Raw genomic sequence first — 72,089 nt, 5'->3', positions numbered from 1 at the left:
AGCATCCCTCTGCCATCATCCTCTCCAGCAGCCACAGCTCGCACAGCTCTGGGAGTCGGGTCATGACATTACCATGTTATCCAGGAAGTGAAGCCTTGATGCAGTAGTGCAGGGAAAAAAAAGCACTTTATGTGCATTTCCCATAATAAGTGTATATTGGGGATTTGTATAACTTTTGGAAGGCAATACAATTCTTTAATAAAAATTTTCACCGGACTTCTCCTTTAAAGAAGCTGAATGCAGCCCTAAGGTTGCCTGGAAAACCTATAATGCATCAGAATACATACAAATTCTAATGCATCATGATTAAAAAATGGGGGGATAAGTTAAAAAGGTTATTCCAACATTTAAAGGGAATTTATCCAGGGAAAATCTTATTAGATTTTATAAAGATAGTTATAAAGATAGTTAAAGATAGTTAAAGATAGTTATATAGTTATAAAGATTTATAATTTACTTCCCTTAAAAAAATCTCAGGTCTTCCCATACTTATTAGCTGCTGTATGCCCTGCAGGAAATGTTGTTTTATTTTTAGTCTGACACACTGCTCTCTCCTGACATGACAAGTAGGAGAGGCTTTCTATGGAAATCCCCATAGAAAAGCTCTCCTGTTCTGGACAGTTCCTGTCTTGGCCAGAGATGTCAGCAGAGAGCACTGTGTCAGACTGAAAATAAAACATTTCCTGCAGGACATACAGCAGCTAATAAGTATAGGAAGACTAAAGATTTTTTAATGGAAGTAAATTACAAATATTTATAGCTTTCTGACACCAGTTGATTTGAAAGGAAAAGATTTTTGCTGGATAACTTTAAACTTACCCCTATTTAGATAACCGTTCATTTTGGGATAACACCTTTCTGATCCTTTGGGCTGACAAAATAAGATTATCCATTGTTGCTAACTGCAGGTCAGATCTTACAGAACTGCTCACACCTCCTTTGTATTTGCACCATCTGTGCACTTAGGTAGTGTCAGTGCTTTATCACAATCCTCTGTCTGTCTGCATTACAGAGATGTCCAGCCTACTCACTGCTATGCATTCAGGATGAGGCGCTCCCACTCACAGCTGAGGCACATGAATAGTGATCTCATTCACTATGACCGTAACTATAGATAGGTGGTGGTCGGCAGCCATGCCTTCCAGTCCTGGAGCATGTGCAAATCCAATTGCCTGATCCTTCTTTTCCCTGATCAGGAGAGTAAAAACACCCAAAAACATGTGACACGGTGAGTAGGTTTGATCGACATTCATGTAATGTGTATGACCACTTTTAGGTTTTGTTCACACAACAATTTTTGAGGTGAAAATATGGCCGTACAGTGATGCCTTGGATTACGAGTATAATTCGTTTTGCGACAGTGCTTGTAATCCAAATCACTCTTAAACCAAAGTACACTTTCTCATAAGAAATCACTGAAATGCAGATGCAGGATGCATAATGCAGTAGCGTAGTAAAACAGGCTAGAATAGAGAAGCAGGGCTGCTGTCAGAGGTCTGTGTGGTCACATGACAGCAATGGGGAGTGAGAATCACAGAGCTGTGCAGGAGGACAGTGACAGAAACTTTTCTATACAGCAGTGTGAATGGCTGAGTGTGAGTGCAGACACATTATAGCAGGAATGGAGAGGATAGGAAACACAAGAGCTGACAGAGACTGCAGGGAGCATGAAGGAATGAGCAGGGCAGATGTGGGCACATACATGCAGCGCAGTGGCGTAGCTACCATAGAGGCAGGGTAGGCAGTTGCTATGGGGCCCATGCAGGAGGGGGGCCTGGGGGAGAAGGTAAGAGGTGTCTTCGGAACTTTGGGTCACTCACACACTGCAGTACATAAGGAGTTAAGCAGAAGGTAGTCTGCTCCTGCACCTATGTATTTACCATAAGGCGCTTATAGGTAAAAATGGTGGACTGTCATAGTAAGCAGCCATTGGCTCTCTGCTCTGCCAGTCACTCTTGTGGCTGCAGCCAGGATTCTGCCACAATAGATTTTATTTTTTACTGACATCACATACATACACCATATATATATATATATATATATATATGGGCCCCTTAAAAGGTTTTGCTATGGGGGCCCCATGATTCCTAGCTACGCCCCTGATGCAGCGTCTCTGTCCGGGGAAAGAGGGGTTACAGCTATGGAGAGATTACCTCCACAGTCCTGTCCCCTGATGCAGCCTGAGGTGAATCTGCCATTATTTGGAAGGTGAGGGAGACTCCCTGGGTCAGAGTACAGGGTTGTAGACCCCGCTATGCAGACCATGCCCCTCCCCCACTCCCCTCCCACCCAGGACAGGGAGCTCTTACACCAAAGCAATGCTCTTAAAATAAAGTTGCAATTTTGAAAAACTGTGAGCTCTACTTGCAAAGCGCTCTTTATCCAATTTACTCTTAAAGAGAACCAATCACGGCCAAATGTTGTTGTTTTTTATTGCTCCATTTAATAAGATTTCATTTTTAATCAATTTTTGTAAATATAATGAATACATTTTTTTGCCGGGTTCTTAATATATTTGCATTTCCCTTCACTGTCGCGCGCCGGCTCTTTTGAAAAGAGCCGGCGCACGACAGGAAACTCCCGGAATGCCGAGCAGCGGGAAGGGCTCCCATGAGCCTTTGCCCGCCGCTCTGTAAATACACAGTGATCCCACGCTATACAGCGCGAGATCGCTATGTATGTCTATCCTAACTGGGCCTATTAGTCTGTCCCTGAAGATACAGACTGCCTTTGCAGTCTGTATCTTATATTTTACCTAATCCATCCTAGCGGCGCAGTAAGGCCGGGCGCGGCCATCTTGGTTATGTCCCTTGCATTCCAATGGTGCGTTCCACCATCGGGCTGCAAGTGATGTCATCAAGATGGCGCCCGGCTTTACTGCACCGCTACAGAGGACTTTGTAAAGTATAAGATACAGACTGCAAAAGCAGTCTGTATCTTCAGGAATAGACTTTGTGAAGATACAGACTGCCTGTGCAGTCTGTATCTTATACTTTACCCAGTCCTCTGTAGCGGTGCTGTAAAGCCGGGCGCCATCTTGATGACGTCACTTGCGGTCCGACACAATTTAGGTGATTGGTCCTCTTTAAACCAAGGTACCACTGTATTTTCATCTCAAAAAATGATGTCTGAACAAAGCCTTGAAAAGAGTCAAAAACTTCTCAAACTGATAAGGTTCACACTGCGTTTTCAGCATCCGTTTAACGGATCCGTTTTTTTTAACGTCCAGAAAAATAGGGTCAGCAACGTTTTTTGGTCCGTTTTGGTCCGCCAAAAAAAACGGATCAGTTTTTTTTTATAATGGAAGTCAATGGAAAAACGGATGCACACAAATGAATCCGTTTTTTGCAATCCGTTTTTTATGCGTTTTTTGCAAAAAACGGATGCGTTAAACGGATGCTGAAAACGCAGTGTGAACCTAGCCTAAGGAACAAGCACAAGTCTCTATTTAGAACACTCTTAGGGTCCTCTAACACCGTACGCAAGTGAGCACCGATCAGCAAGATCGGCATCCATTTGCAATGCCTTTAGAAGGCACGATCAATCGCACAGCCAGGCCTCACGAACAATCACTGTATCATTTGTGTGCCCATTTAAATGTTTTGCTAACAATCGCACATCCATTGTTTACATGGGGAGATATGGGGCCGATAACGTTTTCTCATTCCTTGGCTACTTACTGACACTTTTACATAGGCGGATTATCGTCTGAGGGTGCGTTCACACGTACAGGATCTGCAGCAGATTTGAAGTTGCAGATTGGCTTTGAATCTAATCTGGGCCATCAAATCTGCTGCAGATCTGCTGCGGATCCTGTACATGTGAACGCGCCCTGAAGGAGCATTTCTAGTTGTCTGTGAATTGCCAGCTCTAGTGGATGGGCTAATCACTGGCGGTTCTGGTGAAGACCAGCGACCGCTTAGACTCCGCTCCCTGGCGCGACTTACGCCATCTCTAGAGGCGATTCAATAGATCCACAAATCCAGCTGTTATAGGGAGCCTGTAATATCCGTGACTGTTGGGACTTCGGCGCCATCCTCTGTCCGTACAGTACAGCAGAAGATGCGCTGCTGATCTGGATTTGGCACGTTTATTATATTTTGTCTGGCACTGTTCTATTCCACTCTTTGCTGGGATAATTGGACTCAACCACACCCGTCTGTTTCTCCTGCTGACTTTGTTCTGATGGTTAAGCAAGTTGTGATTGACAGTTCCTTTACCACTTATATTCCTTCCTTTCCAGTCTGTGATCTGTGTGGCCTGTATGTCAGAGGACTGGTCCAATCACGCTCTGGATCAGGACTCTTACATCCTATAAGAATACCTCTGACCTTCTGCTTTGTGCTCTCTATAATTTGGATTTCTGACGTTTACCTTTATTGCTATTTTGGATCTTCTGACCTCTGGCTTACCCTTCTGTAACTTCCTATTTCTCAGCTGATTTGGTAGTTGGGATGTGTTATTTAATGGAGACAGATATGAATGGAGCCTTAAAGGGGTACACTGGAGAAAATCTTTTTCTTTCAAATCAACTGGTTATAGATAGCTATATAGATTTGTAATTTACTTTTATATACAAATCTAAAGTCTTCCAGTACTTATCAGCTGTTGTATGTCCTGCAGGAAATTGTGTTTTCTTTGCAGTCTAACACAGTGGTCTCTGCTGCCACCTCTGTCCATGTCAGAAACTGTTCAGAGCAGGAGAGGTTTTCTATGGGGATTTGCTCCTGCTCTGGACAGTTCCTTTGTCGGACAGATGTGGCAGCAGAGAGCACTGTGTCAGACTGAAAATAAAACACAATTTCCTGCAGGACATACAGCAGCTTATAAGTACTGGAAGACTTAAGATTTTTAAATAAAAGTAAATTACAAATCTATATAACTATCTCAAACAAGTTGATTTGAAAGAAAAAGATTTTCGCCGGAGAACCCCTTTAAGTGGATGTTCAGAAGAGTATAGATAAATACCGCAGTACTAAAAAAAAACTAATATAATAATAATCAGGATGACCAATCTTTTCTTTCTTTTTCCAGACATAACTTTGTACCATCTAATCTGTTATCCGCACAGTGTTATAAATAAGGAGACCGACTTTTTTAGGACCTTGTTGCCAAGACTGAGTTTGTTTTTCTCAAACTTTTACTTTTTCTTCTTCTTTTTTTTTTTTTTTTGAGGCAAGAAGTCAAACTCCAACATGTGACTTATTAGTGTAATGTGAACTTGTGAGCGGAGAATTCCTGAGTTCAGCAGTTCCTGGCGATATAATGCCAATATTCAGGCTAGTTCTGCCTTACCCGTCACTTGTGGATAATAATAGATCTGCACAACTCATGATTTCCCCTGAGGACACTGGGAGCACACACTGGTGGATGGAGTTTTATACTAAACTTGTGTACTGAGCCTATTATACGCTCGTACACTGAGCCTATTACACGGCTTGATTATCATTTAGCTATTGCTGCACAAACATCATTAGCGATGTCTGTGCATCCCTTGCCTGAAACTGTTAGTACATTTCCTCTCTACGCTCCCGGACTACTCCTGCGCTCTGCTTCCTCCCTGAGGCTGCAGCTTCAGAGCGGCCTGTCTAAGCTGACAGGCTGCTCAGCCAATCGTTGGCCATGACCGCTCATTGGCTTAGCAGCCTGTCAGCTCAGAGACTGCTTTGAAGCTACAGCCATGGCACCTGGAAGCAAGCAGAGGGCAGGAGAATACTGAGATTGTGGAGAGATAATGTATAACAGTTTATTTAATTTTTAGCCGTCATCCACACATCGCTATTACACATATCGATGTATAGTCGGTGGTTGATGATTTTGGGGTCGGACCTAAAGACACGATCAGCCGATGAGCGATGTCATCGGCGATCGTTGTCTTTATTACACGGAGCGGTAATCGGCCAAATCAGCCTGATTCGGGCAATTATCTCTTTGTGTAATAGGGCCCTTGGTGTTTGCAGAGTCCTGTTGTGTATTGCAGACGGGGTGCCTTCTGAAGGTCTCCATAGCTGCCATGGCAAATCTACTAGTATGGTCTTCCTAAGACACGATGTCCAAAGAGAGCGCCGATTACACTGGTCAATGCAATGCAATAGTGTAAGCAATATAATGCTGGCATATTAATGTCTCCTAGTGTAAAAAGTGTGAAAAAAATTGTAATTTTAAAATTATAAACCAAAGCTCCTGCCTTAATTGTATTGTCCGAGCTATTAAAAAATAATGTCCAAACTATTAAAGGAGAAGTGTGATGGAAATTTTTATAAAAAAATTGTATTGCCCTCCAAAAAGTTATACAAATCACCAATATACACTTATTACTGGAAATGCTTATAAAGTGCTTTTTTCCCCTGCACTTACTACTGCATCAAGGCTTCACTTCCTGGATAACATGGTGATGTCACTTCCTGGATAACATGGTGATGTCACGACCCGACTTCCAGAGCTGTGTATATTTTTATAACTTGGGGGGGGGGGGGGGCAATACAATACTTAAAAAAAAAAAAAAATTGGTCGGACTTAGATATGAGTAGTTGATCCCGCACGGTAATTGACGAAAAATAATACTAAATACCAAAATTGCTGTTTTTGTCATATCATAAAAAAAATAAAAAGTCCCATCCAAACCAAACAGGTACTGATAAAGTACAGATTACATTGCAAAATAGGCTTTGTAGATGGAAAAAAAAAGTTTGAAAAAAGATTCAAAGCCTTGTTTCTTCAAGAAAAAAAAAGTTTTCATTTTTTTGTTCATTTTTTTAAGTTAGTAAAACATAACAAAAATACATAATTTGGGTATTGCTTAAATAGTACTGACCTGCAAAATAATATGCTGGTAATATATCAGTTTAGTGCGTTCACACCTACAGGATCCGCAGAAGATCCGCAGCAGATTTGATGGTGCAGATTTGATGCTGTGTTCAGTTATTTAAATGAAATCTGCTGCGGATCTGCTGCGGATCCGCAGCAGAAAATATACGCTGCGGATCCGGTAAGTGTGAACGTACCCTTAATGGTATGTGAAAGGCATAAAAATCTCCACCAACATAATGTCAGTTGTCGGATGGGACAGCCCCATAAACCATTACTGAAGACCGATCCCGCAGTGAGCAGCGGGTACTGCTAAGAAAGGTTTCAAGAGAAACCAGCATAAGAAATCCACACTAGCTTACCAGTGTATCTTGGACATGTTTTTCACACATAAAGGTATTTTTTATTACTTTTTCCGAGAATATATTCTCCAGCAGAATACATGCCAACGCAGTGACATAACTTCTTTAATGCCTATGACGTGTATTTCCCATTCTAATCTATGGGGCACGGTTTGTAAGTAGATCTCATGTGTCATGTGAATGTAGCCTGATGATGTACTGAGCTTCTTACATAGCAACAGAGAGGAAGAGGAGCGTACAGCAATGTAAGCACTAACGCCATCTAAAATAAAACACATATATGTGTAGGATGGTGTCAGGATCTGGATACTTCTCATTTTGACAAACTTCTGGACATATTTAATCATTTGGGGGGAACTTTGCAGAATGTTCAGGAAAGCAGCACAATATTTACCCCTTAAAAGGGTAGTACGGCGCTAAACAATTATTCACAAAAATAACACACATTACAAAGCCCCCCCACTGCCGCATCATCAGCTGCTCAGCCGCGATTGGCAGAGCATAACTGTGCTCAGCCAATTGCAGCTGAGCACAGTTATGACGCGGCAGAGGGGGGCGGCATGAGGGACGGCTGGAGCGGTTCAGCTGGCCGCCCGAAGATGACATCATTGTCCCAAGATGGCGGACGGGGGTCGACACAAATCAGATGAGTATAGTGCATCACACTTCCGGGTCTAGCGTGGGGGGGGGGGGCACGGGGAAGGAGGCCATTCACATACATAACACACATTACAAGGTTGTATAACTTTGTAATGTGTGTTATTTTGTGAATTGTTTAGCGCCGCACTACCCCTTTAAGGCTATGTTCACACAGTGCAAGGAATTCAGGAAACTATGGCCGTAGTGGTCATTGAAAACAACGGCCATAGGTTGCCAAATTCATTGAGTTCTATTGATCTCAATAGAACAACGGCCGTTGTTGGGCACACAGTGCATTAACTACGGCCGTTGTTTACTGCGGCTGTACAAAATAATGAACACAACTATTTTCTGCAGCAGCAGTGCGCAAACAAAGGCCGTAGAAAATAGACACACTCTGCTGGCCGTAGTGTGAATGAAAGTCCATGGTTAATTAATTTCATTCACACCCATATGGCCAGCAGATTCTATGAGTGGAGAATAACGTTCCTATGGCTGATAATGCAATATTGGTTGGAGGAACGAGTAATACAGCGGCCGTTGTTTGACACTCTCTGAACATGGCCCAAAGGGGTATTCCCATCTAGAGTGGCTATGAACAATCCATAGTATCCACAGATAGGGTCTGCCCTCGGGAGCCCCCCACTACCTTGAGAATGTGCACTGCAGCTCCATTCTTTCTCTCTAGAGCTGCTCTTTAAATGATTAAATATCCAGTAATACATCATCTAGAATAGTATTCTCAGGTATAAAAATGTTCATGAAAACAAGGCAGCTCCAAAACGCGTCAGTATTTTTGTTTGTTTTTTTACCTGTGAATACCAATGTGCATCCTCTTTTATTGAATCTTCAATAAAATGTCTATAGATATTGGAAGTGTGGGAGTTTTTGCGTGTTGCACACCAATGCTCCCGCCCAGCTGTCTGTCCGCTCCAAGCATACCAGGAACAGTAGGCTGCTAATACAAGCCTAAATTGGGGAGAACTGCTACTTTTTTTTTTTTTTTTATAACAATAACCTTAGTTTCATAAATGTATAATAATCTGAAATAAGTGTGTGTATATGTGTTAGTGTGTGTGTATGTTTGTATGTATGTGTGTGAATGTATGAATGCATATGTGTTAGTATGTGTGTGTATTTGTGTATATTTATGTATGTGTGTGTGTATGTATGTGTGTGAATATATGAATGCATATGTGTTAGTGTGTGTGTGTGTATTTGTGTATATTTATGTATGTGTGTGTATGTATGTACAGTATGTCTGTATGTATGTATGTATGTATGTATGTATGTATGCGTGTGTGTGTATGTATGTGTGTGAATATATGAATGCATATGTGTTAGTGTGTGTGTGTGTGTGTATTTGTGTATATTTATGTATGTGTGTGTATGTATGTACAGTATGTCTGTATGTATGTATGTATGCGTGTGTGTTAGTATGTAAGTGTGTGTGTATTTGTATATTTATGTATGTGTGTGCTAGTATGTATGTCAGTGCTTCCCAACCTTTTCCACCTCGGGGCACCCCTTGGGAAAAAAAATTTCCTCGGGGCACCCCTACTAAATGATGTTCTACAAAATAAGAAAAGTGTCATACAGTGACTCACAGGTGACGTCTTCTTTGATCTGAGGCGTCACTTTCCCTTTTCCTCTCCATCCAGTCCAGACCTCCATGATGATTCCTTCCAGATACGTTTCATCTCTTCAGAACCTGCGAGACAAACAATTTAGGCTCCGCACATTTCTAGCACCTTCCTTTCCTTTCTCCCTCCTGTAGGCTCCCATAGTAACTGCGCTGTTTGGTGTTATGTGCAGTAAAGCGAGTAGGAATGTGGGATGCCCCCTGTATGTAGGATCTAATAACTAATAATGCCCCCAGAGGTTTCCCCATGAACTAATAATGCCCCCAGAGGTGGCCCCATGAGCTAATAATGCCCCCAGAGGTGCCCCCATATACTAATAATGCCCCCAGAGGTGCCCCCCATGAACTAATAATGCCCCCAGAGGTGCCCCCATGAACTAATAATGTTCCCAGAGGTGCCCCCCATGAACTAATAATGTCCCCAGAGGTGCCCCCATATACTAATAATGCCCCCAGAGGTGCCCCCCATGAACTAATAATGCCCCCAGAGGTGCCCCCCATGAACTAATAATGCCCCCTGCTCTGCCCCTAAAAAAAACAAACATCCTACTCACCTAATCCGCGCTGTGTGGCTGCAGGCACATGATCACGCCTGCCGGAGAGGTCACGTCCCGGCCTCCCATAGGCTGCTGGTATGAAGTGCCGGCGGCCTATGGGAGTGAGTGTAGGAGCAGGATGCTGACACTTCCTGCTCCTACATTATGCTCACTTTAATGTTCCGCCCGCTCACTGTGCGGGCGGAACATTAAAGCGATCTGTGCATCCCGAGAAGCTGCGCGGCCGCAGCTTCTCGGGATGCTTAAAGTGACAGCGCACATTTCCCACCGGGATCCCGCGGCACCCCTGGCAGGTTCTTCCGGCACCCCAGTGTGCTGCGGAACCCCGGTTGGGAAACGCTGATGTATGTGTTAGTATGTGTGTATGTATGTTTGTGAATATGTTATGTGTTAGTATGTGTGTGTGTATGTATCTGCGTGTATATGTGTGCTAGTATGTATGTATGTATGTGTATGTATGTGTGTATTTGTGTTAATATGTGTGTGCATGTATGTATGCACGTGTGTATGTATGTGTGTGTATAGGTGTGTGTGTTAGTATGTATGTGTGTGTGTGTGTGTATGTATGTATATATACTGTATGTGTGTGAGTTTTTCCACCTCGGAGGATTGTGGCTGAGTTCCAATGCCTTGGGGTGATAACCAGCAGTTTATTTATTACAGGTGGGATAAACCTTGCATACCTGATGCAACGTGAAGCAATAACATTGTCCCTGCACAAAAACAGTAATAAGACACAAGCAGCCATACACGATACATGACTGCGCATAGTGCGGGACGTACTAGACTGGAACACTGTAGTAACCTAAAATAACACAATGACACAGACATCAATCATAGGTACAGGACTGCCCGCTCCAGACAATGCACATTACTGTATGTACAAGTATAGAAGGTGACATCAGCCAGGAGCTCACATCGGGACAGTCTGGCTTCTTAAAGGGAAATAGCTAGAAAAGATGTCTGAAATTGGTCACATGGCTGCATAGCTGTATATACACTGAGACCATCCATAACTTGAGGCTGCAATCAGTATTGCAGATCCGAAGTGTCATAGAGGTGTGGTCAGGGCATTTAAGTGCCACGCCTCTATGACACAAGAGCAGCAATCAGAAGCATTTCTTTACTTGACTGCAGCCTTGGAGAACTACATTAAAGGTATGGATAGTCTCACTTCTGAAGCTGTGGAGCCATGTAAGCAGGATGTTTTCTCTAGTTGACTGTTCACACTACGGAATCAGCGCAGAATTTCAAGTAGAGTTCACAAGACAGACGCCATCTGCCCAAGGAACTGACATGTCAATTCTTTGGCCAGATGACGGAGTGTGTATGAGACATTCTATTGAATCAATGCGACAGGCGGATTAGTATTATGTAGTGTGAACGGACCCTAAGAGGAGAAAAGAACGATCACGTCTGGATCGGCTCCTGCTAAGGTATTGCTGCATTTTTAAGCATTTTCTAATAGGGAAAAAATTCTAGCCCCTCTAAAAGTGTTTACAGCTTTGGCAGATTTCCACCAACCTTAAAGTGTTACTGTCAATTAATTTATTTTTTTTTTTTTGCAGAAATCAATAGTACAGGCGATTTTAAGAAACTTTGTAATTGGGTTTATTAGCCCAGGTTAGGTTTATATATCATAAAAAAGCAGTTTGAAGCTCTCCCCCCTGTCTTTATGGTTCTCTTATGGAGAGGGAAGGGGTGGCGGGAGATAAGGCACCAAAACAGGACAACAAAGAGTTAATTTACAGCTACATCACTGGGCTATCTCCTCTAAAGTCAGAACTGACCTCTCTGACCTCTGAATAGCGGCTTTCACACAGCTCCCACTGTGTAATCCTTTGTTCTCTGCTGGAGACTAATCTCCCTCCTCCACCCCCACTCCATAGGTTACACAGGGTCCGACTGATGTAAAAGAGTCAAGATTTCCTGATAATGAGCAGTGAATGAGAGAGGAGGGGGGGGGGGATGGGGGCGCTCGGGAAAGTCTTTTTGAATGCAGATAATGGCATATTTGCCTAATAAACCCAATAACAAAGTTTCTTAAAATCGCCTGTACTAGTGATTTCTGGAAGAAGAAAAAAATAAATAAAAAAAATACGACAGTGACACTTTATATACGTCACAGTATATGATGTAATTGTCTCATTGTCTGGGTGTCCTGACCCCAACCAATTGCAAGAACAAGTGGGGGGAACACGGCAGCCATGCTGCTGCTCCCCGCTTTGTGCATACAATGGTCCCATTGACTTATTATAAGAATCCGTCTCACTTGCAGAGATTTTTCACATTTAATTTTTTTTCTACTATTATTCACCAGCTATTACAGACAGTCTCTGCCTTACATTATCATGTCCTGATGATACGTGGCAGAAGTACAGAAAAAATCAGGTAGCGCAGCATGTACATACATGTGCTGCCCTCTAGAGACCAACTAGCTGAATTGCAATAGTGACACATTAACTCTCTCTACTCCCTCATACTATCTCTGTTAGGATAAAAGGTCCCATTGTGGGTTGATTATTACTTCCCAGCGCTCTACACAGATTATTATCATTCCTATCTGTCATTGCCACCAGAGGGGCCCATCATCTAATGGCAGTCCCATACTAAGGCCTGTTTACATCTCAGTATGGAGTGTGAGGGGAAACCCAGGTTTAAAACCATGACCCCAGATCTGCAAGACAGTCAGAGATGTCGCCCTGCAGCAAATAAGAAGCGGAACCACTGCGCTTTAAAAGTCCTTATAGTGTTGCATGTTCTAGTAATTTGGAGTGACACGATGGATCAATAAGATAACAATACGCCTTCATTTAAAGGTTTTTTTCAGACAAGATTTATAAAGTGACTCTGTACCCACAATCTGACCCCCCAAACCACTTGTGCCCTCAGATAGCTGCTTTTAATCCAAGATCTGTCCTGGAGTCCGTTCAGCAGGTGATGTAGTTATTGACCTAAAAAACAACTTTTAAACTAGCAGCTCTGTGCCCAACGACCGTGGCCTAGATTGTGTATGCATTAGGCTGGCACAACCTCTCTGTCCATCCTCCCGCCCTCCTCATCATTAGGAACGCTCCAGGCAGATTGTCTCCTATTCCTCAGCTGTGTCAGCACGGCACACGGAAGTGTTCAGACAGGAGAAATTGTTCCAGTGGCATTCCTAATGATGAAGAGGGTGGGGAGGAGGGACGGAGGGGTGGTGCAAAGTTAGGGCACAGACACTCTAAGCCACGGCCGTTGGGCACGGGGCTGCAAGTTTAAAAGTTGTTTTTTAGCGCAATAACTGAATCACCTGCCGAACGGACCCCAGGACAGATCTTGGATTAAAAGCAGCTATCTGAAGTCGCTTTAAACACCAGCCAAACAGCTGTTTGACAGTGTTGCAGCACAGTGAACAGAGCAGGAAGCAGACAGTGCCGTACATTGTATACAGGCCAAGTTGGGTTACTGCAGCTCAGATCTCATTCACTTCAATGGGAGCTCAGCTGCAGCAACCTTGCACGGCCACTACACATATATGGAACTGTCTGATTTCTGCTCTGCTTTACATGTATGGCAGCTAAAGATACCTCTTCTATGAGCAAGACCCTTCTGCTGCCTTCTGTACATTGTTTTCTAAACCCCATTGAAATGGAATTTAACCTGGATCCCCCTGAATAGCGTCTTTACTCCAATTTACACAGAATTATGGCAAAAACACACCGCTTTTGTATAAATGTATGGTGTACTTTTGCATGTAACCTTATAGTTAGGTCCCTCTAGGTCTGGCTCTGTACATTCACCACTACTGATCAGTAATGCAGCACATATTGACTCCTATGGAGCCCAACTGCATCTTCAATACCTAGGGGAGTCCACGATGAAAATAACGTGTGCCATAATATGGTGTCGAGGTTTTATGAGGCGTATCTGTAATGGCGGTGTCATGTGATGGTGCACAGAGCGCCTATATATTGTGGATTAGGATTCCATGTGAATAGGCAGAACAGTCTGATAAAGCGCCAGCAAAATCTCCCCGCTCCTCCAGCACGTGACATGTCAACAGGTTTTTAGAAACTAGGTGAAAGGGCATTGTTCCCGAGCCGAGAGAGATCCATGACCTGACAAAAAATCCTCATGCGCTGTGTGATCATATATCCTGGAAATATCCATGTGTGTTCATTAATCTCAGTAATGGAGCAATAAGACACTACAATGTCACCCGAGAGAACTCTAATAGCTTCTAAGAACTTATGGCTTCTAATGCATGGTGGAGGGAAGCCTATATTCCCCCATTGGTTACACTACAGATGTGCAGAGAAGCTGGATATACAGGTCTCCCCATTGTCCAGGGAGGGGCGCCACTAATATACATTGTACCTACAGGAAATTATGGCTTTTATTTTTAACTCATTGCATCTTGAACGTACTTATTGTTATATCATGTTATATTCCCATCTCAACTAACATAATCCTACTTGTCAAGTTAAATATTTTTACAATTATCGTTGACAGTTTATAATCTAGGTTACCGACCACAGCTCTGCTCTAAAAGCAGTGATCTTCCTGGTGTATACATGGCTATAGTATACAAAACTGAGTTTTTACACAACACTCTACCACCAAAGCAGAAAAGAAGATGTCAGCCAGCCAGAACCTGTTCAGGGATCTACTTACAATAAAAAAAAAAAAAAAGATAAATTTTCCATTGAGAAGACTGAAACGTTGCAGATTTTTTGCACGAATCTTTACGTGCTGCAACTTTTTTCCCCCTATAGCTTTATTATATATATATTTATATACTATAGAGTATCTATACACAATATATACAGTATCTACATTATACCTATGCATATGTCTGACCACTGCTTTTACAGCAGAGAAGTGGTCGGTAAGCGGTCCACAATAGGAGAGGAGGTGCAGGTATATTAAAAGGAGGCTGCTTGCTTCTCTCTCTGAACGTTCAAATGAGTTGGGTTCTGGGGCTGCTATAAAAACATAAAAATCATACTCACCTACCTGGGTCCCAGTCAGCTTCTCCTGTGAAATATTATGCTGGGGACCATGTAGGTGAGTATACTTTTTTTTCTATAGCAGCCACAGCACCATATAAAAAATTAAATATTCCAGAAACTCCTTCAAATGTGTCACACTGCCTGTGCAACGGAATTGTGGAGCATTTTGATTTACAAATCTCCAAGTGGAGCTCCTCAGGGGCGGAGCATGTTTCAAAAAACTGTGAGCACACCCCCTGCTGTCTTGGGGGAAGATGTTTAAGGCAAACAACTATTTACTGGGCAGAATATAAAATTGTGTAGATGCAGAATTACATCTCTTGTATGCAGACGTTAGGCAGCGACGTTGTTCCCTCTTCCACTGATGGAGATATATATAGGTACACAGTGCAGAATGGTCCTGTAATGAGTAACTCCGGTCAGTGGTGATGTGTACAAACACTCAGGATCAGTCGCTTATCTGGCAGCACAGTCTCTTCTATTGATGCAGTTACTCAATGCAGCCGGATACATAAGCTAATATTACCTCTGTCCCCGAGGACATTACTGTTTACATCCAGAGGTTGAAACTTTGTGCTGATGGTGTACTACTACATACATGGAGTGATTATTGGGAGAACGAGAGGCTTCATGTGAAAAGCCCAGCGACCAGCCGACAGATCACCATTATAGCAGCCAATCTCCCCAATCCAGGGCGCTGTTCACTAGTCTATGGGATTCGTGAAAAACACGGATCCCATGGACTTTTATTGGCTATTCCGTGCCGTGATCACCACCAAGTTATCTCACGTCCTATTTTTTTCACGTCATGGATTGTCTGAATAGACACATAGGATTTAATGGCCCCTAAAATTGTCCGTGGTCGTGGATCCGCGATTATGGACAATTTCACACAAAGTGTGAATAAGGCTTAAGAAATGTAAACCTACTTTAGCTAATGTGGCTTACATGGGTTGTCTGCCACCTTGTTAACTATTTCCCAACTGATATGGTTTCAAGTGATTGATCAGTGTCATAGAGCCTTCGTGTATAAAAACAATATCCTCCCTGCCAACTCTTACAAGCAGCAGAGCAGCCTGAAGCTGCACCCTAAGGCTATGTGGAAATCAGGGATATAGTCATTGGCTGTATCCATGTTTTCCAGACAACCTTAGAGCTTTATCCAAGTTCAGCGGCCCCAGCTAATCAAATGCCAAACGTTCGGGTTTGGATGGACTTGAGCATGCTCCAGGTTCGCTCATCTCTAGAACAGTGAAACAAGGCTCGGTGCAGAGGGGAGGTCAGGCATACAGTGGTGCATGTAATTTACTGGTTCTCAGAGTGGGGATCACATGCCGCAGGTAGGGATGCAAGTAAGCCTAGACAAAACTGCAGGAATACTGGTGGTAAGCATTATAGCGGCATGTATTTTTGATTTCAACATTTTAGCCATTACACCCTGTTTACTGGCGTAAATCTAACAGAGTGCTATCTATGCCCATTTCACTTGGACAGAGCTCTGCATTCAAGGGGCAAAGCATGGTGTAAACCAAGGATGGGGAACCTTTGTCCCTCCAGCGGTTGCAAAACTACAATTTCCATCATGCCTGGACAGCCAAAGCTTTAGCGTAAACTCACCAAGTCAAACTTTTCTATACACAACTGCACAATAGGGCTGGGTTAACACTGCGTTTTTGCAATCAATTTTTTTTTTCCTCCGTTTTCTGTAAAAAACGGATTCATTAGTGTGCATCCGTTTTTCCATTGACTTCCATTGTAAAAAAACGGATCCGTTTTTTTTTACGGACACAAAAACGTAGCTGACACTATTTTTGTATCAGTTAAAAAAAAACTGATCCGTTTTGATCCGTTTTTTTTTTTTACAATGGAAGTCAATGGAAAAACGGGTCAAAACGGATGCACACAAATGCATCCGTTTTTTTTGCAAAAAAACGGATTGCAAAAACGCAGTGTGAACCTAGCCTAACTTTATAGTACAAAATCCAAAGCTTTTCTTCTGGTTTTTTACACAATCAGCATATTTTACTGAACAATGGCGACACCTGCTGGTTACTGTGTGCTGCAGCACATAAAAGTTGTACCCAGGTCAGACTGACAAGCAGGGTACAAATCTCTTCTGATTGGCTGGCAACATTCTAGCACTTCAGGGCGGTCTAACGGTGGCTGAAGTTGGATGCAGCCCTAGGTAGGTCATAGGCTGTATCCATGTTTTCACAGACTCCCTAAAGGCCGCATTCTACTTTTCAGCCACCGAAAGATCAGACTTGAGCATTGCACTCATCCCAGCCCCAGAAGTTTTCACCAACTAATAAGTCTTCTACATGGACTAGATTTGGTGCAACTTTTAAAGGGCCTTAAAGGGGTTATCCAGCGCTACAAAAACATGGCCACTTTTCCCCCTACTGTTGTCTCCAGTTCAGGTGTGGTTTGCAATTAAGCTCCATTTACTTCAATGGAACTGAGTTTTAAAACCCCACCCAATCTGGAGACAACATAAAGGGCTCGTTCACACTGAGCAAAAGCAGCTGAATTTCTGCGCTGAATCAGCGCTGAAATTTCAGCCGTTAAAATAGGTGCAGAGCTAATTTCCATTGTGTTGAATGGAAATTCTGCTCAGCAGTTCACACGGTGGAATTTCCGCACTGAACTAATCCGCTTTCCGCCAGAAGAATGAACATGTTCATTCTTCCGCTAGCAGAAGCCTATACAAACCAATGGGGCTCTGATATTCTGTTTCAGCGCAGAATACAAGCGGAAATTACGCGCTGAATCAGCGCGGAAATTGGTAAAAAAGGGGGAGGAGGATTCTAGTATATATTCTGGTATAGTCTAGTTTACTCGCCAAATACTCGCTGAATTTCAGCGCTGAATGCATGCGGATTCCTCGAGTATTCCGCGCTGAATTTGTCAAGAGCTGATTACGAACTGAACACTTTCCTAGCGGAATACGCAGGGATTCTGCTTACATTCTGCTCGAAATTCAGCGTCAGTTGATTTCAGGCGGAAATATTTCCTTGCGTAATCCGCCCCTTTTGCTCTGTGTGAACGTAGCCTTAGGGGGAAAGTGGCCATGTTTTTGCAGCGCTGGATAACCCCTTTAAGCCACACCTCTCTGAACACAGCAGAAGTGTTAATAAGTGTGAAAAATTGCATTGTAAATTTATTGGAAGTCAGGTGGTTTCTGGTGGAATTGCAGTAGTAAATCTGTGCCAATGGGTTTCCTTTAGCCGCATTGTACCCCAAATTATGCATTAAAAATATGGCACACCTCCCAGTTGTTTTTCTTGGGACCATTGTGAAGAGATATTCTTGAACATAAACAGAACACGCAGTGCCACCCAGTGGCTGTGCCTGGTACTGCAGCTCAGTCCTGTTCTACTGCACAATAACTTCATAGCAGAGAATCCAAAGCTTTTCTTCATTTTTTTACACAATCAGCATATTTTACTGAACAATGGCGACACCTGCTCAGTACTGTGTGCTTACAATCCACAGCTGAACATTTACAGCATCCGGGTCATCACAAGTAGTCGAAAGTAATCGCAGAAGCCATATTTCTATAGCACCCTGGACTACTTTAGTTAAATAGGGGTTTATCCATGAGTGGAAAGACAGAACTACTTTCAGAACAACTACCACTCTCACATTCAGTTTTACATTGCTTAATTGTAACACCACATTCATCCTGAGGACAGGGGTGGTGCTTTTTTTTTTTTGGAAGCCAGCCAAGTTTCTTCTGGAACTTTTTACATGTAGACAACCCAAGTTACATGTGATTTCAATAAGGACCCAAATCTAGCAGCAGAATGGAGTACATACAATCTCCATTCACGCTGTAGGTCAGCTGCCTGGTACAGCGTTCAGCTATATCCGGCAGCTGCCATAGAATATGAAAGCCACAGCGGAGCACATGCATGACCCAGATGTTGGCCCCCGCCATTAATCATCCTATATCCTGTGGATAGGAAATAACTTCTAATGGAGGGACAGAGCTGCATTAACATTTCTGCTGTTTGCTACAGGAAACACATGACAAGCTTCATACTTGCCAGTGTCTCTAGGTTCCCTGATGTATATGCAGTGAGTGCAGTGTTTTCCCACCATGTACCTCTGCAATGACAGGGAAGCATAGTAGACCACGCTTTTATATACACTGGGTGATAACAGTAATGCACATGGGACGGTGTATGGCAGCACCGAAGCCTAGGGACATTCTATACATAGACCACAAACTGTGCGAACAGAAATGTAGCTAGAAAGCGGTGGACATTTTTGCAAGAGGAACAGGTTACTGTAGTGTCTGGTGTAGACTTTACTTCCCCTAACACATTTGCAAAGTGAAAGAATGCTGGGAAATTTGTTCTAAAGTGTGCAGAATCACGCATGAAGTTATGTAAAAATTTACATAAAGTGACATTTAAATTAAATGGGTTAAAACTGGGTTCACACTGCGTTTTTGCCATCCGTTCAACGTATAAGTTTTTAATTGGTTACTTTTAACGGACAGAAAAACTTAGTCAACACTACTTTTTGTATGTTTAAAAAAAAAAAAAAAAAAAAAAAAAAGCATCTATTTCAATCCGCTTTTATTATAATGAAAGTGAAAGAAAAAATGGATCCAAACAGATAAGACAATTGCATCAGTTTTTTTCCCATATAACGTATACGTTAAAAAGGATTGCAAGAACGGTGTGAACCCAGCCTTATCTGGGATTGGATAAACAGCTTTCCTTGTTGCCACGACTGTCCTCGGGTTGTGTGGCATCACAAATCTGCTTGCAGAACATAGCTGCAATACCACAGACAACCAGAGAGTGGCAGTGTTTCTGGAAAAAAAAAAAAAAAAAAAACTTTCAGTCCTGAATTACTTTTTTTTAAAGGGGTTAGCCCACAAAAACATGTTATGCCCCATCCTCAGGAAAGGGCATAGCTAAGTGATTGTGGGTGGTCCGACTGCTGCCCTGACAACCTGAACAGGAACCAAACTCATCCAGCAGAATGAATTGTGTACGCGACTTCAGCTCCATTCACGCCCTATCGGAGCTAACAGAAACAGGCCGAGCGTTATACTCTGCTACCCTAAGACAAGACCAGCAGGTAGTATGTGTAGCTCAGCTCCATTTTTCATAATAAGGGGTCCCAGCAGTAAGACCTACATGATCACTTTCTTACACCATACCCTGAGGAGAGGACATAACTTGTTTTCTTGGTACAACCCCTTGAATGTGCTACTCCATGATCAGATGTTATAAACCAACCCCATTCATACGTTTCTGGAACCTGTCATTGGATTATCCTAAATCATCCATAAACAAAGCCGTGAGTTCTACACAAAAGTTTATTGCGATCATGTTACTGTCAAGGTTGAAAAAAAAAAAAATTTGAAAAATAAAAATACGATGCAATTTACATTTATTAAACTACGGGTCATAGCACAAATTTACACATTCTACACACACTAGACATTATCTATGTCACACACTGGTCTCTCATAGACATGTTTAACTGGAGGAGACAATAAATTTACAAGACTAACAGGAATCCTTAGTATAAAAACTGTGTACTTATGTAAACTTACAAGGAACCCAAGGACATGGCTTCCATCTCAACTAAGTCATCCATTTTGTTGCATATTTTATTTAAACTGTGCAGGGGATGGAGAAAGCTGGCACATGTACATGAAGACATAACTAAATGCTCGTCCCAGTGTCTCACACTTTAGCTGCTTTTGCCTGGTCCCATTTTTCGTGTTACTGAACTTCAAGTTTTGAATTGAGGTTAATTCAAGATGCGTTTCCTTTTTTTATTTCTTTCCAGTCTGGAATGTTGACCGGGCAAGCTGAAGACTTGTACCTGGAGATCTCAATGAGTCAAGTTCATTACTAAGCCGCTGTGGAGAAGCCGTCATCACCGTACTGAAAACAAGGCACACACAGGCTCCTCATCAAGGTCTCCGATGTTATCCCAGCGTCTTGGATTTCATACCTGGATTAAACAAATTAACATTCCATTGACGTTATACTGAAAGTCTGCAAAAAAAGTAACCTGCAGCCAATACCCATCAGGTACCAGTCAATATATATGGTAGACTAGTGTTGTATGTGGTGAATGTATATAATTGTGCAGTACATGGGCCTAAAGGGACATCAATTCCGAAGAAATTCAGATGAAGGGATGTTCGATCATGAGTCATAGTACAGATGCACCCATCACTGGAGACACTGTGCAGGAGAATAGGTTCACCCTAAGGCCCCATAGAGACAGTGTCATGAGCTATGTAATACACAAGCTATTGTTAAATAGGACTGATACATCAGCCATTCTAGGTGCCAATATACTAAACACTAAAGATGGCCATAAGGTGTATACGGGGTGTCAAATCCAACACATGACAGACAAGGGTTGGGTGTGAACATTGCCTTCATATGGGGAAAATAATAATTTGGTCAACACTTATTAAAAGGTATGGGAATCTTAAAGGAGTTGTCTGGGCTTAAAAAAAAACATTGATACTTTCTCCCAATAGCAGCACCAATCCCAATTTTCTGTTGTGCAAGAAAAAAAAAAAAAAAAACCTTATCTAATTCTGAATAATGTCAATGAGCTGCGGGTAGACTGTAGGGAAACCTCTCCATTAGACCAGTCTACAATTTACAGCTGAAATAGCCAACAATCTGCTTACCCTTCTAGGCTATGTTCACATGGTCAGGTTTATAACTGCAATTTATCAATACAAAACACTATTTGGATTTGAAAGTGTTCATCTGATCATCCTGGCTTCTATTCAGCAACTGAAATCAAATACCTGAACAAGTGAACACACCCTTACACAGATATTTCCATACAGGTCTGATTCACATGGCTCTGTTACACAGAATCCACAAAGGTTTGAGAGATCTGGGGGGAGGGATCTGTGCTGAATCTAAATCATTCCATCAGATCTAAATCAAATCTATATCATTCCCATATTAATAACAGTTGTGTTTGGTTTTTTTTTACATTGTAAAGCTGCACTATGGGAAAGTTCTGGCCATTGAGCCTGCTGATATCCCACGGCAGCTTTTACCTTCTGATCGCAGGGCTGTTAACCTTATCTCTTTGTCGCCCTGTATTGTGGCGCTTGTTGCCAAATCCGGGGTTTTGGAACATTATGGGCATTGCATGTCCATATGTCCACATGCGCGGGAAGCAGCCAGTTTGACGGGAGATCTTCCCTGCACATGCGCGGTAACTAGAGGCTTTACTATGCATACATGAATATGCATAGTGGGCGAGCCGCACCGAGTGGGAGTGCCCCCCGGTGGACTGGCAACGCCCATAACGCTCCAAAGACCGGAATTAGCATATCAGGAATTAGCCATAAGCACCACAAAGAAATTCGATTAACAGCACTGGGATCAGAAGGTAAAAAGAGGCTGGGGGATATTAGCAGGTTCAATGGCCACAACATGCCCAAAGTGCAGCTTTATTCTCAATTCACATTAATAGACGTTTGTAAAACCTGCAGAAACCTTACCAGTCACTGAATGACATGAAGTTGTGTAGGGACGGCCGTTCAACATCTGAAAACGCTGACTGTTCATTCATTGTACCAGATCCCATGTTTTCAAATACGATCCAGTCTCCAACATTCAGTTCTGGCAGCAGACAGTGGTCCACGATTATGTCGAGTTCGTCATAAGATGGACCCAAAAGACTGCTGACGAAAAGTGGCTCATCTTCCTTGTACGTCTAAAACCATGACAATTATTAGTTATGGAACTAGAGGAACTCTCCCTAATTTTTTTTCTCTTAAATCAACTGGTGCCAAAATATAAATTTGTAATTTACTGCTATTGAAAAATTTGGCTATTCTTAAGCCTTCCAAACTTCTCAGCTGCTGTATGTCCTGCAGGAAGTGGTGTATTCTCTACAGTCTGACACAGTGCTCACTGCTGCCACCTCTGTCCATGTCAGGAACTTCCAAAGCAGCAGCAAATCCTCATAGAAAACCTCTCCTGCTCTGGACAATTCCTGAAAATGGACAGAGGTGGCAGCAGAGAGCAGTATCAGACTGGAAAAAATACAAAACACTTCAGCAGCTGATAACTGGAAGACTGGAAATTAGCCGGAGTGTCCTCTTTAAGGCTTCACACATCTGAAATAGCACAGCAACATGGTGGCTTACCTTATGGACTCTGGGGGCAGTGTTTAAGCTTTCTGATAGTTTACTTGCAAAAGATCCGTAAACTCCATCATTCATGCAATAAATAAAAGCTGGTCCGTTACTTGTTTGCTTTCCTGAAAAAGAGAAGTAAAGATTATTATGGAGGAAAAGTCATGGAATACATGTCACTACTTGATGCGGCAGGGGAGGTGAGGTTTTCTAAAGGAGTGCATATTGAAGATTTTAAAGGTTAAAGGGGTTATCCAGCGTTAGGAAAATATGGCCACTTTCATCCAGAGACAGCACCGCTCGTCTCCAGTTTGGGTGCAGGTTTTGCAACTCCGTTTTATCAAAGTGAATGGAGCTTAATTGTAAACCACACCTGAACTGGAGACCAGAGTGGTGCTGTCTCTGTGGCCATGTTTTTCTAACGTTGTATAACCCCTCTAAGTTCTAACCACATGGACAATCAGGGTAAGGAGACATAGGTCACAGGACAGAAAATGACATTAACCAGTGCAACCAAACCATTTGTGAGGCATTGTGAGGTGGGCTTTGCTGTCCCGTTCTTGTTACAGTCGTCACAAGCACGTCAGTCATTCGCAACTTGCATTTGGGTCAACGTTTGCAACGTGTTACGCGACTTCCATCAAAATGGTATTTTGGGCATGTGTCACAATGCAACCTTATAGGCAATCCATACATGCACTGTTGTGATGTTAAGTGATCACAGTCACCACACTTCGCACTAGTCCTTTACTGAATAGGACACTATTGCTGGCTAACCATGCAGATTTGCCTTTCAATCTTCAAAAGGAGAGATATTAACCCTGGTGTAGAGAAATCACTCCTAGAGAACTAACGTATAAGCCGGAAGATGACATAAGGCCATAACTCAAGGACTTCTATGAATCTAAAGTGGAAAAATTTGAAGCTTCTAAAGCAGGGAGTACTTTCTTTCTGTTGATTTTGCAATTGCTCTTATTTAGGACAAGCTATTATTGGGACAGAGCACATTGGCATGTTACAGACATCTCCTTTCCATACAGTCCTTACCTCCAGGAAGATATTGATCATGCTCAACAACTTTCTTTGCTATGATGTTCACCGCAAGCGTAAATGCAGATGAAACATAATAGCTTCCAGGCTCCGCTATGACTCTTATTCCAGATTCCTCGGGAAAATAGGCGTCCAGCAGAGGGCTGACAGCATGACAAACCTAGAAGACAGGAACATGGGGTTAATCTACCCCTTCACCAGACACCATACAATACATTTGTCAGATTTAGGTTTATAATCCGCATCGGATAACTCACCTCTTCCAACTGAAGTTCACTCCCTGAAAATCCTCCACCAATATCCAGTATACTCATCTTAAAACCAAGCTCTTCCTAGGAAACAAAAGTTACAAGATATTTAGTGTATGACTAGGGATAAAGGGGTTGTGCGGAGTAAAAAATCATGGCAGCCTTCTTCCAAAAACAGCGTCACATCTGTCCAGAGACTGTAAGACATATCGCTATTGACCTGAATGGAGCAGCAAGACCAGACACCTCATTGACAAGTGCAGCTTTGGAAGAAAGCAACCATATTCTTCTAATCCTGGACAACCACTTTATTGCTTTAGTAATTATGACATTAGGATTGAACACAGCATAACGCTAGGTTACAGTATCAGGATTACATTATAATCTGGGGTAAAATGTTTTAAAGGGGTTATCCAGCACTACAAAAAACATGCCCACTTTCTTCCAGAGACAACATGACTAGTCTCCAGGTCAGGTATGGTTTGCAAATAAGAACCATTCACTTCAATGGAACGAATTTGCAAAGCCTGGATCCAAACTGGACCCAAGAGCAGTACTGTCTCTGGAAGTGGCCATGTTGCGCTGGATAACCCCTTTAAGGGAAACAGCACTGACTGGATAGGGGTGGATGAGAAGATGCATGCATGTAACCAAGCATCCTTGTTAGAGATGGGAAAAAAGATTCTTTAATCTACAATATGAAGATTTCCAGTGAATGTAGCACTTACTGCCATGTCGCACACACAGCGGGCATCAGATAAAGCATGAGTGTATGCTTGTGGATCTCTGGAAGAGCTTGACACATGGAATCTGGCGAGAGAAAAAAACAGCTCGTGAGATGCCATTAAACACAAGTTCTGTATAATCTGGAGGAGTTGAGCCTCGAATACTGTACGATAATGAGGAACTAATCTAATATATTCATTAGATGAATCAGCCCTCCCACCAGAGAAGTAATCCAAGGAACTATACATAGCACACTGTTTATAGGAGTCTATCAAACGCTCAGAGCAACATGCACAGCTCTGTATATCTAAGACAAACGGCAGATTATTCCATGGATTTCCCTGCTGTCCATTGTACTAGTAATGTATTCTATAGAAAACAGGGAAATGAGCTCATTGCTTCTTATTAGCAGTCTTGCTATGCTTCAAATAGGTTATTGCAGCCCGAGAGCTCTGCTGACTACATACAAGCCTGATCATTTAACATGTAGAGTTAACATTAAAGTAGTTACATATATAGAACACAGTCTCTAGTACTGATCCTTAGTGACAGCCTGTATACCAGTCCAGATCTGCATTCACAGTCCAACTCATTGTCCTTGGAAGCTTCTAACAGAATAGTGTAGGGAATAGTATAACTAAGCAGCATGCAGCTCAGCGCTCCTCTCCCTGTTCTTTGCGCCACTAAGATAGATCCCATAGTCAGTCACATGTAACTTACCTAGGAGAATGCACTTGGCACATACTTCTCCTGGCTTCTCTACAACATGGCAAACTTTTTTTTTCCCCCCAATGACAATGACCATTTATAGAAGCAGTTCACAAAGAAAATATAATTGCTGCCCCCCCCCCCAGTGTAGGCTCTGTCACGTATACTTACTGCAGCTGATCGATGTCCCGCGGCACTGTTCAAATCCGGCGCACGCTCACATCCGCCTTCCCTGTGACTCCTCTTCTCTGTCCTATTATACGCCAGATATCACACGCTTCCATGCATTCTCTATGGAAGCCCGTAACTTCCAGCGTTAAATTACAAGGCAGAGAAAAGGAGTCACTGCAGAGGTGGATGTGAGCATGCGCCGAATTTGAACGGCATTGCGGGACTGGAACAAAGCTGCGCCCCGGGACACCGAAGCAGTTCATAATTTTTGTGAACTGCTTCTTTAACCCCCTTTTCTGCTGCTCCATCAATGATCTAACATCCACTATCCCATATGCAAGTATCAATGTTTAGTTAGCATTGCAACCAAGTATGATCTCAGTTGCACATCCAAGTATCTTGAGGTTACCAAGTCCGTAACATTAAAAAAATAAAAAAAAATAAATCTAAGCTCCCAGTAAAGTGGGAATAAAGGGAACTCACTTGACACCAATCACTTGAACACTGTATTCTTTAGCACATTCCAGGAGGTGCCTGCAGTTCTTCAGCGTGCTGCCAAACACCATGTTCATCTCTTCGTCTCCACTGATGCCTTCTGTTGCAACATGAAGCAAGAGCCTAAGAGAAGGGAGAAGATGATGGGGGCACAGGTTGGTTTACATCAGCACATGATGTTTTGGAAGTATGTTGACAAGCGTGCCGCAGCTCGAGGGTCATCCTTGGAAGAGTCAAGAACTTAGTGAGAAACATTCCTGTATAGAAAGAAAACTAGCAATTAGGGCCCAAGACTGGGAGCTGCGAGTGGGACACATGGAATTACAGCAAGCCATAGTCAGCACTTAGCATGGGTTGGTGCTGTAAATAAAAAATATATATCAAAAAGAGAAGTCCCACTTGTCCTTAGGAGAGGAGGGGGGAACTAAGTTAACAAGCTCAAAACTCAAGACTAACAGGACAATTCACACATGAAAAACGGAAAAAAAAATTAACCCTCTCCATGGCAGCTCATAATCATCACCCCGAAAGAGAAGGATAATAGAAGTTAGTCCAGTCTGATATTACTAGTAATAGGTAATCTTACTGACATGCTACTACACCTTAACAGGAGAGGCTAAGGAGAGGATAACTGAGAATTTAATATCTTGTATTTAAAGTAACTTTTAAAAATGGCAAACACATTTGATAAGTTATGGAGACAAACACTTTGTTTTTTTGTGATTTGGGTGCAGAGACTCCCCTAAAATTGATTAGAAAGAAGTGCTCAGCTAATAGGTTCTCTCCCCGTCTCCTTGTTGCAGGAGACAGATTCTATGGGGCCAATATCCTGCAGTGAAGAGAAGTGATTAGCCGAGAGTTTCTCCCTGCTTGCTTTATTGATCAGTGGGGATCGCAGCACCCAGATGCTGATTGATCAAAGTTGTTTTTTTTGTTTTCTTTTTTAACGTGCGACAATTTTACTGTCTGACACGAACACAATCTCCAAAATGAACAAAAGGGATCCTCTAGAGCAGCGGTTCCCAAGCTTTAGCTGTCAGGGCATACTAGGAATCAGAGTTCTGCAACTAATACTGGTTTGGACTACCTAGCTGCCCCCCTACACAACAAGCTGCAGTCTAGTCTGCATCTTCATGTTCCTGTGGAGGCCAATGACATTATCATGGAACCGTAAGATGTAACCAAACAGATCCACAGTTATATGAACTAGAAAATATACATATATATATAAAACCTAGTCTTTGTTGTCTTTTGATTTCCTGGTACAGTCATGTACTGTACAAATTGTAATAGTCTTATGCCACAATGGTAACTACAAGCATGGGCCTCCGGTTATGAAAAGTTTACAAACAAAAGTCTGCAAACCTAAGCGGAGGTTAAATGGGCACTCCTTCAGGGGGAAAAAAATCAAATCAACCAGTGTCAGAAAATTATACAACTTTGTAAATTACTATTATTAAAAAAAAAAAATTCTTAATTCCAGTACTTAGCTACTGTATGTTCTGTATAAGTGGTGTATTTTTTTTTCAGTCTGACAGTGCTCTCTGCTGCCACTTCTGTCCATGTCAAGAACTGTCTAGAGTAGGAGAGGTTTTCTATGGGGATTTTCTCCTGCTCTGGACAGTTTCTGACATGGACAGAGGTGGCAGTAGAGAGCACTGTGTCAGACTAGCAAGAATCCATCACTTCCTGCAGGACATACAGCAGCTGCTATGTACTGGAAGGCTTCCTTTTTTTTTATTAGAAGTAATTTACAAATTATATGACTGACACCAGCTGATTTGATTTTTTCTTTTCACTGCAGTGAGTACCCCTATAATGTGGGCTGAAATCTGTCCTCTGACAACAACAATACGTCATAAGCAGCGAGTGTGCAAACGTGAACGGTGATGAGGCCAGTGGGGGGAAAATAAATGCAATACCATTAGTATGCTGCATTTTGAGACATGTGCCACCAAGACTGAACAGCTGGTAGCAGTGCTGGGGGAAATTATTAAGGCTTGTGTACCTGTTTTCTTATGTACAAGGAGCAAATTCCATCAGCTGGTTCACCAACAATGACTGGAGAGGCTTGTCCCTCTAAATAGATTTTGCACATCCTCAACAGTGCTCATTTAAATCAAGAATACACTAGACTTATAGAGACAGTCAACCATTGATCAACAAGGACTGAACTGGGGGCTGATCCAGCGAGAGACCTTGTTTTATGGTCTGTATATCTGCAGAAAGCACCAAACCCTGACAGCTATTACCCTAGGTTTATATATATTCCAGCATCCCCCATAGTTGGAGACCATGTATAAACCAATATCCCAGAACACTGAGGTTATAAGAGTACTTACTTGGCATTAGGATGGTTTCGTGCTATTTTCTTCAATTCTGCTTCATTGTCACAAGTCATAATGTTTACTCCAAGCTTGGCTGCGTGTTTGATTTGAGCAATTTGCTTGCATGGGTTGGTATAGATAACATTTTCCATAGAGATACCCAAATCATAGACCATCGTCATTTCATGCTGCAAAGAGAGGTTAAAATGTAATAATCCTACAATGTCAGCACTTTACTTATTGCGTGTATCATTCTGCCTTCAACATAACATGCATCTTTGTTATACTTATAACTTGATTATGCGCCCCGTGTAATTCAGTAATATAACATGTCCTTAGCTGATCCAATGACTTTCTAAACTTTAACCCCTTAAGGACGGAGCCAATTTTCGTTTTTTGCTCTCATTTTCTCATACTTATGTTTAAAAACCCATTGTGTTGACACCATTCGCCCCATGGTAAAAGTAACATGTTATTTATGTTCCTTAAATCAGTATGATTACGATATGTAACTTGTATTTTATTTGATGGCTTTTAAAAGAATTAAAGAAATATTTTTTGTCTGTTTGAGGTGTCATTTTTTGCGCCATAATCTCTACTTTCTATCAGTACCTTGAATGCATATATGGGACTTTTTGATTTTTTTTATTACAATTTTTTGGGATTTGATGTGACCAAAAATAATCAATTTTGCACTGGAATCTCCCCCCCTAGACACTAACGCTACTTAGATGCAGCAGTCAGCTTTGAAAGCTGCATCTAATTTGCCGGCTGCAGCGGGTAATGCGTGCGTGCGGTCCCTGGCTGTACATAACAGCCGGGCGCCGCATGCTGCAGAGGGACGGCATCGGGAACCCTCTCTGCATCTCCTTAACGGCAGCATGAAGAGTAAACTTATCACGCGTTGTTGAGGGGTTAAAGTGGTGCTAAAGCGGACCTTATACATAAGAATGGGTCATGTGCAAACTTGTCAGAATCCCTGTCGTTAGACAAACTTGTCTGACATGTCAAAGGTTTTAGTCACTGGGGGTCCGATTGTTCAGACGCTTTAGAAATTGCCAGAAGTAGTTTATAGTAATGCTCTTCCCGGCTGGCTCTATGGAGCCTGTCCAGTGCAACTAAACAGATCACAGCCTGCTGGGAAGTGAAGTGAGTTACTGCTCAGCGATGGTTGGGAACTGAACACTCCGTTATAAAGACCTTTGACAAGTTAGAAGTTTTTCTAAATGATAGGGATCCTTACCCCTTTTAGCCATGGCTTATAATACATACACCGGTGTAATAGGCATCCACATACAGATACAACCATATGGATTTTCATGATCATTCCTGCAAAGCTGAGCTCATGGTTCTCTTACCCTTTTAATACTAACATACCACATTTCTAAAAGGTGTTATCTATATGTGGCACTTCTTTGTAAGCATAATCTTAAGGAGCTGCTCAGTTAAGCATGTATCACCTCCACATTGACATAAGGATTTACTCACTTTATTGGCACATATGAATCCAGTCCCGAGGGCCGATAATATCTCCAAGACAGCCGGGGAGGAGTTACACTTTACGGTGTAAAATGGCTTGATGTTCCCCATGATATTCTGCCATTCAATGTGCTTCTTGACAATCTTGCCAAGATCAGCAACAAAGAAGGCATTTTTCCCGGTCTGTTGGAGAAAACATAAGATTTTACTGAAGTCATAACACCTAGAAAGAAAAGCCACAGTTTGTTCTCCCTGAGCCTGAAGTCACCATCCACTTATTACATAACGCTTCTTAGAAACTTCAGAGCTTCCTGTCGAGACTTGAGGAGCATTGCTGTGCAATCCAAGGCACAACACATTTACATTCCTTTCAAGAATGTATTTTTGGAAAGTCATCCCCTTAGTCGTGCCTTAGGGTGCGCAGCATGACGCTTACAAGACACGTCCCTCAAACTTATATCACTATGCAAATTTCTGGCGTCTTCCTTTAGTTAGCCAAATTTGCAATATGTTAGAAAGCTGTGACCGCGTCCTTGTGAACTCACCAGGGTATGCTCGTAGATATAGTTACTGATGACATCTGTAGGAGTCGCTCCATCATCCAGCAAGCCAATGGAGTAATTTGCATCTTCGTTAAATCCTTTCATCTCAGCCGTATTCCGCAAAGCCGACAATCATAAACCAAGAAACGTCAAATAAGGGGTCTACAAGTCTTTTTGGGTCCTAAAAATATGCAACAAACTAAAAAGGAAAAAAAAAAAATTAGTCATAACATTTATTTAAGGCATCTTAGCCAACACATACATATGTAGCAAGAGCCAAGTCATCCTCTGGCTCACAGGACTCTAAACCATCCAGCCTAGTCATGTAGCACGCTAGTGGAGTGAGCTATGGAGATAGGGGGAAATTTATCAGACAATGTGTGTAAGAAATTGTTGTATATAACAGAAAACTTGTACATTCCAGCAAAATGAGGTTTGCCCACTGGGCATGGTGGGCAGTGTACAGGCAGCTTTATATTCATATTCCCTCTATGAAGCGGTCAGACTGTCATTAGATCTGCCATCACCTGTGTGAATGAGGATCTGTAGCCTTACACCTGTGTGAATGCTGCCTACAGTGGCCTTCCAGCGTGAATACCGCTATACTATATATCTAGTTTGTCTGTGGTATACACTGTAACCCATTATACCAGTTCATCAGCAGAACTGCTTACAAATCCAGAGAGATCCCTGCTCTCAATAACACTTATGTATAAATCAGTAGTAGCTCCATAAAGGCTCCACTTGTATATGTATGAACAGGAAGAAACCCTGGCACTTCTCTAAGTGCAATGCATATAATTTATACTGCCTACTGCTAAAAGCATCAGAAGCAAAGCTTTATTATGCCCCCATTGTAATCTCTAAGTCAATGTAAAAGTCAGCCAGGCGCCCAGCAGAGGAGTGTGCCACCACACCAGCAGGGCTCCTGCAGACAATGGCATACTTCTCGCATACCACTAATTGCTAGCTATGGGGACATTTACTCAAAAGGAAAATAAAAACCCTTTAAGAGATGCTATCAAACAAAAACCAGCAAGTCTGCACGTCGCCCCAACACAATAGTCAACAGGCACACCCAGGGTGTTCTATTTAAGACGTGCCACAACTTTCCTTATTCCCAATGGCGCTGCAAAGCGTGCCGGACACACCAGCCATTAAGACAAGCACGTTGCTAACAATTGCTGTCTGTATTGTGACTAGTGCGCCTTGAGCCTAACAATGGCTGTCTGAAGACGTAAACCATATAGGCTCAAAAGGGAAAATGACCTAGTGAATAAAAATAGCAGCGGCCCTAATCATTGGCCTATTTATAGAAGACATGTAAGTACATGGAGGATTTAATGTGCCGACTCACAGTTCACTTAAACAATGCTTGACAGAGCCTGGTCGGCATCTTGGAGGAATGTGCCAGAGACTGCAGACAGACAAGTCGCCCAGTCTTTCCTCCAACCTTAAAGGGGTTGTCCAGCAAAGATCTTTTTCTTTCAAATCAACTGGTTTCAGAAAGTTATATAGATTTGTAATTTACTTCTATTAAAAAATCTCAAGTCTTCCTATACTTATCAGCTGCTGTATGTCATGCAGGAAATGTTTTATTTTCCAGCCTGACAGTGCTCTCTGCTGACATCTCTGGCCGAGGCAGGAACTGTTCAGAGCAGGAGATGTTTTCTATGGGGTTTCATATAAAACAGAGATAGAGTTCCTGTCTCGGCCAGAAATGTCAGCAGAGAGCACTGTGTCACACCGAAAATAAAACATTTTCTGCAGTACATACAGCAGCTGATAAGTACTGGAAGACCTGAGATTTTTGTAATACAAGTAAATTACAAATCTATATAATTTTCTGATCAGTTGATTTTTGCTGGATAAACCCTTTAAAGAGACTCTGAGTTAATAAAACTCAGTGTCTTAGGTATTCATTGGTCTGTGTGTTCGAACCCCTGATACTAGAACAAGCAGGAAGGCGGCTGCACCAAGCAGCTTCACTCCCTGCTCTGTCACAGGACCAAGGTGACTTCCCAACGTCTAAGACTGTCTCACTTAGAGCAGAGAGAACCATGCAGGCTGCCCACATCTCTCCTCGCTCTTTCTAGTGATCAATCGCCATCGGAAGACAGACTGGTCAAAACTTTTCACATGTCGAAATTTTTTATTTTTTTTTTTTAAGCTCAGATACCTTAATACATATTAAAGGGGTTATTCAGACTTCAGGAAAAAGCAACACAGTTAATTTCTTGCAAAAACAGACCCATCACTGTCCTCAGGTTGTGTGCGGTATTACAATTCAGCTCCATTCACTTTAATGGAACTGAGCTGCAAAACCCCACACCCAAACTGAGGACAGGAGAGGTGCTGTTTCTAGAAGAAAGCGGACATGTTTTCTAAGCCTGGATAAAGCAGAGTAAGAAGCTGCTCAGAGGATTGGTTACTTACATGGACAAGTTAGGAGATGGAACCTCCTATCATCAGCTAGGCTGCCAAGGCGGCTCCGCGTTGAAGTCAAACTGTTCTCGATAAAGCGCCTTTCCTAGTCCTTCTGGGTAGTTGTATGCTTTGTCTGAAAATCCGCCCTGCAACGAGAAAAGTAAAACTTAATATAAAAGATGGCAAGAAAGCGCATGCTTCATTCTCTGCATCCACTACTACCAAAACATATCATGGAGCTGACCGTCCAGACTTGCAAATCTACAACTCTCATCATGATGAAAGTTGTAGTTTTGCAACAGCTGGAGGTCACTGCTCTAACATACATGAAGCCTCAAGTTGTATTACAACATATATGAGACGTCCCGAGATCTGTGATCAGGCTCTTGCATTAGAAGTGGGAAAGCCATGTTATCCATTACCGATGCTTTAAGCTAATGGGCCAGAAGTTTCCGATCTCATGACATTGTCAGGGTCAGATATTAAAGTTCAGTCCGGATCTAACACTGTGCCCACTCCAGTATCACACGGCTATCGCTGGTTAATTTACTATGGATATTACACGGATGTGTGTGAAGACTTTGATCCACACAATGGGGCAGATTTATTACTGTCCTGTCTAGACCAGATGCCCTGTAACACATTTATCAGTGGTGTACGCTGAATGATACACCTCATGCATCATCACTTGACTGGCTTACTTTACCCCAGTATTTTTTGCCTTTACAGGCGCACGCTATCAGTTCCGGAGCGGTACCTCCTAGTCATGTCCCATATTCTGGACTTTGCGAAACTGTCCTGAAATACATCTGCAATACGCCACTCTTGGTGCAATTGATGAGGGAATTATGGCTTATTTACCATACTACATCTCCCCTAAGACTAGTTAAGTATATTAAATGAAGGTGGTTTACACTCAATGTATGCAAATGTATAACATCACAGACTGGCATGAAGTAATCCGCCATTGACAACGTTTGGGTAATTTTCCAAGTGTATACATACATAAGCGTAGTATGCTGCACTATAGGGTCCGCAGACGCTCCGAACGTTTCCCAATCACTTAGCTGTTCCACTAAAGAGGAACCATCAGCAGATTAGACCAATCTAACCTGCTGATAGCCCTAAACAGGGTTATGTCTCTTACCTTCCTTTTCGGTGCTGTTCCCATGCAGTTAGTCGAATGCACGGCCCGGAGCACCATTAGGAGCACTGCCCCGCCCCCCCATCACGCTGATCCTGCCCGCCAGCTCCACTGATTATAATTAGAAGAAACTATTAATGGTGCTCCGGGCTGTGCATTCAACTACTAACTGCACAGGAATGGTGCTGAGGAAGGTAAGAGACATCATCCTCCTCGCACCCCATTTGCATTAGGGGGCTATCAGCATGTTAGATTGGTCTAATATGCTGATAGTGAATAGTGTATATGTAACTGGCAAATCGCCATGTGAGGGATGATATAGGAACAGGTGGTGTCGCCATGAGATCTGGAAACTGAACAGAGATGTTTCAACATACTGGATGACGATAATAGTTCTATTCTAGTACCATGACCTATTACCAAGGCCCAGCTATGAAAGAAATGGCAAACACGTGAATCAATGGGATAAACAATGTAAGTAGCAGGTATGTCAGTATACAGTGTCTCCTGCGTCTGCCTTAGGATCCTTATAAGAATAAAAGCAGCAGGTAAACCCCTCTGCACTCATACATGGGAACTAGCTATAGTTTAGGATGTTACTTATAACAATTCAACATAGTAATAGTGACCAGACATCCCTGGTTAGAAGTCCCATCACGTGAATTGTGGTAGTATCAACCACCATTAAAGATGTCACATTTATCAATAAAGATGGGTTAACATTGGAGCAAGAGTGTGGCTGATAGTAACATTTATCCGGGCTGGTATATGCAACACCCAGTAACCAGTCTTCTATGCTGCAATTGTACAAAATGCTGGACATTGGCTGAAGAACTCCGATTCTTAAAGAGAACCTGACACTAAATGCATCTATAAGGTTTCCATAATCAAAGAATAGGCATTTAGTGTCAATGCTGCGTCTATGGGAGCTCATATAGAAACCTCATATACTAAACACCATCGGGGATCTCATGATAAGAAAATAAAGAATTAAAATTATATTCAAGGATATATATAGTTACTATATTAACATATCTATCTTATCATTGATTTCCAACTTACGGTTGTCCAGTGGCTGAAAACTACAACTCCCATCAGGAGATAAAGTTACGGAACAGCTGGGGAGCCGAAGGCTGAAAAACTCCCTCTTTATAGTTTGTCTCATGTAAAACAAGTCCCCTATAGTGCTGCTCTCTACAACACGAGTATGGGTACTGTGCGCTAGAGAATCAGCAGGACATGATGCATGCACACACCATTATGTCCTATCCTATAAACAGATTATATATATATATATATATATATATATATATATATATATATATATATATATATATATATATATATACACACACACACAGTTATGTACAATTACAGCTAACTCCAAACACATGGTAACCCCATACAACAAAGCAGAGCACCAATTGCAGCTATGGAGTTATTTAACAGCCATTTTTTAATATCTGCTAAATTACCATGTAGTACATAGCAAAAAACACCGGCATCAGTGACCAACATAATATATTATGATATAAGCACAAACTTTCCTTGTAGTAAACCAATGTTCCACAACCTGTGTCTCTCCAACTGTTGTACAACTACAACTCCCAGCATTCACTGGCTCTCCAGCTGTTGCAAAACTACAACCCCCAGCATGCAATGATTCTCCAGCTGTTGAACAAATACAACTCCCAACATGCTCTGGCTCACCAGCTGTTGCAAAATTAGAACCCCCAGCCAAGCCCACACTTGGCATCCTATTCCTGTATTTAATAAAAAAAAAAAATTATATATATATATACACATACACTCAAAGACTGAAGAGCCAGCAGAGAAATCTCACTCCTGTGTCACAGAATGTGCCAGAAAGCCCACAGCCTGAATGAGTTACATGATGAGAAGGCAAAAATAAACTTCTGACCGAGCGCACCAAGTATGAGGCGGTGAGTCGGCAAAAAGTGGTGAGACGGCGAGGTTACATGAGCTGCGACAGCAGGTATGCCATTCATTTACAGCCAAGGCAATGCAAGGAGGGAAGGATGAGACTTACTGCTGTGCGAATGTACCTTAAAAAAAGCAGAAGTTTCCTATTGGCACAATACAATCCAGCCGATAGACGCCGCTGCTAGGAAACCAGACTACAACCCAGACACAGCAGAGAGACAGACGTCGTGCGCAGCTTTACTACGACTAGAGATCAGCTCCATGGCGAGCAATTCCCTAGACCTATAGTCAGTGTAGATGGAAGAGGAGTATGATGGCGGCGGCGGAGTTACCTGGGACATTTACAGTGCCCATCAGCTGTCCGGGGCGGGATGCATGGATGTGATCAGCATGTGCTCTCCTGGCCCATCACACTCACACTGAAGCTATGCAATAGCCCGGCCGCATACATTGTTAATTTAATGACAGGAAAAAGAACTAGATTGGGCTGGTCCAGACCGGAAAGAAATCCCACACCCCACCCAGCATTCCCTCTATTTGCACTGTTACCACCAACACTGGCGGGCATGCACACCACCATCCCGAAAAAGATGTAAGAATAGAGATCTGTGACAGAGAAGGCCGGCGCCACGGCCGGGGCACGACTGCTGAATTGTTCTAGCATCTCGGCTATTGGTAACCCTTACTGCACCAAACTAGCATCAGCCTACCAGGCCAGGGTGCACAGCCATAGCCCAAGCCTCAGGCTGGACATATATAGATATATATATATATATATATATCTATATATCTCCTTTCATTACATACATTAATAATTGCAGAGCAAGTGCAAAGTTTTCCCCCTGCAGCTCGAGTGCAGAACAGTGTAAAAAGTTGCACCATGAGAACATGATCTATAACCCATCCGCAGCTATTGCATGGACAGACATCTCTGCAGACTCCGCCGAGCTCTTATGATCAGCACGGCTCATTTCCCGACATCAGATTACAGCACAGAGCCCGGTGTGAGGACGACACTTCAGGGTATAAGGGCCCTATTCCACTGGACGATTATTGTTCGCGTAATCGTTAACGATTAACGATCTCAAACGGACGTTATTGCGAAAGACCTGAAAACGGTCACTCATTTCCATGGAACAATAATCGTTACTTATGATCGTAATTGCGATAGTTTTTCTTTCGCTATTTATTCGCTATTGCGTTCGTATCTATTGCAAATGACCCAACGATGTCTTATTCAACAGAACGATTTGCAAACGTTTTGAGAACGAGCAACGATAAAAATAGGTCCAGGTCTTATAAAGCAATCAACGATTTCTCGTTCGGTCGTTAATCGTTAACTGCATTTCAACCGAACGATTATCGTTTAGATTCGAACGATTTAACGATAATCTGAACGATAATCGTCCAGTGGAATAGGGCCTTAAGGGTCCTATTGCAGGGAGCGATTTTTAGCGTTTAACGACTAACGAGATTGTTTATTGTTAACCTGAAATCATTCACCATATTACACAGAACGATAATCGTTAGTTACGATCGTTACTATGATCGTTTATTCCTTCTGATCCCAGCAAAACAATGAACAATGTGGAATTACAGCAAACGATTAACGATCATTTTTGGTTCAGATCTAAATCAACGACATGTGAACGATTTTCCGATCGTTACCTGCAATTTCACAGAATGATTATCTTTTAAATAGGAACAATTTAACGATTTTCGCACGATAGGGCCCTATTACATGGGACGAATAAGTCACCAGGACAAGTGAAGGCGGCAGGGGGATATTATAGAGGATCTGTCAGCTCTCAGGACGGCTCTGTAGGAATAAACACGTGTACTTCCCATGAAATAATCCAGGGACAAGTTCTCTAGGAAGGCTATACTGTCATTCCTCATTACCAGGAGAGCTGGCACGTCCTCTATGAAACTTGCAGAATACTGAAAGCAGCTGTGGAGTAAATCTGAACCAGCACAAGAGGGGCAATTATATTATATCTATTAATATAGATGACTTAGCACTGATGTGTATGAGAGCTGCTTTGCAGACCACCATAATGTACGGACCCCACAGAGATGCCGACCTTACCTGATTTTGGGGGGGGGGGTGCAACCATTGTTCCATTCACTGTCTATAGGACTTCTGAACACTTCCATAGAGAATGAATTGCATGCTACTGCCTCATGCACTTGGGGGAAAGTAGCCTCCATTCCCGGGACCACCTATCAGCAGGTTACTGCCTTCCCTGTGCACAGTGAATGACTTAATATGGGATATGAACACTTGCTGGCCCCCTGCCTGGGTGACAGCAGCTGCCCGTATGGGGGGTTTGGGTGACAGGCCGAGTCATATCCCATATCTGATAAGTGTGGAGTTTATAAAGTTCCCATTTCAACGCGCCGCTGGCGCAAAAGGACGAGTCCGTAATAAAGTCCATGTAATCTCCTTAGCCGTCTCGGAGCTGATCACAGCCATCTTCTAATGCTGTATGTTAACTGTTGGTAAACCAATTCCCTTCCTGTCTAGACAACACAAGTAGGCCAAAAGCTCCCCACGCTGAGATACCGATGCTTCACTATGTAAAGACCAATACAGCAACAAGAAGAAACCCCTCTAATCACACAGATAGTCCTGATAGAGTCGTATTATATCTGCAGGATTATACTAGAGCCTGGCGTCAATCCTTGCAGGGCTGTCAAACTAGTGGCCTTTGGCTGTCCAGGCATGATGGGAATTGTAGTTTTGCAACAGCTGGAGGGTCACTAGTTTGACACCTTTGCCAATGAACCCATCACGTCCACCCTAACACAAAAGCATGGCACAGGGCACCTACAATGTGCTATATAGTGCACGTCACATCCCGGCCTGCAGTTTATTACCAGACTTACATGTGAAACCCGGCTCCATCTGCTTCTCATTCTCACAAAAATCCAACACCATAACCCGAAACACAAGTCACCGCTCTGTCTCCTATTCCCCTCAGACATGCATTCATCCGTGCCCGCACATCATTTCCTCACAATACTGTTATTGCCAACACTCTCCATAGCAACTTCTAGCAGCCGGGCAGGACAACCCTCGCCGCATCCTTCTGGGTCACTTTCTACCCACGCCAGGCACAGTCTCATCGCTCACCCATTAAAACAAAGTAGGCCAGCGTCTCCCTCATAAACCATGGCTGGAAGTACATAAATATAATATATAGCATTAGCCAAGTCTGCAGAACTAGGCTGTGCCACTTCTATAGGTTTTAGGTTTATAATCCTGGATTGCTAGTGTGACCTACAAGCCTAGTTCTGCACACTTGGCTATATACTATATAATGGATGGAGATTCCTATCCGTAGCTACTAGTCACACTTGCACTTGTGATTTTAAAAGTTTAATTTTACTACTAACTACTACCCCAATAAAAGTGATATTATGGGTGGGATCTAAGGGGGGGTCATATACTCCGGGCTTTTGTGGTAAATGTGGGAAATTTAGGTCGGCTTCCTGACCCTAAGTGATAAAGATTACTGTATGTTACAGTGACACCACAGTCATAACTCTAAGGCTGTATTCACACCTCCTGTAAAATTGTCCGTGGTCAGACAATTTTAGGGACCATTGAAGTGAATACAGCCCTTCACATGATCGGCACCCGCACCACAAAAAAATAGGACATGTACTAGCGCGGATCGCAGCACAGATCCCCCCCGCCACAGAGATGACAGGAGCTGTCATGGCATCTACTACTCACCTATTCCCCTCACCGAGTTCATGTTCACCAGAAGTAGCCTGGACTACACTGCCTTCTCCCTGCAGCGTAGTCCAGGCCACTTGCGGTGAGCGTTTGTAGCCGGTCTGCACGGGGGAGTAGGTGAGTAAGGGGGGCGGTGTAGGTGGATGTTACTAAAAGAAAATATTCAGCACTAGGACTTCATATCCCTACATTATGATTTGTATAGACGCGGTTCTTTAGTACCTGCAGCCACTACAAGGAACCATGGGTAACCCAAGTAGTAAATAGGAGTCCCTGAGGCAGAGCTGAATATAAAAAGGGTTTATAGTTTTACATAAACTTTTGTTAAAGTTGTTCTCCAGCTGTTGCAAATCTACAACTCCCATCATGCCAAAGCTGTAGTTAGGATGGGAGTTGTAGTTGTACCACAGCTGGAGAGCCAAGGTTCCCTATTCCTTCTATATAGTAATTTTCTTGAGTTAACCCTGCATGAACAGGGCAGGGCTTCCCACCTGCTTTATATAATTTAAAAGCAGGTGACTAGCTGCAGCTAGGGAGCCCTGCCTCAGTCATGCAGGGGTTAACCCAAGCTGCTGGCACCCTTACTTTGCACATGTCACTTCACAAGGACCTAGCAAACTCAGCTCTGCTACATCTTGGAAGTGCAGCCTACACCAGAAGTGTCAGAAGAGACTCACATCAATACTCCAGATTGACGTTCACCAGATCTGACCCTAAAGGCCCTATTACACCAACTTATCTGATGACAGATTATCTGCCAAAGATTTGAAGCCAAACCCAGGAACAGACTATAAAGGAGAGATCAGGTCATAAAGGAAAGACTGGATTTCTCCTCTTTTCAAATCCACTCCTGGGTTTGGCTTCAAATCTTTGGCAGATAATCTGTTGTCAGATCTGTTGGTGGAATAGGGCCTTAAGATCCCCAGCGCTAATGACAATGAGTCACTGGAGCATACTGACCCCAGGGAAAGCCAGATGACTGTCCGGCTCCATGATGGCCAAGAAGGACTGAACGGCTGCAGGTCTCGGGCTGAACAGCTTCACCTCAGCGTTCTGTCTAGGTGGCTGCTGACCTCCACGGTGGGTGCATTTCACTTCCTCACTCAGCTCCTGGGCCTAGGGGGAGGGAGAGGAGGGGGCTGCCCGACACGATCCAGCAGCCTCTGCACAGTAAAAGCGATCACCGCAGCAGTGAAAGAAGTCCCTGGCCACTGTGCAGAGAGCAGAGTCCTGTAAGGCTGCATGCAGTGTCCCCAGCATGAGGCACTACAGGACATTCTCAGCTGAGGTAGGGGAGGTGGGTGACGGACAAGTGGAAGGAGGGGGTTGCAGGGTGGGCAGCAGCAGTGATGGCGGTCCAGGGGAGAAGAGGCCAGGCAGGCTGTCTGCAGTGTCCCTGGCCTTGGAAAGAGGCAGCCAGAGGAAATATGGTGCCGAGGGTGCTGGACCATGGAGGGTAGTGACTCTGCAGGATGGCAGAGGGGGAGAAGTATCACCCTCACACAGGAAAGTCAGATCTGGTGGCAGCTGTGTTGTCCTGCTCTGTGCTCGCTCATTAACGGCTGTAGATCAATCCCAAGGTCTCGTCTGAGTGCGCAAAGGGCTGGGACTTCCTCTTTTACGTCTCTTTTTAACAGAGAAAAGACGAGGTGAAAGCATGGACTGCAGTTTTGGCAGAAAGGAAGACACCTAGTGGACAGATGTTTAGCATTGATTTAAAGAAAAAAACTTACAAAACTGACTGCTATCACAACCCCTGTTGATTAAAAAAAAAAATAGCGACAGTGCCTTTCATTTTTTATTATATCGTGTCAGCAGTAAGATGAGTTTGCAGTCAGGGATGGAGATGACTTTTATAGTTAGTAACCCTGCTCTCAGCTGGTAAGTGGTTACAAGGGCAGATACAGCACAGACAACGCTCTGTAAGCTAAACCATAGGATACATTATAGCCAACCAACAAAGAGATGACCAACAGCTGAAGGCAGATGAACACTGTACTCCGATATCTTTGGCAGTTCGACAATTAATGGAGAGGCAGCACACGTGGCGATGTCCCTCCTAATAATGGTGTTTGATTGGGAATTACTGGGTGTCTGACCACGTGGACCAATCAAACAGGGATCCTTGATGTCGCCTCTGAAGGAAGTGTCAATCACACAGTATACCCCTCCAATCACTGACTATGGGACATGTGGAGATAGCTGGGCATTGCTTGCAGTCCCATAGCCAGGATGAAGTGGGAGGCAATAGGCCGGCGTGGCCACCGCTTCTTTCCGAAAGGAGATCCCAGACCCATTCTCAGGATGACTGGAAGTCCCAAGGATCAGACTAGTGACCATACACTTATCCCCCTAAGTGAGGGATTCAACTGCTGCAAAACTACAACTCCCATCACGCCTGGACAGCCAAAGCTTTGGCCCCGCTTATCTGGGCATATTGGTAATTGTAGCTTTCACAGGTGTGAGGCCAATGCCCTATACCTGCCCTAGTGGGGACTCCCCCTTTAAGTCACTAGGCATCATCCATGAACTCTGTCTGTTGCCCATAGCAACTAGTCAGGGCAGCTTTAAAGTGACTGTACCAACAGGCCCAGGCTGAAGCACTGGAGGCGGCCGACCCACCCCTAGTGGGAGGAAACCCTAGCCCCTCTATGATCGGGTTCTATTGATTCTAATGGAGCCACATCATGGAAGGGCTGGAGTTTCCTCCCACTAAGGGTGGGTAGGCCCTCCTCCAGTGCTTCAGCCTGGTCCTGGTGGTAGTCACTTTAAAGAGGACCTGTCACCCCCGTACCGGGGTGACAAGCTCCCGACCCCCCGTTGAAGCCCCCTATACTCACCTAATCCCGCTTCTGGAGATGGTCGGGTCACGGAGATCTCAGCTGCTGCAGCCCGGCGAGTGCGCTCCTCAGATGAGTCCAACACTCAGAGAATGACAGGAGAGTCCGACGCTCCGTCATTCTCTATGAGCGTTGGACCCATCTCTCAGCGGCTGCAGCGGCTGATATCTCCGTGACCCGACCATCGCCAGAAGCGGGACCCGTGGGATTAGGCGAGTATAGGGGGCTCTATCGGGGGGTCGGGAGCCTGTCACCCCGGCACGGGGGGGTGACAGGTTCTCTTTAGGCGCCTTGGTAAAATACAGAGCACTAACTAGTTGCTATGATCCTAAAACAGTGTCCCCTAAACTGTAGCAAGAGCACAACACCCATAATGGATTTCTGATGGGAATTGTAGTTTTGCAACAGCTGGAAAGCAACAGGTAGGTGAAGCCTGCTAAGGACGTGACGTCACCACAGCTGCACAGGCAGTTTAAAATTCCCGCGCCACAAGCCCCGCCCATTTACGGCCTGAGAGGTAGACCACGTGACGTCCCCCCTATGGGGCCGCCCCCTGTGTGCGCGTACGCTGGAACATCCGGGTTACGCGCGGCTCTCTCTCACACACAGACAACCGTCACCATGGTGGTAAAATACCAGAGCGGCCGGTAGAGGGCGCCACTACAATAACCCATTCAGTACGTACAGTGCAGGGGGTTACTAGCGGCGGAGACACCGGTCACCCCCTCCGTAAACCTTAATCCGGGTATAACCATCACCACACGGCGCCATCATCCCCTCAGGTACTTACGTGAGGTAACGGCCCAAAGGATTTGGGGAATCGTCTTCTCTTTTTTGGCGGAATTTTTAAAGAGTAGTGAGGGAACACAAGGTAGAAATCAAACAGGCGCCTTTTGCCATAAGCCCGAATGGAGGCACGGGCGGGAAGCGGGTCAGCGACGCTATGAATCCGTCAGTGACGAGGAGACAGAAGAACGAGGAGCGTCTTGTGTGCGCGCTGTGCCTGCGTGTAAATGGAGGAGAAGTCAGACAGGATTGAGCCAGCCGGGGCCGGCTCTGAGCGAGTCCCTTATATAGAATTCTCACACAGGGGGCGGGGCTTTGCGATGACGCTATAAGCCTAGAGGGCGGGTTATAAGCGCTGATTGGCTGCGGCTCATGAGTGACGTTGCCCCTCTTGAGTCGTCCTTCGCCATTTTGGGAGCTGGCAATGGAAAGGGCAGAGCTGCTTCTGTACGAAGTGTGAGAGCAGGACGTGAGCAGATGGAAAGAGTGAGCAGCACATGTATTACTGGAGATCTAGCAGTGCAGCTGGGCTGGCTTCCTGTACTGGTGTAACTAGCAGAGAGATGTAAAGTTGTCTAAGGGACTGTTATATGAAAACTATCAGTGAGACAGGTAATGTTTAGTTCATTTTGGGGGACACTTCACCTCTGTTGTCGGGGAACCCCCACCAGTCACTTATGCTATGGATAGAAGATAGTTGCTCTTGATTGTGAGATGACTCCTGCAAAGGGTTTTCTCCAATTCCGGCTGTTAGTGACTGTCCATCACAGACAGAGTTTGGCTGTTCTTACCCTGACCAATAATGTGGGAGGAGAATCAGGATTGATTATGAACTGAAAAAAAAAATCTAGTATGGATAGTAAATGTTAGTAACCCTACTATATGGTGAGCATGAACTAACCACTATTCTCTTATGTCCAACCATCCAGGCTTCAAGCAACCCCTGCTACTTGTCTATTGTCATGTAATGGTCCATTTACACAAAGCGATAATTCGCCCAATCGATTGTTTAACAATTTGGAAGCAACAATTTGGTTTTTATAACGATCCGGCGTTTAGATGAATAAATCGTTAGAAAAATCGTTATTGCGATCGTTTTTAAGATCGCTTAAGCCCATATCACTGAATCTTTGAAAGACTTTTTACACTAAGCAATCTGCAAATTTTTAGGGAACGACCAAGGACGATTTGAGAACATTTTGAAAGATCAAAATGAACAATTTCTTGCTCGTCGCTTGATCGTTCGCTGTGTTTACACGAGCCGATTATCGTTCAAATATGATCGTTATTACGAAAATTCGAACAATAATTGTTCTGTGTAAACGCAGCATTATTCAGGTAAAGGCGCAGCTATAAGGGGTCCAGAGGCAGCATTTGCACCCAAGCCTTGGTGCCTGAGGAAGCTCACGCCCCCTCTGTCACATTAGGGTCCAGCATTATAAATGGGGGTCCCTAGTACACAGTCTGCATCGGGGACCAGCAGCTTCATGCCTCTTCCTTTATATCTTGGGTCCTGCACCTACTCCTACATCAAAGCCAACACTACATGGAAGAAACAGAATCCCCCACAGGCAGCCATGTAAAAATAGAGAATTTTTCTATCTCTTGGGAAGGAGTCAGGTGGCTGGTATACAGTGGATTCAGAGTAGGAGAGATATAGAGTGTTTTGTAATGACTTACATAACCTCTCACATGTGGATCTTCCAGGAAAGGCTGTAGCACCTAGCTGCTGAAGTGAGGGAGCTGTCAGAGTACAGGTCCTAAGGCGGCGAGCTGAGGAACGCCAGATGAGAGCACTGCAAATACACATTCCAATTAACATTTAACCCCGCTTACTGTATACGCTGTGAGGAGAAACCTCCAGTTACATATAAAGCAAAAAAGGATCAACTTTAACATCATGCAACTCGCGTTTATTTCTGCCCCTGGTAAGCTGCACATTGCGGTCTTGTTATATGTATTACCCTTGCCATAAGGAATTACAAGATCTGCGCACTACGGGTTAATGCATGCATCGAGGGGGATGGGGGTGATGACACATAGAGATCATATAGCGCCCTTCTTATTAGTGTAGATTAGATAACTGTTCTTAAAGGGGTTATCCAGGCTCAGAAAAACATGGCCGCTTTCTTCCAGAAACAGCACCACTCCTGTCCTCAGTTCAGGTGTGGGTTCTGCAGGTCAGTACCATTGAAGTAAATAGTGGCTCATCCTGGCATTGTGGCTCACTCCCATTATGAGCTAGGTTACTAGTTACAACCACTACAAAGTGTATGGCGCCGTGCCATGACAAGGTCTCTTCAATTAGCCGGTGAGTGTGAGTGCAGGGAATCAGACCACTACAGATATGATATTGATCAACGTTACAGTGCCAGAAAATGGGCACTATAAAAAAATATACAGTATGTATATAATATAAAATATAAACATACTAAAATATAAAATATGTTGAACGTAAAAACTTCATTTTACCAATAGGCTGACACATCCCCTTTAGGCTATGTTCACACTACAGATATGTCCGGCCGCATATTTTCGCGGCCGGACATATGCGTGTTAAACTCCGGCCGGGGATTTACGTAAGTTGCGGCGAATCAAAGTGCAAAAATGAAGAAATCACCACTCCGTACGGGACCGCATGTTACGCTACGGGCGTAAGTTACAGCATTTTCGTCCTCAAACAATGGTCTGGTTCATTTTTTATGGCGTCGCGTACAATCCTGGCGTAAGTTCTTATGTAGTGTGAACTGTGCAGCCATAGATCGTATACTTTCCATTGTACGCAAACTACGTAAATCTCCGGCCGCTTATTCACGGAATGCGCTGTGGCCGGAAACTTACGTAGTGTGAACATAGCCCCCAAGTAGAAGTGTGTCGATTTCTATGCAGCAGCCGGCAGGGGCAGGGGGAAATTGGTTACAAGTACTAACTTACCTCTCACCGTGCCCGCGGTGAGCTGTGGGACCGGCCTTGGGATCCTTGTCGGGCTCTGGGATCTCCAGCGCTGACATGTCACGACCTGGCTAATGGACGGGGCAACGCTCCTGTCACTGATTGGCTGAGCGGCCAGTTTATCAGCTGGGACAGGCCTTTCCCCCAAGTCGTGATGTCATCAGAACTCGGGGGGAAATGCCTTCCGGCAGGGGTCCTGCGGCCGCTCCCATAGCTCATTGCAGTCACAAGGGGAGCGGTAAGTTCCTACTTGTAATAAATTTCCCCCTGCCCTTGCCAGCTGTGGCATCTTAGAAATAGTCATACTTGTCTTTTAAAGTGTCCCTGTCGTTTAAATTTTTTTGCAGAAATCAATAGTACAGGCGATTTTAAGAAACTTTGTAATTGGGTTTATTAGCCGACAAAGGATAATTTTTTACTCACCGTAAATTTTCTTTCCTGTAGTCCGAAGCAGCAGCACAAATGGGGAAGATCCTATCTTCCTGCAATGGTAGGACAGATGGTACTAATAAAAGATTGATTAGGAGCCCTATAAGAAGGCCATACAGACCCCTCCTCCTTGTGTTAATTCTAACGACGAAAAAAATTTAAAATTCATAATAAAATCTTAGTTAATAAGGCATTAAAACAATCAAGGTATGCTGCATAAATAATAGTTTGTTTAAATCAGGGCGGGAAGTCTGTGCTGCTGCTTCGGACTACAGGAAAGAAAATTTACGGTGAGTAAAAAATTATCCTTTCCCTTACGTCCTCAGCAGCAGCACAAATGGGGATATAGCAAGCTATGAAAACAGACTAGGGAGGGCCATTACATTACAGAAGACAGAATGGCTGAGCCAAAAACTGGTTGACTCGTGAATATCTAGTCTATAGTGCTTGACAAAAGGTATTGACGGACGACCATGAAGCAGTCCTGCATATTTGTTCCAAGGGTACAGATCTTTTTTCAGCCCATGTGGATGATATTGCCCTCATTGAATGTGCCTTGATTGCACCAGGTACCTGTAATCCAGCTTCTTGTTAGCATATGGAGATGACTTCCCTTATCCATCTGGACAGAGAAGCTTTGGATGACTTGCATCCTTTGTTTTTCCCTGCAAAGGATAAAAACAAGTGGTTAGATTTCCTGAAGGAGTTTGCCCGTTCAATATACATGCTCCAAGCCCTTCCCACATCTAAGGGATGAAGCTCCTTCTCTCCCGTGTTGGCAGGAGTAATGGATTGTAACAATGGAGATGTGGAAGAGACTTCACCCACCAGGCTTCAAACATCTTCTTTACCTTCAGGTAGGTTCTGTAGGCAGTTGTGGCTCTGGACTACAGAAGAGTGGTCACCACTTTGACAGCATATCAATTCCCACCTTGTTGACGGCAGTCAAGCTTCGGACAAGCCTGCCCTCTTGAGTTATTAACTGAGGGTATACAGAAGCCTCCAGATTATTCCTATGGAATTAGCGCCATGCTTTTAGATAATATAAGAGGCCATCATGAAACCAGAGACTTGCTACTTGCAAGATTTTTAGACTCTGCCCACACCTGGCAGGGACGCTGGGAGTAATCTCTGCTACTCTGTGTCAGTAGCTGGGGAGACTGGGAGAGTTCCCAGAAGATTCTTAGGCAGGGGGCTCACCATTGTGAACCATGCCCTCTTGGGTCAATAGGGGCAAATGAGGCTGACCAAGGCCCAACCTTGTCTCAGATTCTGCAAGACTCTGGGCTTTTTAGGAGTGAGGAAAAAAGGTTTTCCAATTTGAACCTTGAATAGGAATAGGTCTATCCTCCATGCGATTTTCCAGAAAGCTTCTGGTCCAGAGACCGTTCCTCCGACAGGGTTACATCGCAGCATAGATTGCCAGCAGACAAAATGCCCCTGCCTCCAGTAGTGCCCCTATAAAGATCGGTATGCGCCATCCTAGATGCGGTTTTGATCTTATACTGATAGCTTACCATAGATTGGTGTGCTGGAGTGGACTAGTATTCCCTTCATATGTTGGATGCCAGCAACATTTCTGATGGGGATTAAGGCTTCCTTGCCAGTTGCTCATACAAGCGCCCCACTGCTTGATATATCAATGGTTTTCTCTACCCACTTCATTGGGAGACTGCTGCCATTGAGCAGGAAAAGCTATCCTTGTCTCTGGGTGTTATTTCCAGTGTAGACATAAGACCCAAGGGTATCAGATGAAGTGACAGCAACTGGGGAGTGCTGAGAACCCCGACTTGTGTCAACTTCTGTAATCTCTCTGGAGGAAGAAAGTCACAGACTGGGGATCTATTCTCCTCCTTAGGAATTGTTCGATGCCAGAAAACAATGATGAGCTTCAATTTTCTCAAACAGTCAAAGTACAATAGACATCCTCTTGGTGACTGTAGATGGAGCCAAGATTATTCCAGATAGAAGGGCTGTAAATTGAAAAGAATGCCAATTGCCTTGTACAAAAGGTCTTGATGTAAAGGAATATGCAGCTTTTGTCTGTAGACAGGTACATGCGGGTATACATGGCCAGATAACGTCCTTCTTCTAGGAGGGAACTACAGAGCATAAATCCTCCATACAACCGCCTTCTCAGAGGAGGCTGTATACAGGTACATGCAGGTATACCTGGTCAGATAACATCCTTCTTCTAGGAGGGACCTACAGATCATAGATCCCACATACAGCACCTTCCTCAGAGGAGGCTGTATACAGGTATACACGGTCAGATAACATCCCTCTAGGAGGGACCCACAGATCAAAATTCAATATGGTAGCCTTTCCTATCATATAACACTGGTACAGACCTCTCTCATTATGGAAATAAATTGTCAGAAAAGACGTAGTCACAAGTTCTTGTCCCCATCCCCAAGGCCTCCGAGACGTCTGGTCCTTCTTGTGCAGGATTCTTTCCTTTACCTTCCATACTAGAATTCCTACGGAATGTGGAACAAAGTAGAAGTTCCTTCTCTTATTAGACTTTCATGAGAATGTCCAATACATATCCAACTATCTTTATATTGGAGTGAACATCTGCCCCCTTACAACGAAGGACCAGTCTCCAAACTGTGGGGATCGGGCAGCCAAGTATACTGCTCAGCTATAGTAATATAGACATTTATTTTATTTATTTATTTATTTTTATTTATTTATTATTATTATTTTTTTTTTTTTAAATTACTAAGAAATTTTATTTATTTATTTTTTATTTTTTTTTTGAACAAGGACTTTGTGCGTCTGAAGGAGCCATGACCTCGGACTCCATCCAGTTCAGCCTGTAGATTATCATTCAGATGTAAAATCTTAAGCAGTCATTGTCTCTTCTGAGAAAAAGTTGCAATCCACAAATGAATTCTCTGCCACCTTAAAGTGGAATCTTGCAGGATCTGTACGCCAAGAAAGCTTTTTCCCCAGAAGTTCTGTTACCAGAATCCTGCTACATCCAAGGATGGAAGTTGTGCCAGACTGACCGGCCGACTAACAGACTAGTGCAGAGTGCCTGGAATCAGACACACAGGTGCACTGAATATGCAACCAGCAATCCTAAAGCAGTGTTCACACATAGCAGCTTCATAGTTTTACTGCATCCTTCAGTACACAGAAGCTCCATAGGGTCACTGCATCATCTGATATCAGTATTACAGAGTGTAACTAGACAGCAGGTGTACACAGTATTACAGAGTAATTAGACTGTAGGTATATACAGTACACATCCAGCATCTCTAAGAATGTAGCTTCATAGGTCACTGCATTATCTGATAACAGTACTAATCAGATAGTACACATCTACAATCCTAAGGCCATGTTCACACACAGTAGCTTTACTGCATTCTTAAATAGCAGCACTGGAGCAGCGCAAAAAAGCTCCATAGAATCACTGCATCATCTGATGGCGGTATTAGGGAAAGTAATCAGATAGCAGGTGTATCCAGTACACATCCAGCAGCTCTAAGCATGTGCTCACACACATAGCTCCATATGGTCACTATATAATCTGATAGCAGTATTAGGGAAAGTAATTAGATAGATGTATCCAGTACACAACTAGCAACTCTAAGGCTGTGTTCACACACAGTAGCTTCATAGGGCACTGCATCATCTGATAGCAGTATAGTGAAAGAAATCAGACAGCAGGTGTTACACAGTACACTACAATTCTAAGGCAATGTTCACACACAGTGGCTTCATAACTTCACTGCATTCTTATATAGCAGCACACAGAAGGTCCACATGATAACCATCATCTGATAGCAGTATTAGTGAAGGTAATTAAACAGCAGGTGTACATAGTACACGACTAAATTCTAAGGCAGTGTTCACACACAGTAGCTTCACTGCATTCTTAAATGTCAGCACACAGAAGGTCCACATGATCACTGTATCATCTGATAGCAGTATAGTGAAAGTAAATAGACAGCAGGTGTATAGTATACAACTAACAATTCTAAGGCCGTGTTCATACACAGTAGCTTCACTGCATTCTTAAATGGCAGCACTGGAGTAGCACACAGACGCTCCATAGGGTGACTGCGTCATCTGTTAGCAGTATTAGTGAAAGTTATTAGACAGGAGGTGTATCTACCACTACACGATAACTCTAAGGCTGTGTTCATACACAGTTTTATAGCTTCATTGTATCATCTGATAGAAATACTGGAAAAGTAATCAGACCGCAGGTATACACACTACACAACTACAATTCTAAGGCTGTGTTCACACACACAATTTCACTGCATCATCTGGTAGCAGTACTATAGAAAGTAATTAGTCAGCAGGTGTTCACAATGCACAAATAGCAGCTCTAGGGTTGTGTGCACACACAAACACACAGTTTTATAGCTTCACTGCATCATCCGATGGCAGTACTATAGAAAGTAATGAGGCAACAGGTGTACACAATTAGCAGCTCTAGGGCTGTGTTCACATACAGTTTCAGAGCTTCACTGCATCATCTGGTAGCAGTACTATAGCAAGTAATCAGGCAGCAGGTGTGCACACTGCACAACTAGCAGCTCTAGGGTTGTGTGCACACAGTTTTATAGCTTCATTGCATCATCTGGTAGCAGTGCTATAGAAAGTAATGAGGCAGTAGGTGTGCACAATTAGCAGCTCTAGGGCTGTGTTCACATACAGTTTCAGAGCTTCACTGCATCATCTGGTAGCAGTGCTATAGAAAGTAATGAGGCAGTAGGTGTGCACAATTAGCAGCTCTAGGGCTGTGTTCACATACAGTTTCAGAGCTTCACTGCATCATCTGGTAGCAGTGCTATAGAAAGTAATCAGGCAGTAGGTGTGCACACTGCACAACTAACAGCTCTAGGGTTGTGTGCACACACAAACACACAGTTTTATAGCTTCACTGCATCATCCGATGGCAGTACTATAGAAAGTAATGAGGCAACAGGTGTACACAATTAGCAGCTCTAGGGCTGTGTTCACACACATACACAGTTTCATTGTAGCAGTACTGGAGAAAATTATGAGACAGCAGGTGTACTAAATACCCAACTAGCAGCTTTAAAGCTGTGTTCATGTATACTCACTATAGTTACATAGGTCACTCATATAGTGAAGCAGTCTAACAGGACTTGCACAACCAATGTTAAAAAAAAAAAGTGAAAAACATTGAAATGAAACATTTGAGGCATAAAAGCCTCATACAACATATATATATATATATATATATATATATATATATATATCTCCAATAATCCTCCTGATACACATGCCAGGCTTCCAGCTCAAAAGAAAAAACAGCATATCTTACCTTGCTGAAGTATCAAGAAACATTAGCAGCCGCCCAGGTGAGGACACAGGTCTGGCAGCACCATGATACTTACTGCAGCAGCTTCATGGCTTCCCTCACACAGCGGCTCCATACAGCAGAGAAGCTGAGCGATAACTCTACTAAAAAGTAAATAATCTCCTCTCTGATACAGCAGAGCAGGAAAAACAACATTTCTATAAATTTCCCCTCTCCACACGACCATGTGGAAAGGAAGAATCTTTGGAAAGGAAAGTCAGACACAAACATAGGCCTGAGCCTGCTTCCCTCTCCTACCACCTGTCCCACAGGAGGACAGAAAAAAACACAAGGAGGAGGGGTCTGTATGGCCTTCTTATAGGGCTCCTAATCAATCTTTTATTAGTACCATCTGTCCTACCATTGCAGGAAGATAGGATCTTCCCCATTTGTGCTGCTGCTGAGGACGTAAGGGAAATGCATTTTTATCATGGAAAAACAGTTTGAAGCTCTCCCCCCTGTCTTCATGGTTCTCTTATGGGGAGGGGAGGTGTGGAGGGAGATGAAGCACCAAAGCAGGACAGCAAAGAGTTAATTTACAGCTACATCAACTAGCTATCTCCTCTGAAGTCAGTATTGACCTCTGAATAGCGGCTTTCACACAGGTCCCGCTGGGTAATCCTTTGTTCTCTGCTGGTGATTATTCTCCCTCCTCCCCCCTCCCCTCTCCATAGAACAGACAGGGCTCGACTAATCAGTGAATGAGAGAGAAGAGGGGGGGGGGGGGACCTGGGGAAAGTCTTTTTGAATGCAGATAATGGCATATTTGCCTAATATTACAATTACAAAGTTTCTTAAAATCGCATTTACTATTGATTTCTGCAAAAAAAAAAAAAAAAACAACAGTGACAATTTTAAGCTTTATGTCAGCATCTCTGAAAAAAAAAAGTGGTGCAATCATAGAGTTAATGTCACATCATTCTATTCAAAGCTGGTGATTGGCTGAGGGGGTCATGTGACGTACCATTCCTTTTTAGCCCCAGTTGATGGAAGTCTCTACGCTAATCAGTTTGGGCAACAAGGCACTGATAAGCATTGGATTACTTGGCCAGTGTAATACGGAGTCTCATAGGGGTCAAATGCTGAAGGCTTTGTGGATTTCCGCAGAGGGAACAGAAGATATTGGTTTCATTATTAGGACTTCAGGGTCACCTGTAGTTATTTCCTATCCTTCATCAGGTTCCGGTATTACTGACACAAGTACTTGTCATCACTCGGTAGTATCAGAAAGGTCACATGGGAGACACATGTCCCGCTCGCCCCACTAAGCCCACATTGTTCACATCAGACTATTTGGTGATGATGTCCTGTCCGGAGTGGAGCGAGAAGCTTCTGTAATATATAATAACACAAAACCTAATACCAAAGTATGCTATGTGGAGTTCACAGTGTACTCAGGGCTTTAGGGGGTTTCCCAAAATGTCAACTTATCTAGGTGAAAAGTGTCTGACCACAGGAAACCCTCACCAGTCATGTGCAGGAGAGGTTTTGTGCCTGCTCTGGACAGTTCCTGCCACGGACAGAGATGTCAGCAGAGAGCACTGTGTCAGACTGGAAAGAAAACATCACTTCCTGCAGGGCATACAGCAGATGATAAGTATGGGAAGACTTACGATTTTTACGTCAAAGTGATTCTCAAATCTGTATAACTTTCTGACCCCAGTTGATTTAAAAAGTATTGTTTTTCTCCAGGGTCGCCCTGATTTGTACTTTATTTCAGTATATATTTTTTGCTTTCCTCAGGTTACCAACACGTCTTTATATTTCTTTGCTGTAAATTCCCAAGGATCAGAAGCTTCTTAATCTCAAGTGTCCCTCCTGGAGTCTTCTGAAGTTTTATACACTATTCATTAGCTTCAGCGCCATAAAAGCCGAACTGATGACGTCACATGGACTTGTTAACACAACTGCTGCTGCTAAGCCTGACCGGTTTGTCAGGTCGCTGCTTGCTGCCAGACAGCTATCCCAGTCACGGCAATAGAAAATGTTGACGTAGCTGTCGGCATTTAGCAACCTAGTAGCCTCTTCCTAGTCAAAGAGTATTGTTACATAAGGACAGATGAATATCATCTCCTAAGAGATGTTCTAATCATCGTCCATATACTTAGTAGAATAAACCAAGTTATAACTCCCAGCATGCCCTGACAGCACTTTACATTTTATATTTACAAAGCTGGCAACCTACATGATGTAGGGCCCTGATCAGAAGGCACGCCGAGTCCCCTGAGTATGTGTAGAATTTAATCAGAAGAAGTTGGCTGTATTCCATGGTCACTTGGGGGTACTTATTGTTTACTCTGAACAATATTATAAAACAGTATGGCGTAAGCTCTTATATGCCATCTCGTGGCAGCTGCAGCTATTTTTCTAATTGAATTGAGCATTTCAATAAACTTATAATTCAATGGTATTTTTTAATATAAACTTTTTGATATATCTTACCAGGGAAAAATATTCTTTTCTCTCATCCAGTGCTTAGTTCATAGCTTAAAGGAGTACTCTGACCCAACATTTTTTATAGCAAATCCACTGGTGTCAGAAAGTTATACAGATTTGTAATTTAATTCTATTTAAAAATCTCAAGTCTTCCTGTACTTATCAGCTGCTGTATGACCTGCAGGAAGTGGTGTATTCTTTCCAGTCTGACACGGTGCTCTCTGCTGCCACCTCTGTCCATGTCAGGAACTGTCCAGAGCAGTAGCAAATCCCCATAGAAAACCTTTTCCTGTTTTGCACAATTCCTGTGAGCACTGTGTCAGGCTGGGACATACAGCAGCTGATAAGTACTTGAAGACTTAAAATGTTTAAATAGAATTAAATTACAAATCTGTTAAACCATCTGACACTAGGTGATTTAAAAGATTTTTTTTGTATCCCTTCAAATTGCTCAGTACTATTCTTAATGTCCTCCATGCTGCTGCTTCTCTCGAGGGTGTGCTATAGATATAAAGTGGAGCAGGATCTCATCTACTGTGTGTGCATTGTATGGGAGTCATCATAGCAGCCACGGCCGATTCTAATTATTCTGCTACCTGAAGCAAAAATTAAACCGGCTACAAAATAATGCTGGAATCAATTCTGCGTTTAGTATACCTGTAACAAGACATTATCGTGAAACTGGCTTGTGCCTCGTGTTACCCCAGTTCGTAGTCTGTACGCTCTTGCGAGCAGGTCTCGTATTTATAATGTATTTTTATTTATTCTAATTTAATTTTATCATGTGTAATTGTAACTTCTTTACTGTGTAAAGAAAAAAAAAAGTGCTGCACAATCTGTTGGCGCTATACAAATAAATATTATTATTATTATTATTATTATTATTATTATTATCCGCCGGGCCCAGGGAGTCTGCAGTATTAAAAGTAAGCTAGGAATGCATGAGGCATCCCTAGTCAACTGTTGCTGTGCTTCTTTCTATAGTGCCCAGTACTGCTGGTAATAGTGCAGAACACCTTGGAAACTATACAAAAAAGCAGGGATATCCTTCCAAGACAATATCCCACCTCCTTGCAAAGTGATTAGCAACAGATATTCTGAGAACTGAGGTATATATATATATATATATATATATATACAGTGGTAACTTGGTTTAAGAGCGTTTTGGTTTAAGAGCTCACAGTTTTTCAAAATTGTGATTTGGTTTAAGAGCATTGCTTTGGTTTAAGAGCTTCCTGTACTGGGTGGGAGCGCGAGTGGGGGAGGGGCATGGTCTGCATAGCAGGGTCTACAGCACTGTACTCTGACCCAGGAACTCTCCCTCACCTTCCAAATTACAGCAGATCCACTTCAGGCTGGGGCTTACATCAGGAGACAGGACTGTCGAGGTAATCTCTCCATAGCTGTAACCCCTCTCTCCCCGGACAGAGAGTGCTGCATGTATGTGCCCACATCTGCCCTGCTCCCTGCAGTCTCTCTCAGCCCTTGTGTTTCCCATCCTCTCCATTACTGTACAGTAACTTATAATATCACAGATTCTGCTGTTTCTGAATGTTTGTTTTATTTGTTGTACATGTTATTCAGAATAATAAATCATTATTTTTGGGGTGTGGAACCAATTGTCTGCATTTCTATGATTTTTTATGGGAAAATTTGCTTTGGTTTAAGAGTGCATTTGGATTACAAGCACGGTCCTGGAACAAATAATGCTCGTAATCCAAGGCACCACTATATATATATATATATATATATATATATATATATATATATATATAATATATACCACCTGTGAGAAAGAAGACAGTGTCACTGACAGTCTGTCACTCATTGCAGCCGAGCTGGCAGTTGGCAGTGCCTTAGCCTATCATTTAAGTTATATCACACTGTAACAACTAAAATGGCAGAGTGTCAGCATGGTGACTCAGTGGTTAGCACCGTAGCCTTGCAGCGCTGTGGTCCTGGGTTGAAATCCCACCAAGGACAACATCTGCAAAGAGTTTGTATGTTCTCTCTGGTTTCTGGTTTCCTCCCACACCCAAAACATACAGATAGGTGAATTTAGATTGTGAGCCCTAATGGGGACAGGAACCAAAACTGACAAACTATGTAAAGTGCTACGGAATCGGTTGGCGCTATACAAATCAAAGCATTAGGGTAGATGATGCTGCCCCCTCAGGGATATAAGAATCTGACACATTAGGCAAGTTGCTCATTTCGCCTCATATTAGCTGCAGCCCTACTATGTAGTAGAACATTTGGGTTCGTCTGAACCTCAGCTCTCGGTAATGGATTACCAGTGGTTGAAGAAGTTGGATGCAGCCATAGGGAGTCCTGGAAAACATGGATACGGCCTATGGCCTTAGGGCTGCATCCAACTTCTTCTAATTAATTGACGAACCTGGTTGTGCTAAGGTTCGCTTATCTCTAATTATAAGGAATAAGTAAAATGAAGTTACTAAAAAAAAAGTTGCTGACCTCTTCCCTATATTGCAGAGGAACTTACTGATGAGATGTCAGCTGAGTAAAGAATAGTAAGTCCAGAAAAGTCTAGTGTGTGCTAGGTCATTACTGGTCAGTCATTCTAGGCTTTCATAGTAACAGATGTCCGGCATCAACTCAGATATCACCTTCTCTTGTTACTGACTTATGTCCTTGGGGAGTAACTTTTGTTTTGTGGATCAAAGAGGAATCCACAGCTATCACCTTAACATGCCTGGCCGGCCGCCCCCTGCCGATCATGTTACCCGCATATGCTATTGAATTCCCAGCAGCAAATGCTGAGCAGAAAAAAGTGACTGACCACATAGGCCATGAACACATGGTTAAGATCATTGTCAGATGTAGTAAGAAAAAAAAAATCTTACAGGAAGCCTTAAAGCCTAATGCCAGTCATAACCTGAAAGTCACACAAGGTCCAGGTAACTTAAAGGGGTACTCCGGAGAAAATAATAGTTTTTAAATCAACTGGTGTCAGAATGTTATACAGATATGTAAATCACTCTATATAAGAATCTTTAAATTTCTAGTACTTATCAGCTGCTGTATGTCCTGCAGGAAGTGGTGTATTCTTTCTAGTCTGACACAGTGCTCTCTGCTGCCCCCACTGTCAGTGAGAAGGGTTTTTATGTAGACGTCATTTACAAATCTGTATAACTTACTGAATTGAAAATATATATATCGGAGTACCCCTTTAAGGCCCCTGTGCACAGTGAACCTGACCGCCTAATATGTATAGAGGCAAACAGGACTTTAAAAGAGGTAGAGTTCAGCACCATCCCCCCACCCAGAGTGGTTTTTTTAGTACATTAGGGTATGTTCCCACTTAGTAAATCAGCTGGAATTCCGTGGCAGGAACTTGTGCGCGTGCACTCTCCCATAGATAGGCTATGGCACACTGAGACAGGCGGGATTCCGTGGCAGAACTTTCTGCCTGATTTACTCAGTGTGAACGTACACTAAGCAAGGGTGTGGTGCAATGTCCCAATTTTGGCAAACAAACCTTGATAAGGATGAATGGAGGTTGCTGATATGTTTTTGGTATATACATGAACCTACTCAAAGGAGTAACCACATTGATCTTTAGATCATCCAGGGAGCCCATAGGATATAGTGGCAGTATGCTGCCAACGTTCTTTTTACACACAGCAACGGCCAGCAGACTGTCACTATCGTTCAAATATTTCAATAATCAACCGACATTTTGCATGTCGGTTGATCATTGCTTTTTAACACTAGCTATTACACCAAGCAATCCCACATAATTGGCCAAATACGGATGATAATCGCTTGGTGTAATAGGACCTTTAGACATTCTAATTTATATTGCCCCTACGGCATGTGGCCCCTCCCAGCATCTACTACTCTTTCAGTAAAGTAATATATTCTCACGTTGCTTCTGATCTTTCCCCCAGCTAACCTCTCACTGTGTCCTCTTGTCCTTGAGTTAAGTTTTTTTTTTCTCTAAAAAACTCTTCCCTCGTGAACCTTATGTAGTCCTTTAAACTATATATAAAAGTTTGGATCATGTCTCCCCTTTCCCTTCTTTCCTTCAGACTATACAGATTTAAATCCTCATAGCCTCTCTATTGTATGACCAGGACTGCTGACTACGAACCCGAGCTGCCTTTCCTTCGCCCATGACCTTGGCCAGAATACTCATCGGCTGAGCCCACCACTGGCGGTAGGTTTGACCATCAGTATAAAGTGTAGGGGCCTTCCATATCATTCGGCCGACAGCTATTGAGGTAGTGACCTGGTAGCCCCCTGCAGATTCCCATACTGGGGTTGAAAGGCAAAAATCAGGTGGGTTACTTGATAGTGGCTTAGAGCCAAACCAATTGGGTGGATTGAGGCCGAAGCACAGCTATCAAACACGCATGGGCATCCTAATCTATACAGGACGGCAGAGCTGAGAGTGTTGTACATGAGGTTATTAGAGCGAGCATTTCAAAGCATTACATGTACACTCTTCATAGTGAATGGACAATTGCCTCCTTGTAGTTGAAATTGCTAGTTGTCAGTGGTGATTAAATATTTTGTGGCCTTATATCTGTTTCTCTGGCACATCGCCTCTAGATATGAGACTAAACAGTATTTTCTTTCAGATTTGATATTGAATTATCCAGCATTAAAGAGAATCCAATAATGGAGCACTTTAAAAAGTTCAACAACAATGTTTGCTTTGTTCATATTATTATATCATTATTCAAGTAGGGGACCAGAGCCAAAGGCTAAACACAGTCTATGGCTACAATTATCTGCAAATAGCATGCCTTCCTGTAATCCCATACCGGCGCAGGTATAGCCATACAGCATTCCTGCCGAGATGATTATACATCGCCTATTATCGGAGGAATGTCACAACATTATTGTAATCCCCACTCCAAGTAGTCAGCGTTCTGGCACGACACACTGATCGCAATGAGATCATAACAATAGAGCTAAGCATTTAATAAGAGCTCGCTGGGCTACTTTGATTTTCTAGGAAAATAAATTCTAGGATATTACCTGTAGGCATGCCACCAAAATTACCCTGAAGGAGCAGGGCAGGTCCTTTGTGCTGCTTGTTAGCATTTAGCACCATAGGAAAAGGAAACAGTTTCTTCGAGGAGTGCATTGTGTTCTGTGTACTGGTTTCATAGAAATAGGGATCAAGAACAATGCCCTGCTCATATTTTCTAGTGCTTTCCCTGACATTCGATCTTATGTAACCAGCTGTAGGGGAAAGCACTGGGTATGCTGCCCATACACGTTAGGGTAAAGTGTTTTTTCCGCCATTCACATTTATCTAGCTATTGGATAGGTGATAAATGTTTGATAGTTGGGCTCATACTTTTCTCACTCCTATAGAGGGAAATAGAGTTGGCTAAATTCCCAGCCAGAGTGTACAGCAGAAACAGGAAGTCAGATACAGGATGCACACTAGTCAGGAAGTGAAGCAATTAAGACAACAGAGCTGGCAGTATGCATCAGAAGCAAAGTGTGAAATGGAGTAAAATAACTTTATTTACCAATATATGTTCACCTAATGGAAAATAGGTTTCATAACTGGAAAAACCCTCTAAGCAGCAGCATGAAAACCTAACGTCACTCCATTCAGTCTCGTTATTGTTGTTTTGCAGGTGAAGAGGAACAAGAGGCTTCCCCTTTGTATTATAGGAGTCCAGTCATTTGTTAAAGGCTTCTCCTTTTTGGGGATAGAGTTTCTCCTTGTGGAGACCACCAGCTGGTGTCATCAATATAGAGCAGGGTCCTGGTTGGCTGCTGGGTAAGAGGAGATACAGTTTTTCCTTGCAGAGACCACCAGCTGTCTTAAAGAGACTTAGGGCCCTATTACAAGGAGCAGTTATCAGCCGAACAGGCCGCCATCCCCCTGTAGTAGGGCTAGCAATCAGCAATACACCAGCAATCATCGGCTGATTGAGTCGTTTTGACGTGGTAAGAAATCATCTGTTGTTTGCCCCCCACATAATAGGTGATGTGCAGCCGGGGGATGATTACAGCGAAGGCCATGTGAATGATGGAGCATTGTGATGACTCTGTGAACAAGCACTGATATCTGGGCTCTGGTTGTCTTATATGGCTCTTACAGGCAATGCTTCTGGGGAAAAGTTATGCAAATTAGCTTTCATTTTTGCAAAAAAAAAAATCTGATCTCTAGTGCCACTTATTGAAGGTTCCTATTCCATAAATCAGGGATGGGGAACCTTCAGCCCTATAGTTGTTACAAAACTACAATTCCCATCATGCCTGGACACCTGAATCCAAAGCTTAGTCAGTCTGGTTTGACTATCATCCTTAGTCATGCTGCTTGTTAAAAGGTCAGACCCTAGTTTATAGGTTAGCTATCAACATGGTAATTGTTGTTTTATTATAGCAGATCTCAGCTGGAGCATTCATTATTGGCAGAGTCTTCTTTAAAGTGTACCTGTCGCTGGTAAAAACTTTTGAGATGTCATAGAGACATGTCAAAAGTTTTGATCGGTCCGGGCCTGAGTGTTCAGACCCATATCGATTGGTAGAACCAAGCGGGAAAAGACTGTGCTAAGTGTGATCCTCTCCCGGCTCTGTGTCATGTTAGCAGTCAGGCTCCGATTGATTGCTTATGTAAGTCTATGGAGCCCGACTGATATCACGTGACAGGGAGCCAGGAGGGGACTGTGCTTAGTGCGGTCTTCTCCCTGCTCGTTCTCCTGATTGGTAGGGGTGTGAAAATTCAGACCCGGACTGATCAAAACTTTTGACATGTCTCTAAAGTGAGCAAAGACTGAAAGAAAAATGTTGTACTCTATAAAGGGATTGTGCCATGAAACAAACTTGGTAAAATCAGATGTGTACCACATACATATAATATGTATAGGAGTACAAGTGAGCTGTTTTTAGTAAAGGAACTTTCTTGCTTGCAGGCTCTGTGGAGACCAAGTGCCAATACTTCCTGGAGATTGCTGTTGAACTGAGCATGCCTGACCACCTTAGTGGGTTGTAACAAAACAATGCAGGGACTTCCCCCATATATTAATGGTGAAGTCTATATCTCTCATATGGGACAGTATCAGAAATTATTCTAGTTCTCTTAAAGACACAACTCCTTTAATCCAGTTAGTTTGTTCTGATATTACAAATTTGAATTTGAGAATTTGAAAGAACTAGAGAATTCTGAGGCAGGAAATATGACAAAGTGGGCATTCAGACTTTTTACATATTCCGTAATTACAGATGATGTATTATGGAGCAGGATTTGAAGTTATGAATGATAATGCTGGGAGCTCTGAAACAGTTTAAATCTTCGCGCTACTGTACTGACATGCTGTGTAATTTAAACAGTTTTGGAGCGCACAGCATCACGATGAGTGATGACGCACGACATTCTGTAGCACATCATCCGCATTTCTAGTTTGCTATACATATCTATCTACATATATATATATATATATATATATATATATATATATATATATATACACTCTGTAGTTTAATTTTTCTGCTCTTTTGCTCCAACCAGAACGGTCAATGGAGAAGTTAATAGAACCAAGGTTTTCATGTGGGGATGTCATATATGTATTGTATGAAGACTCTAGGCCTCTGTAGGACTACTAGACTACTCTAGGCCTCTACTAGACAAAAGAGAAAGTAAACCCTAGTGGACTATAAACTTTAAGGGGTTATCCAGCGCTACAAAACATGGCCACTTTTTTCTAGAGACTCTTGTCTCCAGCTTGGGCGGGGTTTTGTTGCTCAGTTCCATTGAAGTGAATGGAGCTTAATTGCAAACCGCACCTGAACTGGAGACAAGAGTCGTGTTGTCTCTGAGAAAGTGGCCATGTTTTTGTAGCACACTGGATAACCCCTTTACTGCATTGGATTCTCAGGCCTTGCCCTGTCAAGTAGATTCCTATAGGTACCAGAAAAGTGATAGATAAATCGACCAAACAGTAGTAGTGCAAAACATGGTTGACATATAGGATACAGGGTTCTACAGGTCTTGGTTAGCAGTGGCAGAGCAGTCAGCAATATAGGTAGGCTCTGAAGGTCTGATGAGCCGGGTAAATGACATAGAGGACAGGCAAATCAAAGAATGCTGCTATGTGTGTTTGTGAGACTCTTCTAGAATTGGCCCCAGGCTAAATGTATGGAGCATACTGTACATGTGAGCCCTGTGACATGTTCTTTTTGCAGAGTAATGATGACTGCTATTAGCCTCAATATGCTGCCTGTTAGTTTGCAGGGTTTGGGTGTAACGCCCCTAATATTTCCACTGAATATTTAGACTTGTGTAGCCCCCTCAGCTCCTTTATGATAGTAACATTTCATTTTTTGGGGGGGTTGGCTACAGATCCTCTTTAAAGGTACAAACACACACACCGTATACGCAGCAAATACGCAGCAGATCTGCAGCAGATTTGATGGTGCAGATTTGATGCTGTGTTCAGTTATTTAGATCTAATCTGCTGCGTATTTGCTGCGTGTTTGCTGCGTATTTGCTGCATATCGCAGCAGTTAATACGCTGCGTATACGGTGTGTGGGTTTGTACCCTAAAGGGGAACTATCAGGTTAGACGAATCTAAGCTGCTGATAGACCCCTATTGGGCAGAGGAGGACAGTATATATTTTACCTGCATCCTCAGCACCGTTCCTGTTCTGTTAGTGTAATTCTTGGTACGGAGTACCATTAAGAGCACTTCCCCGTCCCCATCGAGCGAGGGGGGACAAGAAAGGTGCTCCAAACTGAGGATTACACTGGTAACAGCACAGGAACTGCACTGTGCATAATAGTGGGCTATCAGCAGGTTAGATTTGTTATGTCAAATACCTTCAGGCCATATACCTTCAATACCCATTAGTCATTCTCCCAAACACACACATAGCTGAAGATTCATGTATTCAGCCAACCAGACTGCTCTGTTGTTGGCTAGCGTTGATGAATGGTAGCCTATGTTATCATATAATCAGGCAGCATGAAAGCACCCAAACACTGAGGGGGACATTTACCAAGACTGGCGTACGAGTATGCCAGTCTTAAATAAAGCCTCGTCCCTAGTTTCCCGGACAGATTTACTAAAAGGCACACACCTCTTAGTAAATCCAGCTTGCCCCCACGCCTGGCGCAGGCATTGCGCAGGAAATCTACAACTGCTCAAGAGCAGGTGTAGCTTTGTGCCATGAGTTAGGCCAACAAGCAGGTGTAAATCATGATAAAGCAGGCATCCATACCTTCTTCTAGCCTTGACCTCCCCCCTGCCTGCCCATCACTTAAGCGGGGGATAAGGCTGGCATATGCCACAGAAAAAAGGTGAATATGCCCCTTTTCTTTGGCATACGCTTCGGCGCATTTTGATAAATTTACCCCAGACAGAGGATAGGGACAAAGCACAGAAAGCTGAGGTAGCCGACACAGTGTGCTGTGACAGATCTAAGTCTATAGTAGCAGGACAATCCGCTAGGTGAAGGCGTTATACAGACCCTACCACAGCAAAATAGTAGGATGTTTATAATAAAAACTAGAAAGTTACTGGACAATTAAAAAAAAAAAGAATTAAAGAATTAAAAAAAAAATCCTATAACAAAGATCATACTTGTCTGATTTGTATATTATCTCGGGTTTTTTATTGGCTTGGTGGTGCAGTTTATATTTCCTTGTCGTACTATAAGACATGATAATTGCCGGGAGAGCTATAATTACCTTGTGTTTAGTGTCTCCGCGTTATGTTACTTGGCAGTGTTTATCTTTTCTAACATCAGCGCATGTGAAACTACGCACCGCAATGAATACACATGACGCGGAGAATGCGTGCTGCAATGTCATCCTCACAAGGTGATGCTTTTCTCTCTCTTCTATAATGAATACCTTCTTATTATAGGAAACAGCCACCTTACTTCAAGAAATGGCAATCTTGGCTACGTGCATATTAAGTTGTATTAACATGTAAATGATCCCATTCCCTCTCTAATAATTACAAAAAATTTCCACTTAAAGCGAATGTACCATCACGTACATTGCTTTAGTTTTTTTTACATGAATAGACCAATGCTGGCACAAGGATGCTGGTGACACGGTCCTTTTTTTGAACTGCATCCCAGTTCCCGAGCATGACGCTGGTCTATTCCCGAGCACCAGTCCGGCACTGGAGGCGCTCCCGCCATCCCCCAGTGTGCTGAAACCCCTTCCCCTCTGTGACGTGGCTCCATTGGCAGGTGCGGACGTGGCAGGTACCGGCACGCCTCCAATACTTCAGGCCGAACCGGTGCTCGGGAATAGACCGTACACAAGAACTGGAACGCTAGTCACAGAACTGACGTCCCTGCGCTGGTCTATTTATGTAAAAAAACTTAAAGCGATGTACCTGATGGTACATTCTCTTCAAAGGGGATATCCAGGCTTAGAATAACATGTCCGCTTTCTTCCAGAAACAGCACCACTCTTATCCTAAGTTTGGGTGTGGGTTTACAGCTTGGTGCCATTGAAATGAATGGAGCTGAATTGTAATACCACACACAACCTGAGGACAGGTGCGGCACTGTTTTTACAAGAAAGTAGCAGTGCTTTTTCTCTAATAGACAACCCCTTTAAAGGGAATGTGTCACCTAAATTCTTTTTACTGATTAGGGTATGTTCACACAACGTCAAAAATAAAGAAAAGGTGTCCGATTTTGATATTTAAAAAACAAAAAAAAAGTCCGCTTTTACCGCAATTTAACTGACTGCAATGGCAATGCATTGAAGTTAATGGGAAGACGTCCGTCCAATGCACACTATTCATTGAATGACGGACGTTTTTACTGCGGACGGCAAAATAATGAACGTGATCATTATTTTCGAACGTCCTTTGCAAACGGGACGTTTTTTATTAGTTGTTCACACTCAGTTTTTCTTTTGTCACAATTCTCTCTCTGTTTTGACTATTAAATTCAATGGACTTTTCAATTAAGCCGCACCCAAAGGGCAATTAGTAACCCCTAACTGGAATAATGTACCAGCAGCTGTCATTGCACTAAGGGGAGGCCAGGCTGCTATATAACGTCTGTTATTTTAGACTCATTTAGACTTATTTTTAACGGAGCTGAAAAAAACATTGTTTGAACATAGCCCTAGAGTGAGATACTCAAATATTTTTTCCGGATAACCCCTTTAAATATATGGAAAGTTTGTTCTATTGTAATGATATGTTACTATATGTGTTACTATGGTTATGCAGCATTGATTCTTATTACTATTACGGAGTGCATCTATTTGGTGAGTACAATTTTCTTTCTTTTTTTTTCTCCGCATGACCCATCATACTTCACATCCCGGCTCCAGCCTGCCAGCAATGTATTCGTTGTGACAAAACACAATTGTTTGCAGCTTAATACGAGTCCAGATGAGACGCAATTATTTTACTCATCTCTTCAGTTCACATGACATAACGTAAATGAACAATTCTTCTATTTTAGTGCTGGTTTATGTTGCTTGGCTACCTGTAAATAAATAAAAAGACAACTATTACGGGATTAGCTTCGAGGGCTTTTCTGGCGGCAGACTTTATCTGACAAGACAAGCATCAAGCATGTTATAAAATAAATGGGTTCTCATAGTCCTAGCAGTGCTTGAGATTAAGGAGACCATTGCCTATTATCATTGGAGAAGAGGCCATGCATGCCCCACCACACTATATTGATAAAGATCCACAAAGAGTATTGGACTCCTATCTGAGGTGCATATGGGATTATGGGACCATATACAAGGCAGAACCTAGCCACTTACTACCAGAACTAGCCACTAGCTGTGTCACCTACAATTACACACCTACCATTACTGAAGGGAGCACTACTAGCCCTGGTGATACAGGCACCTGATGCTTGCACCTTCTAGTCAAGCACGTGGCAACTGAATCTAAGGGTCCTTTTACATTATATGTTTTGTCAGCCACAGGCGTCATCCATGAGGAGGCGGGCCTGAAAATACAGGGGACTGGAAACCAGATGCCAGATCACAAGCAGCATGGATGGTAAGTATACACTGCTACTTGTGATCTGGGAACTGACAGCACAGATATATACATATCCTATAGGTACTGTATATCATATATATCTGCTGTCAGTTTCCTTTTATCGTTATCGGCCACACATAACCTTGTTAACACAGGATGATGTGTGCCTGACAATGATCTATCTTGCTAATAAGACCTGATCAGGAGCAATTCTAGCAATGCTAGAACAACCCTTTAAAGGGGTTGCTCACCAAAAATATATATTTTTCTTTTAAATCAATGCCAGATATTTTTGTTATACTTCTATTAAAAAATGTCAAGTCTTCCAGTACTTATCAGCTGCTGTATGTCCTGCATGATGTGATGTATTCTCTCCAGTCTGACATAGTGCTCTCTGCTGCCACCTCTGTCCATGTCAGGAACTGTCCAGAAAAGTAGCAAACCTCTCCTGCTCTGGACAGTTCCTGACAAGGAGAGAGGGGCAGACGAGAGCACTGTCAGACTTGGAAGAATACACCACTTCCTGCAGGGCATACAGCCGATGATGAGTACTGAAAGTAGAGATTTTTAAGTAGAAATAACTTACTAATATGCATATATTTCTATATATTTTTTTCTTCCGGAGGACTCCTTTAACACCATTTTCTTTGGCACTTTCTACGACAATGTGTGCGCAGTAGAAAGCATTAATGCTTACTGGGAGGCGTTCCAATGTCAGAAGTCATGTAGAGCCCCCAGTCACATAATAGTTCTGTTCACAGAGAAAACAAATGCATGTTTCTGGACTTTTTTTTTATTGCCAAATGTTTTGTAGACAATAGCGGTATTTGTATGCGGGTGGTTCCTCCTGCACAGATTCTGGGATCTTCTTGATTTACATCCAACATGCATAAACATGTTTCTTTATTAACATATAAAGGGTATATACATTTTTAAATTGCCGCATTGATTAAAGGGGTTATCCAGCGTTTAAAAAGTTTTTATATATTGCTGCACTCTTGGTAAACGCAATAAACATGTTATACTTACCTCTCTGTACTCTCCCAGTGCCTTGATGCGGCCACTCTGGTGTCCTCTGCTGACTGCAGCCCCGTTACTTGTCTCCGGAGTGACGGCCTGCTAAGCCAATCACTGACTGAGATATGGCAGTCTGCAAGGCCAGTGATTGGCTGAGCAGGCTGTCACTCACGATACAAGTAGGGGGTGCCATTTGGCGGGTTTTTGTCTTTTTAAATCTGCTAGTTCACTATGTTTGTCATGCACTTTTAGTTTATATCTGATGAAGGGGGTATGAACCCCCGAAACATGTCATTTTCTGTGCTTTCTGCATTAAACTTTTCTGCTTTATGAACGTCTGTGGAGCACATCTTCTTTGGACAGCGCTGACCGTGAGCACCATGTCTGTTTTTTGTTTTCATTTTCACAACTATATAGGAGCAAGGACTCCTGGCAAAATGACAGGGGTCCCTGCTTCTTTATGTAGGTTTCCTGGCACTGCAGTACACTGGCTGTGGCCGCCAGATGTTTTTTTCTTCTCTTTGGTACCTGCTTTCTGTCAGGGGCCTATTGGTTCGCATTGCAACTCTTTGAATAGTTGTAAAATGATTGCTAAAGCATCTGGTGCTAAAAGATAACATCAGCCCCAGGGCCTATATGAAAATATTTACCACATATTGCCTGGCAGTCAAAGTTTTTTCTTTCTTACTCCTAGTATTTTTTTAGTAGCTATTTTTATTTCTCCAGTTCCAAACATTTGCCTTCTTTCCTAACTATGCTTGTACCTTGTCCTTCGTATAACATGCCTGGTACTTATAGTACTACTCCTGGCTGTTCTTGACTACATTTCCTGCCTTGCCCCCAGGTACTATGCCTGTTACTTAGTATTGCTATGCAATTCTTATGTTTCTTGATAATATGCCTGGTGCCTGTTGTTATATTATTAGTATATTGAAATAAAGACAATTTGGGTTGTAATGATACAGTGGTACCTCGGTTCTCGATATTAATTGGTTCCGGAAGCAGTCTTAGAACTGAGCAGTGTCTTCCCATAGGAAATAATGTAAATGTGTTTTATTGGTTCCAGCACCCACCAAAAATTAACCACTGTTACAGCCGCCAGCCGCAGTCTGGGCAGCGGTCGCCCCCGCCCTGCAGATCCCGTGTCTCTGTGTTCCGGCCCCCCAATGTTCATCCTTACCTGTCCATGCTCCTGCTCGATCTCCTTGGTGCACTGAGATTTAAAGGGGCAGGACGCCCTTAATTGATTATGTCCACCAATCACCTCCCTATAAATCCCAGCATGCTCTGTCCCTTGTGTTGGAGCCTCTGCATCCTTCCCATAGTGTGTGGTACCAGCTCATCATCCTGCCCGTGTTTCCTGCCTGCCTTTGGTCCCAGCCATTCCTAGTTCCAGATATCTGCTGTCCCAGTTTCAGATCAGAATTCTGCTGAGCCCCAGTCTACCTGCACCTCGCCCACCGCCACTAGCAAGCCAAGCCAGGGGTAGTGACCTGGGGGTCGCCTGCCGCAGCAAGTCCTTCCTGCCTTGCGGCGGGTCCTGGTGAAGAAAAGCAGCCCCTTAGTCTCTGCTCCCTGGTGCAGCTTACGTCATCGCTAGTGGTGGTACAGCGGATTACAACTACAATACTCATTTATTACACTGAAAAGTGCCCCGTTTTATCAGTACAGTACAGCACTATACTGTACAAGAAATTCTACAAAAGAAATATTCTACAAAACCAGCAAATATAGTACAGTAGTCACTAACTCCTCACTCATCCTTTACTGTATAGAGTCTCCCCATCCCAGCACTATAATGGATGGGAGATGGTTGTGCACTGACTGTACTACTACTGTACTGTATATGCTCTTCAGCAGTCCTATTCAGTACAGGATGGGAGATGGTGGTGCACTGCCTGTACTACTACTGTACTGTATATGCACTCCAGCAGTCTTATACAGTACAGAATGGGAGATGGTGGTGCACTGACTGTACTACTACTGTACTGTATATGCTCTTCAGTAGTCTTATTCAGTACTGTACTGTATGTAAAGCCTCACCAGTGCTAAACTCACCAAGTACAACTCATCCACGCTCGCAAAAACATTCAGATTCTTAACGTTACTTCCAGGTAAATTTTTGTTCAAATACCGCGGTATTACTGTACTTCGAAACTAGGGGCCTGAAAAGTGTTTGAGAACCAAAGCAAACTATCCTTAAAAATACTGTTTGAGTTCGGAGCAGTTTGAGAACCGAGGGACCACTGTATTTAGACAAGTGAGAGAATATTCATTGTAGAAAGATGGTGCCCTTTACTTCTCAACTTATCCTTGTGTTGAATTTTCTTAACATGTGATATAAAAACAAAGTTAGATAGTGGATCCACTATGGTAACATTTTCCAAAGAAGACAAACACTTTACATGAGAATAAGTGTGAACAACTCACTGGTCAGTAGTCATCACATGGACTTTGACCGTCTTTATTACAGATTACGCACTATACCCATATTACAAAGAGAGCGTTTTCACTGCTTTCTGTTTGTAATCTTGTTGTGATATAGAGTCTGTGATAGAGAAGGACAAGGTTCATAAGATGACAACTAAACAGTGAGTTCCCACTTATTCTTTTTTACTATAAAGGAATGTGTCACCAGAAAATGACTTATTGTTTAAGTAATGTTTTTATGTCAAACTTTTTTTGTGACCTTTTTTTTTACTTTTTCATTTTTCCATCAATATTATAAAATAATCCTGATATCTTGCAGTTTTCATTCTCACCACTGGGCATAAAAGTAAGTTAAGACTAAGGGCCTTATTACACGAGACGATTATCATTCCAAAAATTGTTAGATCGTTCAGATTTAAACGATAATTGTCGATTAGCAGACAACGATTAAACGACCAACGAGATTGGATCGAATCTGGACCTATTTTCATTGTTCAAACACCGTTTGGTGTAATAACACGTAGTTCGGTTGTTGCCTGGTCTATCAGCCAGGAAAGGACGAGCGCAAGAACGACCGTAAGTAGCGATCATCGTCCTGTGTAATAGGCTGAACAATTTAAGATTGTTCGTCATAGCTGTTGTTTATCGTTAATGGCCGAAAAATCGTCATTAGAGGAGGCTGCTGTAAAGTGATCTGTACAGCATTGCAGCAACATGTGACACCAGTAGATAGATAACATCAGTACAAGACAATAGGAGCTCCTCGTGAAATTACCTTTTCAAATGTCACACATTTTTCACGTGTTTCACATTCATCTCAAGGGGACAGAGTCTGTCTGTTGTTTTCTATATCATAGAGGCTTGCTATAAAGCATGTCACTAAATGGTGTAAAGAACAGCCGAGGCAAGATGGCAGCCCCCATAGCAATGTACAAAAATTAAATAAAAAAAATTCAAGTCAGAAAATAGAAATTAGAATAAAAGAACAAGTTTTAGGTGACACTTTCCCTATAATGGGAGGCTTTGGCATTTGCAATGGGCCAAGTTGTCGGTCAGGAGCACACCTTGTATGTATTGAGTTTTCACTATGTCAATGGTCCTAGCTTTTGTCTCCTTTAAAAAGCCATGTGTAATGAATCAGCCATTCTCTATTGTGGTCTGGAGGAAGTCCCCAGTTCCAACCAAGCCACCAGTTTTACATACATATTGCCCATTGAAATCAAGAGGCAGTACGTGTAGTGCTCAAACATTGAGATTTTTAAAGGCACAGAAACTGTTTTTGCCTTGCCTTATAAACCAGAGCCAATAAAGTCAATAACCATCTCTTACACCATAAAGTAGCGGTAAACATAAAATGTAATAGGCATCACCAAGCACTATAAAAAAGAAAAACCATGCCCCCCCCCAAAGCCCGCCCTATGTGGCCTCTACAACTAACACAAATGAACCACAGGATTCACAGAATAGAAATTCCTCCTAATTCTTTGACCTCCTAAACCATTGTCCCCCATGCATTCCTCTCGTGTTTCACATTGTGAAGATGGTGAGCGTTCTGCTTGTATTATTCTATACATACAAGTGCCTCCTCAGCTAGGTGACGTGTGAGTGTTTGGTTTGGGTGTGGAAACAAGGAAACTACAATTGTTAGGCTAGTTGTTACAGTAGGCTAGTTAGTACAGGCGATTTTTAGAAACTTTGTAATTGGGTTTATTAGGCAAATATG

General features: G+C 43.0%; 1 protein-coding gene and 1 long non-coding RNA gene across 5 annotated transcripts; one reads left to right on the top strand and one right to left on the bottom strand.

The window, feature by feature from the left end:
* Nucleotides 1–20,321: 20,321 nt before the first annotated feature.
* AZIN1 (antizyme inhibitor 1) lies at nt 20,322–44,056 on the bottom strand. 3 transcript variants are annotated; one of them, XM_069957273.1, is made up of 12 exons: nt 43,793–44,056; nt 33,339–33,475; nt 30,906–31,101; nt 30,370–30,543; nt 28,897–29,069; nt 26,543–26,677; nt 25,183–25,264; nt 24,464–24,538; nt 24,204–24,366; nt 23,169–23,281; nt 22,518–22,732; nt 20,322–20,986 (listed from the first exon to the last, which is right to left on the bottom strand). In XM_069957273.1, the coding sequence occupies exons 3-12, from the start codon at nt 31,005–31,007 to the stop codon at nt 20,884–20,886; spliced, it is 1,335 nt and encodes a 444-aa protein (XP_069813374.1). In that variant the 5' UTR covers nt 31,008–31,101; nt 33,339–33,475; nt 43,793–44,056; the 3' UTR covers nt 20,322–20,883. The 3 variants fall into 3 exon arrangements, with proteins under 3 accessions (XP_069813374.1, XP_069813375.1, XP_069813376.1); XM_069957274.1 differs by lacking the exon at nt 43,793–44,056 and adding an exon at nt 36,750–36,828; XM_069957275.1 differs by lacking the exon at nt 43,793–44,056 and adding an exon at nt 36,282–36,304.
* LOC138783058 (uncharacterized) lies at nt 43,531–62,386 on the top strand. 2 transcript variants are annotated; one of them, XR_011361622.1, is made up of 3 exons: nt 43,531–43,784; nt 59,005–59,132; nt 60,574–60,907. It is a non-coding gene; the product is annotated as an uncharacterized lncRNA (long non-coding RNA). The 2 variants fall into 2 exon arrangements; XR_011361621.1 differs by lacking the exon at nt 60,574–60,907 and adding an exon at nt 61,858–62,386 and having other exon boundaries at nt 43,533–43,784.
* The last annotated feature ends 9,703 nt before the right edge of the window (nt 62,387–72,089 follow it).

Source organism: Dendropsophus ebraccatus, chromosome 2, assembly GCF_027789765.1.
Source record: "Dendropsophus ebraccatus isolate aDenEbr1 chromosome 2, aDenEbr1.pat, whole genome shotgun sequence".
NCBI classification, from domain to species: domain Eukaryota; kingdom Metazoa; phylum Chordata; class Amphibia; order Anura; family Hylidae; genus Dendropsophus; species Dendropsophus ebraccatus.
The sequence above is the reverse complement of the archived record's forward strand: the minus strand, read 5'-3'. Positions and strand labels throughout refer to the sequence as shown.

What these genes read in the sequence shown, in the direction of transcription:
- AZIN1 (XM_069957273.1), bottom strand. Translation starts at nt 31,007, where the DNA reads ATGAAAGGATTTAACGAAGATGCAAATTACTCCATTGGCTTGCTGGAT. An exon ending in CTGCCCCCAGAGTCCATAAG is followed by an intron (nt 22,733 to 23,168) that starts GTAAGCCACCAT and finishes TCATGGTTTTAG; the next exon opens with ACGTACAAGGAAGATGAGCC. An exon ending in TTCATGTCATTCAGTGACTG is followed by an intron (nt 20,987 to 22,517) that starts GTAAGGTTTCTG and finishes TGTTTAATCCAG; the next exon opens with GTATGAAATCCAAGACGCTG.